Source organism: Sceloporus occidentalis, unplaced genomic scaffold, assembly GCF_023333645.1.
Source record: "Sceloporus occidentalis isolate IW3139 unplaced genomic scaffold, rSceOcc1.0.p SCAF_213, whole genome shotgun sequence".
Classification (NCBI taxonomy): domain Eukaryota; kingdom Metazoa; phylum Chordata; class Lepidosauria; order Squamata; family Phrynosomatidae; genus Sceloporus; species Sceloporus occidentalis.
Genome location: NW_028317193.1, coordinates 966605 through 1038693, shown reverse-complemented (window position 1 = coordinate 1038693; position 72089 = coordinate 966605). Strand labels below are relative to the sequence as shown.

The window sequence follows — 72089 nt, the reverse complement described above, 5'->3', positions numbered from 1 at the left end:
TATGGTCATACATTGTAACGTATCGCCTGCAGAAGGATATTGACATCCTGGAGAGAGTTCAGAGAAGGGCTACTATAATGGTGATTGGTTTGCAGGATAAAAATTATCAGAAAAACCCAATGGGGTCTTAATATGTATAACTTGGATGATAGAGTAGGAAATGTAACTTTATAAAGGGGTTTAACAAAGTACAGTATGGACATTTATTGCATTACAATAGTTAAACCAATAGGACAAACTCTAAAACAAGAGGGTCAGCGGCTTAGAGTTATTGTAAGAAACATTACTTTCATTACTTTAAAGAGAGGTTGGTAGAGTCAGCCTCCCATCAGAAGGGGTAGAGGCTAATACAGTGAGGGAATTTAAACATGCATAGGATAAGCATAAAGCTATTCTTAATCTAAGACGAGACCAAGGATTGATTAACGTCTTTACATCAGGAAAAATAGGCAAACTTGGCAGGCCAAATGGAATTCTTATCTGGAATAAAATTCTATGTTTTTAATGTTATTAAACCTTTGGGTAGATGTTAACTTTTCTCACCAACAGTGACCTTTGCCAACACAATAAATACCTAAACATAGACACATAATCAAAGGTTGTACTAATTACAGAGTTTGTTCCAAAAATAGAGTTTATTCTTCTGGTGCTCTATTCCACAGCAAAAAGAAGACGTGGATATTTTTGCAGTGTTAACAAATAAGCTTATTCTAAATGGAATTACTGTGTCTGTGTCTATGGACTAGGGTAAAGTTGAAATGTCACCTAAAGAAAACCTTAAAGCTTAAAATTAATATATTTTTAATGGTTTACATTTTCCTTCCAAAAGCCAAGATTCTACATTACAAAGGGATAATTTTTAGTGAGATTCGATTATCTCTTCCAAGGTAAATCTATAATGCCTTATTAGTTATGCCTTATGTAGAATTAATTTAATGGGAAGAAGTATTATCCTAATCAAGTTAAAATGGCTAAAATGTGTAAAAACTATTAACACAGCTTATTTAATGCTTATGTGCTGGTTAATGTAATATGTGGGAGATGTCACGGGTCCTCTATAAGCTGGAGAGGGAATCTTTAATAGTATATGATGCCAATTTACCCTAATATAATGCTGCTATAACTTAATGCTGTTTCCCATATGTTTCTAGATGTTATTTTGATACTACAAATTGCTTGGTAATAGTGTATTATAAAAAGGACTTTTTATATTTAGGTTTATTGAATTGCATCTTATGTGGGAAATAATTGCTTCTCTATGTGTTGTTTTAATTATGTTTTCAAAGAAAACCCCAAAATGATGATAATTTAACCTAAGTGGAAACATTTTAAGGTATACTCGCCAAAAATGTAGCCTGTCTTATAGAAATAATGTCACATAGTCGATGTGATCAACATCCACAGCAATGACATTGTTAGAGGTACAAAGTACCCCAAGTCACAATAAGGAAAACATATATACTGTATGGTCAACAATGTTATCTGCAGCATTAAAGTTATAATTCAAGTCTGCCATGTTATGTCAAGTATTCAAGACAGGATTTATTTGTGTTTCTAGAAGGAATGAGGTTGAAAGCGTAAATCACTTAACAAAAACAGATCCATTATGGGTTATAAAAATATGGAAATATAACCAATATACGATGTTAAACAGAAACCCCATGCTAACTTCATAAAGACTTAAAACATGACAAAAAGGCAAGTACAATCAGTGGTGTATGCATTTTGGTTTGTTTGTAGTATACTTGTCTAAACTACGAATTATAGACCCATATTTCTATACAATTAAATTCTATGAATTAAACTAAATAAATGTAATCAATTTGGTCCTCTGGATGACCTGTTAATAAAGGGGGCCCCCTGGACCTATAGGAAAGGGGGGTCATGACTGCTGGCCCATGCATGGTGGTTTAGTAAGCTTCCGTTCATTGGTGGGTAGCTGCAACAATGTTGCAGCTATCAGGGTTTATAGGAAGGTGAAGAGGTGACTCTTACCTCTTTTTCCTGTACCAACAGCAGCTTCCAGACGTTCCCCTCCCGCCCGCCCTCTTTTTGGTCATGTATAATTGCGTTGTATTATGTATATTGCTTTGTTTTTCTTTCCTGTTTGTTTTCTTCATTGTCACAGCAGCGGTCTGGGTCCCCTGGCCAGCGCGGTAATTTCAGGCAACCTGGATCATTTGCCCATAGCGGGCTTGGGGAGGCGTGTCCTGCGGGCGGCTCATGGCACCCGCAGGGCTGGGACTCTTGGTACAATCGGTGGTAATTTAACTGCCTGTTGGGCCTAGCGCTCAGCAGCTGGCAGGTTGTTTTCAGATGTGTAATGTTTGGTTTCCGCTGGCCTGGGGAATGGTTTAATAAAAGCTGTGGCCAAATGCCCTATCCCACTCAATGGTGTCTAGTGTCTTTATTTCTGGGGGTTTGGGTGGGGTATTTGGTTCTTCTTGTTTGTTCACCTTGCTATGGGTTTAAGCAGTCAAGGTAACACACAAGTTTCATCATTGCAGAACGTGACAATATGCCAACCAAGGTGCAACCTTAATGTTCCCGACAAAACAATGGACAATAAAATAATCAATTAATAAAAACAAAAACCAGTTCATCCCCACTGACTTCATGTGTGTTAGGCATGTGAATCCTAGGTAAGATAGATCATGTGTGCACTATACATAGAAACATTGTGCGTATTGTAAGTTATACGAGATTTTATTGCTTCTTTGGTTTTTTCTACGGCTACTGTTGCATAACATTTCATTTAGTACTGGCATAAAGTGTAATCATTAAACCTAGTATGTGAAGCACTGAAGACTGTTGAGGGTTTGAGAAAATTTTGTACCACATCGATCACCAGATCAATCAAATTACTTTGCTAAACAAAAGTAAAAGTATATTGACACTAATTAGAAACATGAGGTGGGTGATACTTAACATAGGTCATGGCAAGCAGAGGAAATCAAAGTGGCATGGTAGATGGTCCATATGGTGTTTATCTGCTACCAACAACCCAAATAAGAGACACATTGTGAGTTTGTGAAAATGTAAATATGGTATTATCTTTTTTAACTCCTTGACAACCTTAGGACATACTCTGATATAGCGGTACAATTATGACCCATAAAAAAGTTTGTGTTTGTGTTCCTGTGGGTGCAACAAACTTCAAGACCTTCAAAACAGGTAATAAACATCTAAAAAGCTTGTAAATGAGCAGCCAATCAGGAAGAGAGAGGTAAATTGCCTGTCAGAATACATCATTTTCCCAATAAAAGAGGAAATGTAAAGTTATTTTTAGTATATTTCATAAAATAAATGTACATAATGTGTTAAACATATATATTTTCTATAGCCATTTGGGTTGTGTTTTTCTGAATAGATTGTTATCAGTATACCTAGATAGAGTAGGCCATTGTGAGTAATAAGATGTCCCCTCTTCTTCCATTTTTGGGTCCCATGCACATTTAGAAGGATGTGGTGTGTAGGTCATGCAGACATGAAAAAATAACACTGAATCTAGCTTTTTGGTTCAATGCTAGATATTAAATACTTTAATTGTATTATACACCACACTTGAGATATTAAAAAGGAAACATTTAAAAAGAATGCTTAAAATGTTTAAATGAAAAGAAGTCAAAATTTATATGCAATATTTATCTATTTTTCCATTGAATAATTAATTTACAAATGGTGGCTATTTAATATTCCACACCGTGCAGTGATATGATTAAATACATTAATACAGTTTAATTAACATAACTTAGTTGCCATTAGTGAGGATCTTACTGATATTGGTATATACATATATGTAGAAAGGTCATTATTTAGAACTATTAAATAAATAGTCCTTTGATCCAAAAAAATATAAAGGACACCAAAAGAGGCCAAGAAGGATATATTCCTAAAAAAAACAAAAAAACCAACAACAATTAATATATTGTGGGCATCCGAGAAACTACGAGTAGGAATATTCTGGTTTTGGAAAGCATACAGCAAGTGACGTATACTGGTCAAGGCCTACTAGGTCTAGGGCAGCAGATTCGGGGGGGGGGGGGGCAAGCAGCCTCTCTGTTGCTAAACTAGGGGCAGATTGCCCTCTTGAGTGATCAGCCCCCTTGTGTGCTGCTCTTCAATGGGCCGATTACATGATGGAGGCTGTGCCGACTGCACACACTGCATTGAAAGGTGCTGTATGACACGTTTAATAAGACGTCATATGCATGTACATTACTGGTGCTGTACGGTCAAAATAAGGTAAGACCCCATTTCTGGCATTTAGTAATGGTTTCCTTGTCTTCCATAACCCATACAGAACCCTGGCACTTGGTGGGTGGCTGGACTTCTTTATGAGCCTTGAATCTGGGTGTTGGGTTGTAAAATAACACAACTGAATAGTTTTGGTTTTTCAGAGGACAAAACACCTGAAGATTTGGATATCGTAGGGGATATGTTATCTTATGTTTGAAAGGATGAAGGGACATTAGAATTGTTTGCAGGCGACAAAATCAAGAAGTTGGTGAGTCAAATTATTATCTAATGTGTATTATATATATATATATATATATAAATGATATATCGGTATTTAGACTATATATACATACATACATTGGATTTTTCAAATAATATTTTAATTTAAAATGGATGTTTCATTTTATTAAAAATTGTTTCAAAAAGCTGAATCTTTATAAAGTTATTTCAGATTGTCAGATTTAGTTAGTACTTACCAGCAGCAACTGAGTATTGATTCAGATTGTCTAAAAAAAATTAAAAGTAAAAAAATTAAATATATATTATATAGACCAGTGGTTCTCAACCTTCCTAATGCCGCGACCCTTTAATACAGTTCCTCATGTTGTGGTGATCCCCAACCATAAAATGATGTAATTATATATTGTGAAATATGTGTTTTCCGATGGTCTTAGGCGACCCCTGTGAAAGGGTCGCGACCCACAGGTTTGAGAACCGCTGATATAGACTAATGCAAGCTGCGTTATTATTTGAATGACAATCTGAGTAGTGCACCTTGTGACACTTGCAGCAAGACTTTAAAACAGTTCTTGATATTAAAGGCATAAGCATATCATAAGTGCCTTTGTCCACATTTACATTTGTATGTGGTCTGCCCTCTGCAGTAGCCCCCTTATGCATTTTCCATTTGCATCTCTGGAGCTCCCTCTCCAGCTTCACGCTAAGGTAAGCGATTTATTTTTTTATTGCAGGTTAAATGAATGGGCATTAAAGTACTTCCAGTATACAAAGAAATAAACTGGATCCACTTAGCATTCTTGTATATTAGAATATATTAGAATATTGTGTGACCTCACTGAAATTGGTATAAACATTTTATAACTCAAAAAATAGTTTTCTCATACAGAGTACAGAAAAAGTTACTTTAATACCCAAAAATGTACTGCATACAAAACCCATTAAGGGAGCACAGAAAACAAAATTAAATAATTACAGAATTGCTAAGAAAAGACCCTGATAAACACTATTCTAGACATCCTCTGAGGTTATATATATCCAGGTATCAATGCTAAGTATATAAATGTCTTTGTATAGTGGCCCACATTACTCATTTGTTCCGCACCAACATGAACTTCTATACAAAGGGTTACTTTTAACTCAGTAAACCACTGTATTCCCTGCCAAAATTATCATCGTTTCTGCAATACACTATTTTCATTTGTATCAATATAATACAATACTTATAATAATTTTTCATGCAATCTGTAAAAGGTCTACTTTCGATAGCTTTCCATATATATATATATATATATATATATATATATATATATATATATATATATATATGAGAACACTGTGTGTTAATCTCACCTGAACGAACTATGGGTCCCAAATTTAAAACAAAGTTTTGGCTTTCAGACAGAGCCATACGTGTCCGGACTCCAGAACAAGACTAAAAAAAAGAAAGTTATTCAAAATTATTCATAATGCACATTTTGAGCACTGACTCCTTGGTACTTGAAGAAGAATCAAATAGTCTTTCCAGACTACCAAGCTATAGATAAGAGAAATATAAAGCCTGTACAAATCCATATCATATGTTGAGATTATATTTTGTGCTCCATGAATTTTGGGCTCATCTACCAAAAATGTTAAGGATTTTACAAACCTTTTTTTCCAGACCCCAAAATGTTTGCAACCAAACTCTATATATCAAAATTCATATAGCAGAGAAAAACACTAGCTCATTGCCAGCCCCAACATAACACATGGAGATGGATTTATAGAAGGTCATGACTGTCATTCAAAGGGTTGATTGCATGACTACTATCTTCTGATTAATAAAGGAGATATATCTAAGTGATCTTCTTGTGTTTTGTTAGTCTTTTATCGGCACGTTGAGGCTGCAAGCAGTATGAGGATGACTGGATGCTCTACGCATTCATCACTGTCCTATATAACATTCATTATCCATCATCAAATGATATACATAGTCTGTCAATCAAGTGTCATCAAGTTACTCACAGGTTTGCATGCTTGTTTTTTTATGTCGCAGATATTAATTTCACAGTGCAAGTAAACCACATTATAATCGCCAACAAACTTGAACATTTGAACAGCGAACCGTCCTCTTGTAGAAACTCCATTTTCCATTACCCTGATGGTTGTGTCCTGACTGTTTGGGCATCTTGGGTGAAAGGAATATATTGAGTTAGTACACAAAATACAGGTCATCATCAACGCTTATCTCCCAGGATAAATGTTTACGCTGCTATCATACAAAGGCTAAAGATAAAAATACAAAATGTTCCTTAGAATAAAACAGTAACATAAAAGAAAAAAAACAAACAAAATATTTAGATCCGAGCAAAAGGTTTTGTGCTTAAATCTATAAAATGGTAAAATATTTTGTATTTTATCAGAAATATTATTAGCAATAACAAAAAAAGATTTAGTGTTCTGGAATCCTATTAACTATCTTGTCTCTTCCTCTACCATGTGAAATTGGCCATTTGGTCCATTTTTTTTTTAACATAAAAAAACATACCTTTCCTTAATAAAGTAATATTTGACAGGATCTTCTGCATTTCTTGTAGGAGTGGCAAAGCAGTTTTTCATGACCACAGCATACTGAGACGCATCTGCACCATCAAGAATTACCCCAACATACAATGTTGATCTCGTTGACAGGGCGACTTCTGTCCCTTCATATGGGGATAGGTAACTCTGATCTCTATACAGTGCCATTTCTGCCTTAAACTGCCCGGTACCACCAAGATTTATACTCAGTGAACTGTAATTAATACAAAATTCAGAAATGTATTTTATATAAACATTATTTAGTGCACATGCGACTGTCGGGGTGATCAGTTAAGGAGAAATGCAAAATAAAAAAAATAAAAATTACGTTAAAATTTTGTGTTAATCCAACCCTGGGACTGCAACACTAATTTATGAAAGAAATCTAAAAATACACTTTTAATATCAATATCTTAACTTAGCTTGTGCCCTGGCACAGGAATTGTGCCTCATTTTTCTAATATTTCCAAAATGTATTATTTATTTATGAGTAAATAATAAGATTATTAGCAATGAAGGAATTGCTACTACAGATATGCGGTGGCATGCGGTGGCATGCTGCTTTTGCATCCCTGAAAACACAGGGTGTAATACAGAGAAAATTATATTAGCTTTCATTTTTTGTACAATAAATTACCTTAAGATAGGTCTCAAAGATGTCTCAAGGCTGAGTTTCATGTCCAAAGGGTATGCACAAAAGAAGCTCATTTGAACTTGATACGTTCTGATAATTATCCGGTCTGTTTCCAATGTCACATACAAAGTGTTGCTGTATATGGCATGCGTTCCATTATTCTGTGGGGTATAAAGAGACAATAACATAAGATTGAAAACCCATAACATTTCTAATATATTACTGTAATATCGCATATTTAATAATACATTTGCTCCTGAGTTAAAGTATGAGGAGCTTGTGCCTCACACCAATATTTTTCATATGTATTATACAGCTCACTAGATATGGAGGTACTGTACCACTTATTTGAGTGATAATTATTATCATTATTTATTTAAATTAATTGATTTTGGCAAAAAAAAAAACATACATGAAGCTGCGTTCCACATTTGCCATGTTGAAGAGGAGACAATGCAGAAATCACTCCTGTTCTGTTCCCATCTTCATATCCAATGCAGCTCTTGTCTGAAAGGTAAACACTCCTAGCTCTAAGGTTTAGAGTCTTCAGCTGACATGTTCGGAAAGATGCTTTCATTTCGTGTGTACTGCAGGTCAAGCCCATATCCAAATCTTCTATTCCTAGACAAAAAATAAGTCTTTGTATTAGAACGATGTTATTCACTTGGGCTTATCCGTAAAGAACCATCTGTAACAAGGCCCAATCAGTCAAATTTTCCCCAAAAAAGTACAAAGATCAGAGTTACACCGTATTAACATTAAATTACCCACAACATGCATGGCTTCCAGGGGTCCTTAGACAAACACATGTGGACCATTTGTCAGAGCTTGTCCACCCCAGAAAAACTCTATAAATCACAGAAATGTGAACCATTTGTGTCTAACATTGCTTCAGAACAAACTGGCCTATGATACCTATATATAATTGAGATCACATTTATTTTGTACCTGGAAATTAATATTACACACCTAAGACTGGAGGTCCTTCTTTACAGTGACAACTGTAGGAGCCATTTTTCAGTATGCATTCTTCATCTTCTGCACATGCGCATGTGTCATTCAAGGAAGATGGATCTAAGTTTTAAATAGAATTGCATTATTTATGGTGTTAATGTAAAGCTGTCCTGCCTCATGGCACCCACATGGTGTTTCAACTCCCTACCAGAGGGACCTAACCATAATGGTATTTATCACATAAGGCAGAGACGGAAGTGGGGCACAGGTTGGGGGAATGAGGGCAGAGAGAGAAAGGTCTCCTAAAGATCATTCATTTCAATTAATTTAATCTGCTCATTACACAAGGACTGGATATGGGGTTGAGGGTAAAGCTTACAGTTTGTGCATACCATAGGGTATTTTTTTATCATATTTAACCTTCCATCTCTCCGAGCAGAGGACTGGGGTAAGGGAGGGTATATTTGGGACAATTAACCCCCTAATTAATTGTATTACCCTCACCATGCACATGGTGTATTCCACACTAAGAGTATGATTTTAGGTGAACTTATTTCTATAATAAAGGATGTGATACTCTCAAAGGCCTTGGATTACAGCGTTCTGCTGCATTATAAAGAAATCTAGCATGCCATTACACTTACCTGTGCAATATGCCAGTGTGCAGTATGGTGTCCTATGTAAATTATATACATAGTAACCATTTGGACAGGCCTTTACTTGGACATTGGTTGACCAATAGCAACAGTCTCCATACCAATGAGCACAGGCAGTGTGGTTTATGATTCCTTCACCTAGTAACGGATGAGTTCCATTCATCCACATTGGGGCACTGGTGCCACAACTCCCTTGAGGAGCGCAGTATTCAGAAATACGAATTCCTCCACTGCCTGTAAATCGATACCACCCAATCTTATCAATGTCACAATTACCACCAATTTGATTGAATGTACTTCTCCAGGGATCATCGAGGACGGTATGGTTAAAACATGGATCGTAGCAGGAATAAGACCCATAGTTCTTGATACACTCCATCCCTTTGCCACATACATTTGTCTCACATTCATTTAATTCGCATGAAAACCCATCACCGTAGTAGCCTAATGGGCAGGTGCAAAAGTGGCCACCATAGGTATTTGAGCATGTGGCTAGGACATCACAATTACTGAGGGTTGAGTTTGCGCACTCGTCAATATCAACACAAATATCTCTAGACGTTTTGATGAAGCCACTTCTGCAGGCACATTCAAATGAACCAAAGGTGTTTATACAAACATTAGAGGAACAGTTATTGGACCAAGAGTATGCACATTCATCAATATCAGAACAAGTTAGTCCATCACCAATGAAGCCATCCTTGCAGGAGCACTCTGTAACACCAAGGTGGACTTCACATGTTGCATTAGGGTGACATTCTGAGCAGTGTCCTGCAGCTGGAAAGAAGAGGTTAATTTAATCAAAATGTAACAAGGGCATGTGTGCAGTTTCAGCAAGATTTGTGTGAGATTGGGCAGATTCTGAAATGTGGTATAATTTTTAAATAGAAAGAGGAGTCAACAATGACAAAAATGATAGAAGAGCATATCTCTTTAGTCACTTACCTGAGGTATTGGTAGCTAAAAAAAAAGAATAGAGAAAACAGAATTAGACTTTAAATTGATTTAGTGGTAAATACCCGGCAGATGGCCCATATCAGTGTATCACCAGTGGTAAAGCAGACACGCCTTTCCACCAGTATTCAATAACAAAGGACACCTAACCAAGTATAATTTCCCTTGTGCTTCATTAAATCTTATAATTGCATCAAGACAATTTTATTGACCAATCACAGGTTGATTTATTTTTCTAACCCAAGACCCTTCTTTTACGCAGATTCTCCGTCAGGTATCAACCCCACTCCCAGGCATCACCATAAATGTTCCCAATCCTTATGTTATCTATAGTGATATGAAGATGCCCAGTGTAACTTATTTGCTAATATCTATATTGGTCCAGATTTATGTACCTTTAAATCCTTCCACTCGTACTGAAAATTGTCCTTGACCATCGACACGTATTTGCCAAATTCCTATGATAGGATTCTTCACAAGATACACGGATCCCCAATTTTCAGACACAATTACCTTAGTATCAGTGACAGTATCTAAAAAAAGAACAATTGTGACAAATTCTTTCAAAATGTATTAAAAGGGATAAATCAAACCCCACCATAAACCGAAATGTGTTTTTAGTTTGTATTTTTAATGCAAAGCCGGTTAGAACAGTTGTATACGTACCTTGTGGTCCAGTAAATCGTATGGAGTAAATCATACCATCAGTGGTCACAATCAGTGAGGTAAAATTATTTAGAACAGAGAATTGACTAGAATGTTGGCCATCTTTGTACTCTCCAGAAAACAGTTGTATTGAGCTGTTCACTGGCCTTGAAAGTGTGTAGTCCAAGTAATTAAATACCTAGAAGAAAATGTTAAGAAATATGAACACTAGGAAAAAGCTATGCGTCATACCACCAACTATCCCTTGTTCTGCAGTTTTGATACAAACATTTGAAGTAAGGTTTTTGCTTTCAATGTTTGTCAGTAACATAATTCTTTTGTATTTCAGTACTTGGCGGAATCCATTTTTTGTTTCAGCTTGGGACTTGTGATATATGTGATATATATATATCTTGCTCAGCTTCAGCAAAATGTATTCCTATAAGAACGTACTCTCAGTCAGAACAAAAATAACAATGAAAAATAACACTACTAATAATAATACAGTTATCACATAGAAGTCCTTAATCAGTAATGAACCCTACAATTAGCCTGCAAGTTGAATACTAAAATAGAAAAGTCACTGGGCATAAGCTATTACAAGCATCTGGGTTTTGCATTTGTTATCTTGAACAGAAATATGATTATTATGCAGGAAAATGCAGGGAAAACATGAACTGTCAGAAGCGTAACAAAGAATCCCCACTTCCCCCAAATCCATGACAAAATAGGACAAGGCTCTTGGTAATACAAGATTAAGCTGTAAAGTTAAATGGAAGAAGTGTGGGCATTATCACATTGATTACCAGTAAACATAATTATTGAATTTTAATAACTCATTAATGGTGGCAATCAAATAGACTTGTCAGGACGTAAAGACGCATTTAAGCCACTTTTGCATTTTTTTTATTTCTGCATTATTCCTTTGAAAAGTGTCATACTTACTTTACCCAGTTCCGAAAGGCTGACTTGAAAGACATGTCCGAAACTTCCGTAAGCAATCTCTCTGTAAATGAGGAACGATGGGTCATTGGTATCAGAACAAAGGCCAGTGATCAAAAAGAATATCTGAAAGGATGAATAAAAATGGAATGTTTAATATGAAAAAAACCCCAGTATAGAATAAATGATTGAAATTTTAAGCAAATATGAAATAACTATACAATAAGCTAACATTGTTAGGTCAAAAAGTGGTGAGTGGTTTTTGAAAGGCTGGATGAAAGTCCCCAAATAATTACTGGAAAAGGCTCATACTGTATCTTTTATCATGTCTCCAAGTATCAAAAAATATATAGCGCATTGAAAAATAATTATATAATAATATGTAAAGACATCAATGTTCCAATTGTGAGTCTAATAGAACGCCTTTCACATGATTACAGGCTTCAGTCAGTAGTTTTTCACAAGGGACTATAAAATAACTACCTGTGACTGTTTAACGGCTATAAGTGAGCTGACGTCATTTTTTAAAGAAGCATTATCGTAATCTCTTGCAGATGCATCAGTGAGAACCAGGATAAATGAATTAGGAGGAGATGTCTCTAAAGCCATCTTGAGTCCTGCAATGGCCAGTTCTGGACAATCGCCACCTCCTCTGACGTAAATATTATTGAAAAAATCGGCGAATTCAGCTTTTGAAGATGTTGTTTTAGCAGGTCCGATAGCTAAGAAATAGAGATCATATAGTTATCCTTTTTTGATTTATGAAGCAAGCAAACATATCACATTATTAATGTAAAAAAAGTAACCTTAAGAAAGACTATTCTCAAGTCATGACTTAAGTCATAGGTGATAGATTTAGGACATTTGTTGGTAGTAAATAGAGAAGTAGGATCAGCCATGGCATGACATGGGATTACATATTAATCATGTGTTCTTGCTCAGTTATCATCACCCAATCATCATACAAACACTCTAACTCCTTATTATACTGCCTTGACGTACACAAAAGGATGGCTCAATCTTTATGACACAGTTGGACACTGATAAATACAATTCTAGGGAGAAAAGGATGTCATTGGTTTAAATTAGCATTTCCATAAACTGTCTGCTCAATTTGGTGAGCAAGGAAAGTCACCCCAAATGTCTCATGACTGCCTGCAATTGAATTAAAGAAGTGCATTGGAAAATAAATCAAATGAAATATATTTTTATGCTGAAAGGAAATATATTTTTATGCTGAGTAATTTTTCACAATCCCCTGCCTCACAAGGTGGGACCATAAAATTGCCAGCTGTAGTATAGTTCAGCTCTTCATTCCCAGACACTACCATACAATTTCCATAGTAGGATCCTATTCTAGAAACAAAGAAAGAGGAGAGAAAGATCTGCTATGTTTCGGTGTGGTACTCTGTGTTGCCACTTCTAGCTAGGTGGTTCAAAAAGTGTATTATCTGGTTGCCACCGCTCTTCCTATATCAACTTTAAGGAGAAAAGACAACCCAAATTGTCTAATTGTCATGTCAATTATCGAAATAAATACTGCTGTAAACAACTTTACTTTCAGCTATTATAAATATAAAAAAAAATCATACTTGGATCATTGAACTCCACCATTGTATATTTTCGAACACCACATGGGAATCGGGCTGACACACGATCCAGAAGCCAGCCATTAACCAACTTTAGCTGTCTAAGATCATCAGACATTGACCCAGTTGTGTCCACCAGATAAGTTAGAGATGAAGATTCTGTAGAGCCAAAAAGAGAAAAGAAACATTTCCAAAGACAGGGAAAATAGCATATCTAGGCAAAAAACTAAGATCAGCTACACATGTATAAGATTCTAAGGCAAATAAGGCATTGCTTACTTGGATGGATGCAGTTGTTGTTATTGACTTAGTTTCTTCTACGTCCTTTGTTTTTATGAAGCTTTATAATATAAAATTCTTACCTGAGTACATAGTGCTAGATCAGCTGCTTTAAGGCCACCGCTGGTCTTAGGGGCCTCTTAAAAGATGTTGAAGAGGTGAGATATATTCCACTTGAAGATCCATTACTATAATCTTTCATTTATACATCAAATTGGTGATCATTGGTACTGACATGCTTAGTTTATGACAAATTAGTCTTTATCATTTGCAATAATTATATAGGTGGTACCTTAATATACAGTATTGCTTTATGGAAGAAAAAAAATATCGTGGCTGAGAAAATACTGTGTGTTGCGGGAATACTACCTATAGCACAATTTTGTAATATATCCAAATTCATCATTTAACTTTTGTTCAAATCAGTTTTCTAATAATATTATTGTTTGCAACATGATATACTTGTGCTTCACATACCTGTTTCGGAAATGCATTGTCTTGTTTCTGGAGTATATATTTCTAAAGGATAAAAAAGACATTTAGGTCATCAGGACAATAACAGTTTTCACGCACAGTAAGTATCCCTGCTAGAGCACAAGTCAAAGTGAACCAAAACTACACTGTATTTAAAGTATCCATGCTGGAGCAAAAGTGTAGGTAACCCTACAATACAGGGGACTGAAGGTGACACCAAAATACAGTGTATTGAGGTTATTCCTGCTAGAGCAGGTATTGATAACGTCATCTTTACAAAGTTCCCTTCTGCACCAAAAAAAGAACCTTAACACTTAGGTGTCCCTCGCAACATAGAGATCACAGGATACTCTATTACACCCTAGATCATTCCAATATCTCTGATAAGAATGAGTAGCCATTAAATAGCTTCCACAACTTACCCTGCTTCACCGTAGTATAACAAAAACTCCATCCGCAGCAGAGCAGCAGGAGAATGCACGGTTGAAGATTCATGTCAGTCTTCTTGAATACTGCAGGTATCTAATGTGCTCTAAAATAAACTCTTATTGTTAGTACTCTAAAAAAAATGCTTATTAGGTATTTGGAGAATTAATATGATTCTTCTAACTCTTGAAAAACCAAACACTGCGTGTATATGTCTGCATCCCATTTATAGAGTTCAGTAGAAGGAAGTGCTGGAACTTGGTCATCAAATCTATCGGAGGATTAGTTTTTTGGCTCATTTTTATAAAATACGTTTCCTTGTTCAATTGTTTCATGTTTTTAAACATAAGGTGTGTGAGACACAGTTTACATTCCATGTTTCTTTAATAAAGCAAATCACATGCAACAATAAATCTCATTGGCACAGGATTACTTGGCTATAAATGTACGGCTTACCTTCCAAAGATTGTTATCATATAGATAACACATACAGTATATTGATTGATAGGTAGACAGGGCAGGTAGATACACACAAACAATATACATTTATAAATATAGCTTATAGTTTATGAGGTGCTAGCATATTCAGTAATATTGAACAATGGTTATCTACTGATTATACATAATTAAGTCATTTAAAATAATTTAAAAATAATTAATACAAAATAATTAGTTTAATAATAATTAGAAATATTTTATCAAGATATAATCAAAATACTATACCTCCAGTCTTTAGAAATATGATGTTATTACTTCTTGTTCCATGTGCAAAATAAAAGTGTTCAAATATAATTAACTATCCCAAAATAATCATGCTGTGCTATCTCATCCATCCTAAAAGCATTTAAGATTTTGTGAAAACAGAGGGTCCATACAGTCAGGACACCTGACAGTGGATTCGATATGTTTGCACCCGAGGATACGGATTCATGGATGACTGAAGAAATGCCATGGTATATATTTTTCTATCACACAATAATACATCTGCGTGTCCCTATAAAACAAACAAGGTTATTATATTAGACCATGGGCTATTATATTTATGTATTCATCACCGCATCTACTTGATGTCAAACAATAAAAGAAAGAGGCATAATCAAACAGCGACAATGCATTAATGGCATTCTTTAATGGAGGAAAATACATCTGTAAACAAGGTGTACCTGGCACAATATCCCCTTCCATAATGGCTGATATTAAAAATGGTTACGGTACCAGTTTCTTTCTTTATTAATGTCAACTAAATTATCAAGATAACAAAATACATTACTTTATAAAGATGAAAATGTTGCACTTGTTACTTGTATATGTTTATAAAGTACTACTCATTGCAAAGTTTACTTAATGGTTTTTCTTGTTATAATTCAGATTTTTTTGCCTCACTCTCTGAAGTCTTGCCACCCTGCAGCACTGTACAACTGTATAATTAATAAATGTAGAGAAAGTTCAAAGTTCCAGGGGGCACAGACATTCTTGGTTAACTCCAACAACGATAACGGCATAAGCAGGACCGGACTAGTCATCTGGTACACCAGGCAAATGCCGCATGGGCCACTGGCCAACATCACCACACACTCTCCCGATCTGTAGCTCCAGAAGCACATGTGGTGTCGTCACGTGATCAGAAAATGTAGCATGCAGTCATGCATATCCAACTGTCACCCACTGACGCCACAAACGCACAACCCTAACCCTAACCCCTAATGTTTAAGCATAAAATCAAGAGTGATCTGAGATAGGGATGTCAGTGTCAACTTTGAATTTATTCCAAAAATAGAAATCGATAGTTAACTTTATTACAAGGAATAGTATGTCACACCAGTTTTAGCTTGTGTTGCATTGGTGTTTTATTTATTACTAAACAGACGTATCTGAGTTTACCTCTTGTGAGTAAGAAGCATTTTCCAAGTCAGTCCCACCAGCCCACAGCCTGGAAACGAGCGAACCCACCATGTAAACCATACCGTATTTGCTCGATTATAAGAAGGCCCTGATTATAAGACGGCCCCCCAAATTTGAATATTAATTTAGGATTAAATATAAGACTACCCTATAAGAAAAAAGCGAGAGTGTTCTGTTTACTGGTAGGATTGGCAGATGGCAGGGTCCAGTTAATGTCTGCCCTTGCAAGCAAAGGGCAGCCTGTACTGTATTATTTACATTGCGGAGTGTGACATGGGCTCGGAACGTGGCTACTGGAACCCAAGGTTTCTTAAATTCCTTCATAGTAATTGATTTGTCATTGAAATCTTTATTTAACCCTGACATAATTAAATGCTTTGATCATCTCCCCGCTCCCCTTTGTCTTTCCTGGTATAATTTGTATTTAATATATTATATATTTATATATATATATATATATATATATATATATATATATATATATATATATATTATTCATATAATCAATAATAATAATAATAATATATTCTATATAAATAATGCAATGTTTATATAAAATATATACATAGATAATATTGAACATATTAAATACTATATGATATGTTTTGATAAAACATGTACATTGCTTTTACTTATAAAGTATTTTATCATGATAGAGTATATCATTAACCCAACTTGTGTAGTCTAGCTCCTGTTTCCAATTTGTGGCATGTCCTTTTCCTGCCAGCATAGAGGATTTATTATTCTTTTGTGGTAAACAAAATAATATAAAAAGAGCAGTCTTATTCAGCCACATTCTCTTAGAACGTACAAGTTAACACCTTTGACAAACATTCCATATTCACTAAATTATCAGATAAGGCTAATTTCTTGCTAGCCCCCCCCCCCCTTGTGTACACAAGGACAACAACACTTTTGTACTGTGGCGGTGTATATTGATCAACAGAATTCATAGGATTACATTTTTCATCTATTTATATGAAAATTATTCGATCCTGCTCTCCTCCTCCACTGATGCATAAAACATATTTGTTTTCTTAGTTGATGGTTGATAGACTTGTAAAGTGAAATAATCCCTGGGATTAAAGTCAGACAATACTCAATAGAGCACGCCAATAAATAGCAATGCTTATACCGTACTAGACAATATTACAATAATTTAAGGAAGCAATAAATCAAATCTCATTGGGTTCCTTGCACCTTTCATTCTATATAGCTGTATTCATTGTTAATACCTGTAAACAGTCCTAAATTAGTAAAGGTAGTCGAAAGAACCAATTTTAGGTGGCAGCTGTCCTGGCAATTTTCACATTTATTAGGACTGGCTAACACTGTGACCAGTTTTTGAAAATAAAAAAGAGAGAGAAACTAAGTATTTTGAGTGGAATTAATGCAGGCTACTGGGATGCTGGTATGACCCCTCTTATTTCCATACCGCATTGAGAAGAAACTCAACCAAAGATCTAAGGAGTCATGATTTTCAAGATTTTAAAGTACGAAGGAAATGAAAGAAGAGGATTCTATTCTGTTGTATTGTCCACATTACAGTTGTGAAATTAAGTACTATAATAAGACTCTAAAAAATATCCCTCGTCTTATATTCAGTCGTCTTATAATCAGACCTCAGATAGAGGTCTGACTACAAGACTATGATCCAGATCCCCCGCAGCGCTACAGGGGACCTGGATCTTACTCTCTGGCAGCCGGTGGGCGCTCCGCTATGACAGAGCGTCTGCATCACATGACCTTCCGGCGTTCCACCATAGAAGCCCCGGCAGCAGCGGAGGTTATCTGTGTGCAGCCAGCAGCCGGTGAACGTTTGCCGGATGCGCACAGACAACCTATGCTTGGCGTGTTCATTGAAGCAACTTGGACACGTGACTGTATTTTTATCACAATTAATAGTAACTGTACTCAACAAGCTATATGGCAACTGAATTATCATGAATCAATATATAGCACACTTCTTTGTTTCTTGTTTTATTATTCTTTTAAATCTCACACGAATTGTTTCCATTTTGGGCAAGTAACTACATTTAGAAAACATAAAACAGATCTGTTGCTTTTCCAAGTCCCAGGGTTTAAGTCCACCAAATACATAAGACAGTATAACAATATTTAATGCTGTTTAGAAATGTAAAAAAGCAATATATTTGCATTAAAACCCCACATTTTAGGCAAACCACCTGTGGACCCACTACCTTCACACAAGACTGTAGTAAGACTGCGCCCTCTGCTGGCGAGAATATAAAATTATATTGGAAAGGTGAAAATCTTGCCTATTTCAAAATGCTGAATAATGTGGCCTATTTGGAGGTTTCGGGTCTTGACCCGGAGAAGCGGCGCTCACCTGGCAATCTTCGGGTGGAAATATGTTTTTTATGGACCCTTAAAGGAAAGGTTTAGTGTCCTTAACACCCCCCACACACACTTTAGAAGAGTGCATATTAAAGTATTATATGAGTACTTTTATATCCATTCTTCCAAAACACAATAAAAAGAGAGAACTTACCTAACAAAGAAGCTGCAGTCATAACTGTGGGGCAGAGGAAGGGGCAAATGCATAATTTCCTCAGACCCCTACGCATTTCTAAAAGGAAATGTATGTAGCTATAATACACACTAAAGGCACAGATGGATTGTGAGTTCCTTTAAATATTGCTTTCCAAAAATGTCTAAAAATCATGTTTTTTTTTCTTCAAAACTGTTCTGTGCGGCCCCTGTGCCAACTGATCATACCATGATGGCGTAGACTCTTCATTCTGCAGACGCATGGTTGTTGGAAGCCACAATGTCTCCCAAACCTGTAGAGAAGGCAGTCACTTGTATGTATTAGAGCTATCGCGACACTCTACAAGGGCAGCCGAAATCCATTTGTTTTATTAAATTAAACTAAGCTTAAACCTTTGCTCACTTGTTACTCTTGTTAATCTTTTCATCATCTACTGGCACCTGCCAAAACTACCGTTTACTGTGCACTGCACTTGCTATGTTATAAACCCCTCCACAAGGTTAAAGGACTGGTGGGCGCTCAGGTGGGCCTTGGTTCCAAAATGTGTGCCATGAGGTTCCTGAACACTGTTTCTTTAGCAAGAAAATGTTGTCCTAAATGTCATTTACTTACAGGCCAAAAAAAAAATATCCGTACAAAGATTTTCAAAATGAAAAACACATTTTATTTTACTGCACATGCAAAGGCTACATCACCATATTAAAATAAAAGCATTTATATCTGCATTATAATTATAAAGAAGATGCAACTGTGTGCCAATCAAGTCAGAATCCATTTACCAATGACAGAACACATTATAGCCAATAAATAAACTTTGTCAATGGAAGCATTCAGTATCAAGCATGAAAACATGAGTTCCCGTCATTGTACATATTTTTTGAGACCCCTAAATGCAGACACAAATAGCTTTTTTTATTTTCATTAATTTTTCACACAAATCACATTGATCAATATTTTCACAAGGGTATAGTAAATAACAAAATATTAACCACATTCTTTATGTGGAAATGTTAAAGAAATAGTTCTTTTGCCAGTAGCAGGAGCATAGGTAGAAGTCCCCATGATGCGCATGTACCTGGAAGAAAGACTGTTTACTGTAATGAACAAGAAATCACTGAACATCTAACTTAAGGGGGGGGGGTAAGGGGCCAGGGAACCACTTAAGCGTACCTGACCCTGGGCCAGAAGGTATCAGCCCTCCTCTGGTTTAAGCTGACTATACTTAGTATGGTAGGGGCAAAGTGGCAGCAGATTTTCCCTCGGACAACTGGCTCAAGGAAGGTGAGATCTGTTTCTGTCACAGACCCCTATGACATGTACTTTGTGCCCTTTATACCCTACAGGGGGGTAGAAAGCATTGAGAGTGCTGATGGTCTACTAAATGATCCTAGGTCAGACCTATAGCAGCGCAATATTCAACTGGATCTGCAGCAACACAAGGGTTTTGACCAGGGCCAGATTGGTCATCTGGCACAAGGCCAAATGGCCAGTAGGTTCTTATACATACACATATAACCACCGGCTGGATACACCTGTCCACTTTAAGGTCAGTGGGAGCCTAATGATATCGGCACGGGCGATAGATGGCTACACATTGCATGTGTCCAAGCATATTAACCCGGTGGCAACACGCTACAACACCCGACCTGCTGTCAGAGTGGCATTGGATTTCCTGACAGGACAGTATCAAACCTCCTTAGATGGAAAGTACACAGAGGGTTTGAACTGTAGTTTTTACATTTCTTTGCAGACTTTTATACAAGATAAGGAAGCTTCAAGGGTATGACCAAAATGAAATAGACTTACCAATAGCACCTGAAGATACGCGATCTGTGAAATAGGAAACAAATAAAAAATAAATATTACTATTTGCATTGTGTGTGACCTAGTTTCAGAGATGGAGGGTTTTTATTCTCCAGCAGTTAATTCAGTTTCTCAATAGAGAAAAGGGCTGGGACGTACGAGACATGTAATTTCAGAGAAACATAGCCAGCCCCATGTATCTTTTCCCATTTTTCTTAAACTACTGCTGTTCAGTCTATGAAGGGGAAATGCCAACTTATATTACCAATGAGTCTAATGATCAAAACAATTAATAGCTCTTCTTGTTTTTCAATTCTTTGGAGATATGTAGTTTAAACGTAATGGACTATTTTACCTCGGGTAGATGAGATCTGTGGCAGAAATAGTTTCTACCGGAGGTAAGTCCACACGAGGACACATTTATGATTTTCTTAAACAAATGGCACCAGATCACATATTTTTCCCTTCGACTTTTAACCGAGACCCGGGTTATCCTCTTGCCCGGTGATGTCCCGCGCTCAGTTGTGATAAATACCGGTACTATTGTCAAAACACCTTTTTCCTAAGATTCTCACATACCTTCTCGAATGATTGGACCCACTTTCAAATTATATGCGGGGACATCAGCTTCAGCACTCCGAGACCCAATTCCAGAGCAGGACTGAAAAAGATTTACATTTTTCATTAAAATTTTATAAAACAATAAATAATCAAGCGGAATTTTAAACTGACACGTTCACATAAATGTTTGCTTTTATGCAACAACAAGAAATTTGCCTCCTTATGTCTCCAGTTACTGCTAGCAAGACGCATACATTTAGAATAAGAGAATATAAGGTTTGTACTTACTGGACTGCACACGCCAGCCTTGGGATCGCATAGACGTATTTGGCAGTGCAGGTACACATAGTTGTAATCACCGATAAATTTAAAAACCTGCAGAGAAAAGCTGCCCCTTTTTGAGCCACCATTTTCTGTTACAGTAATAGTTGAATCCTGGTTGCTAGGGCAGCTGGAAAAAAAGAAAATTTGAAATCAGTTTAAGTAGCATTTATATATAATAGACTAATATAACTTGATTGAGTAGTTTCGTTAAATTACTTCCAGCGGAACCTTATACATGAGAGAGAACCGGATCTCTGTACCAGCCATTTGAGTTGATGGAAAAAGTGAAGCTACCTGTCATAATTTAATTATATGTCCTGCCCGAGAACCTCAACCATGTTCATTATTGTCCTAAGCCAGCAAAGACATTAGATCCAACACATTAACTGTGCTTTTGATCCAGTGGGCTTTCAGTTGTAGATGCCCAGGCTCGAGCCTATACATGAAGATGCCATGATTGAGCATCAGCACACAAATTTTAACCTCAGGCTGGCTCAAAAAATTTAAAATCTGGCACACTGGGCATTTTCCCGCATAGTCACCTGATCTGCCACTCCAACTTGCGGCCGTGACCAGAAAAAAGAGGGGTGCAGCCACTCATACCAGCTGTAGGCCACACTGAGACCATCAGGCGGCCACCAGCCTTCAAATGTGAGGGCCGCTCGACCATCGATGGTCCGTCCCTGTATATGCATATTGTATCTCAATTTTTCAGCAAGTTCCCTTTATTTTATTAAATAAAGCCATGCTTTTAAATAAAAATTTTGACCAGTTTCTTGTAATTGATACAAAACATAGGAATGTATTGATAATTGCAGGCTTGTTATAGTAAACAAGAGCTTATTGATAAGTGTTGAAGTGTAAATTAATAATACTCAATTATATGCACCTGTCTCGAATAATGTAATATTTCACAGGATCATCTGGACTTTCTGTTGGAGTTGCGTAGCAGTTTTTCATGACAACTGCAAACTGGGAAGGCTCTCCTCCATCAATGAAGAGGCCGATATACAGCGTGGCTTTGGATGATAGCACAATCTCAGATCCTTCGTAGGGTACAGTGTAGGTGCTATCTTTGAAAAGAGCCATGTATGCCGTGAACTGCCCTGTGCCTCCAATGCTGATATTTGTAGAACTGTAAAATACCGTTAGATATCAAAAAGCATAAAATCAGTTAGATAATTAATATATTTAGCCATTAGCTTAAATATTAATTTAATGGACTATAATTCTATATGTCCCTAAAATACTATTTATTTTATAACATTCCATTTCCAAACATAGTCATATTTGCCAGGCACAGAATGCAACAGGAAGTTTTTGTCACCAGGTTTATTTTCAATTTAAAAAAAAAAATGTATTTTCCTAATGAAAACAAGCGAGCCCATTCCCTGAGCCTCAAATTGTAGCTTTCAATATAGGTAGGTAATCTAAAAGATAAGATAGACCAATCGAACCTTGACTGCACATCTTACTAAGTGGATAGTTTCATGAATATCCCTTTTTCGGGACACTACAATGCACTTGATTTTTTATTTTCCCCAAACTGTCAATCATTTTGAAATTGGTCCAACCACTTTTTATAAATATAACCGGAAAAAAGGGATTTGGTATTTAGGATAACTCTACCCACTCTAGAGGTATGGGAGTTGGCATTTATGTCTACATCTTGCCTCCTTGAATTCTTTTACACTTTGTCATGGTGATCATCTGAGATGTAAATCCATCCAGATGTGCACAAAGCAGTTTTAAAAATAATATGTTTAATAGTATATGATTCCTTATAGGTACCTCCGCTGTAGCCTATATAAAATACAAATTTTTATTGTATAGAAAACACATTCTATCATACCTACCTGACAATAGGTTTGATGGCTGTATTCAGGCTTATAATCATATCAAGCTGATATGAGCACGACATAGTTAGACTTAATAACTCTGTTCTCACGATAATATCTCCAATGTCCAAAGAAAAGGACAATGTGTTTTTGTAGACAGCATGTGTTGAATTTTTCTGCATTATATATTAAAAAAAGAAAAAATATATATTATTTGAGTAGTAAGAAAATTACAAGCTAAATACATCATAATGAATAGTAACAGGAAACAGCTTTATATATAATTTCCGGTGTATGTTGAGCGGTCTCATGCATAGGTCTTGGATTATAACTAGAATCTGATTAATCGAAGATCTCATACTTTTGGGACTATTCATTAAGAAGTGGAGTGTGGCGTTGCACATTTCAGGCTAGAGCATGCAAGTTTATTGTGATTCCACATGTCCTCACCAGAAACTCGCAAAATTACATTCCCCATCCCCTACAATAAAATAAAAGTAATTAAATAAGTATATAATTAAATAATCACAAACAATGAACCAAGGTGGCTGTCACCCCCCCCCCCCCTCTTCCTCCACCTTGTGTGTGGTGAAGTTGGGAGTAATCAAAGTATCTCTGGCATAATGTTCAGAATGTTCAAAAGGTCTGATCAACTAACACATTGTAGGTGCAGGACCCCATATGGGTCGGAATATTATGGATACTTAGGTGAATATAATGATCATATTACAATACTTTACATTAAACTATATTCAAAATATTAATGTTTAAAAAAACAACTTACAATTAGTTGAGCTCCACATGTCCCTGCTTGAAGGGGAGATATTACTGACAATGTGCCTGAAGCTGTATCATCTTCAAACAGAAGGCAACCAGCATCCTTGAGACCTATCTTATGGACATTAATTCTTAGCTCTTTCAGCTGACATTTCTGAAATGTAGCCCTCATATCACGTGCACCACAAGTCAGCACAGGACGTATATCTGCAATAGCTGAAAAAATAAAACATATAAATATTAAATAAAATATATATAAATGGCCTCATAAAATATTTAACTATTATCTACTTCAACCACCAAAGATGACTTCAAGTTGTCAAGAGGATTAAAGTGGAATTAACTATTTGAACTAATTTGTACATATATATATATATATATATTAAATGCAGTTCTCATAAAATATTTGAGTAATTTGGGATCACATACTAGATAATTTGTATTTATCTTTGCAGTAACAGCCGTAAACTCCATTCTTTAGTTTCCATTCTTCATCTGTTGCACAAGAAAAGTTGCTGGAGGCTGGATCTAATTAGTGGGGAAATAGGAATTTAATAAAAAAATATACAAAGTTAAATAGTTTTCAACAGTATAAAAACTGCAGTTAAAAATAAAAAAGATTTAATGTATGTAAAATATCTATTATGCAGGATTAAGGGGGAATCTTAGTAAACAGGTACAAAATGCTTACCTGTACAATAGGACAGGGTGCAGTATGGTGTTCCACTCAATTTATACACATGGTAACCACCAGGACAAGCCTTTATCTGAACATTTGTCCTCCACCTGCAACAATCTCCAGCGGTATGCGCACAGGCTGTTCCATTTATGATGCCATCACCAAGTAGAGGATGCGATCCACGTAGCCACATGGGAGCAACTGTGTCACAGCTATATTCCGGTACACAGGTTTCAGATACGCGTACACCTCCCCTCCCCACAAAGCGGTGCCATCCAACCTTCCCAACATCACAATTCCAGCGAGATAAAATGGTATTAGATGAACTACGCCAAGGTTCATCAAGAACAGTATGATTTAAACATGGATCAAAGCAACTATAGGAGCCCCGGGATTTGATGCATTCTACCCCAGACCCACATACTCCAGTTAAGCACTCATTAAATTCGCAGAAAGAGCCATTACCAAAATATCCTGTTGGGCATACACATGAATAACCACCAATGTAATTAACACATGTTGATAGGGGATCGCATCCATTCAGGTCAGGGTTGGAACATTCATTTACATCAGTACATGTATGTTCTGCTGTTTTTGTGTATCCACGGGGGCACAAACAGGTATATGAACCAAAGGTATTTTCACAGAGGCCAAAGGAACAGTTGTTTGACCAGGAATAAGCACATTCATCAATATCGGAGCACGTGAAGCCGTCACCAATAAATCCATTCTTGCAGGAACACTCTAGGAATCCATAATATTCTTCACATGTGGCATTTGGATGGCATTCTGAGCAATGTGATGCAGCTGAATAAATACAGATGTGTTTAGTTATAGTCCTTACAGTAGATAAAAAATACCACCTTTATATAGAGACTGAAGCATAGTAATAGAATCAATCATCTTAACTTTTTACACTGTTTTGTTAGCCTCCCTTCTCTGTAAACTAATTAAAAACTTGTAGATAATGTATTATTTAAAGGATTTTGGAAAACACTATAGTACAGAGTTGTTCCTTGCAATAATACAAAATCAGCCATGAATGATCATAGGTATAGCAGAAAGAACACACTAGGGATTTTACTTTATGAAAACACATTAGAACACCACATTTGTTATATGTTAACCTTTGGTACAGTTTCTGTTTTCCATAAGGTGTAAAACCCAATACTCAAAAACCTAAAACAAGAATGAATAATAGTTATTCAAACATGTGTGTCTAGAAGGCGAGCGTTTCGTCCTGTCGGTTAGCTGAAAGGTAATAGCAACCGGTAAGGCGGCTATTTACTCTGAGATCAATAGCAGTTTGGTAACTTATTAAAAATCGCATTCTGTATGGTTGTAATGTTCGAAGTTAGCACCACTATATGCTTTATTTAGTGCGTGCTCTGATATTATATTTAGGATAGCCTTGGGTCATAATGACAAACCAGAAGATGAAGGTCCATTACTATAAGACACATCGTTCAGTCTTTACATATGCAAATCCATGGTATCTAAAAATTATTTTTAAAGATGATATTAAAAGATATTAAAATATTTACTTACATGATATGTTAACAGCTAGAAAAAAAAAGAAAATAACAATGAATTATCATGCAGATGTTATCGATTAGGGTATTTACAACTACTTTCACTGTGTTGCTTTTACTTTTCATTTTTAACGGGTGCTATAAACATATGTTAAGAAATAATCTTCTGAAATACTGAACATGGAATATTCATGTGTGCATATGGGTAAAGATGGCACACTTAAGATAGCACACATGAGTTGGCTTCACAGGAATGAAAGGGAAGGGGGTTTATAAGATGTGGCTGATAATTTTTTTCTACCCACTACAATGTATTCCCACAATAACAAACTATATCTGACACTATATAGCAGGCCTTGATTACGTGATTAGAAAGTCAAAGTATGGGTTCTATCCAACTCTCAAAGTATGGGATCTATACAACTCTCAAACCTGCCAACCTTGGGCCAATAAAAAGTTTCGGATACATTTATCATGTTTTTACCTTTAAATCCTTCCACCCGAACAGAATGACGACCTCCTGCATATATGTAGATTGTCCAGGCTCCTTTGCCAGGATTTTTCAAGAGATACATAGATCCCCAAATTTCAGACACAATCTTTTTTAACTCCAGGTCAACAACTATGTAAAAAAAAATAAGGACCCGTGTTGTTAAAACATAACATTATGTAAAAAGGCAACTCTTTAGATATATTTTGGTTCTTAAAAAATACCAATAGATCTCTTTACAAAGAATGACTTGAATGAGGTTGCATGCTCATGCCCAAAACAACTTTTTACTATGCGAGTTGTTCCCAGGGACATGTAAATTCAATGAAATCTTGCATTTCTTTGCCAGAAAACTAGAAAACGTGCTTTTCCCCTATCCTGTAATATCCTTGCCCGACCTCCATCCGCTTAGCTGTCAAAGGGTGCAAACTTTTCTGGAAAAAGAGACTCTTCTCGTCCAATCCAATGATCTCAATTTAGTTGGCTTTTGTAGTAGGCATCTTTTTATTATATATTAGTTGGATATAGAATTATATATAAATATAATTGGATATATAATTTATAATAATAAATTAGAGGATGACCTCTTTATAGATTCTTAAATTAAGAAACTGATGGATGAAAAAAAAAGTCTAGTCATTCTTATACTAGTGTATGTACAATACAATTGAGTGAACTAATTTAAGTACTTACAGTCGGGTCCAACAACCTTAAAAGAGTAAATGACTCCATCTGTAGTCACAATCAGTGCAGTAAAGTTGTTTGTGACCCTGAAGCTTTCAGAATGATTGTTAACCGTGTAATCTCCTGAGAAGAGTTGTTCTGAGCTGTTGATCGGTCTTGAAAGTGTAAAATCCAAGTAGTTAAATACCTTGAACAAAGGAAACAGACAACACATTTTATAATATCCTAAATTGGCACAAATACCAGAGCTATTGAACAAATAATTTCCTTTTACTTTCTCTACACTAGATGAAAATAATCATTTTACTTACTTTACCCAAATCCGAAAGCCCCACTTGAAAGACATGTCCAAAACTTTGAAATGCAATCTCCCTGTAGACAAGGAAAGCTGGATCACTCAAGCCTGAACAGAGTCCCGTGATCAAAAAGAAGACCTGAAAAAAACACCAAATGCAAAGTAATCCCATTCCAAATTTGATTAGCTTATTTCACTCAACCTAGACAGGCCCCATGAAAAAGGAAAATGCAGGTTCAGGCCCAGAAGAGTGGGGGTATAATAACAAAACTAGGATGTCATCCACTATGTGTGTGGTGGCATAATAACCCCCTTCTCTTTTCACGTATTGTCTTAACACAATAGAATTTTCAGCACTTGTAACGGAACATATTCTGCTTGCCATCGTAGCCTTGAAAGTCACAACCTAATGCGTCATGAATGCAAAATATCATACCTGTGACTTTGTTGTATTAAGAAGGGATTGTATTCTCTCTAACAAGGCGACGTCATGGTAATCTTTGGCTGATGCGTCTGTTAAGACTAGAATGAAGGAGTTGGACGGAGAGTTCCTCAGTGCCAGTTCAAGTCCTCCCAATGCCAATTCCGGGCAGTCGCCTCCTCCATTAGCTAACAAGCTATTGAAAAAATTATTAAATTCCCTCTTTGAATCAGTGACCTTAACGGGACCTATAGCTGTGAAACGAAAGTGGAAAAGATATTAATATAGTGCATCCTACAGCTTTATAGCCCTTTCTGTAAAAAATCCTTCTCGGGTTAAAGAAGAATTGCGCCTCCTCTAATTTTAATCAAGAAGTCTATGCAAATTAACCAAAACTTAAATTTTCGCCAGGCCAAGTTAACTCTACTTTTCTGTCGTGTGTCTCAGGAATAGGAACTTACTGGGTTTTGGGCCTTGTTGACAACGTTAAACGTTCTTAAAAAGGTTTTAGAAGATTTTTTTTTCTGTAACAGGACTGATGTATTTTATTCTTAGTTTAAAATTTGTATCTAATTAGCATGTAAGCAATCAATTTATATCAGCATTATGAAGCTCCCATTCCCTTGGAATTCAGCTACACCATCTATAATTTCACATGAGCTTAAGGGTTGTTATCAAATATTTTCACAAAAAGTGTGTCATACATTATAGAATTTATGAGACTTTTTATTATTGTTACTACTCCTACTAATAATAAAAATAATAAGGACCTATAAAATTGTAGGGAGGTTCTTTTTGGGTAGGAATAAGACTACCTTATACATCATTCTAAACACAAGTAGCTGAAAAAGAATAGTTTCTTCACATAAATAAAGTTGAAAATTAATAACAAAAAGTCGTACATGGGTCATTATACTCCACCATGGTATATTGTCGTACACCACATGGAAACCGTGCTGTTACACGATCGAGAAGCCAACTGTTCACTAGCTTGAGTTGTTGAAAATCATCATACATGGATCCAGTTGTGTCCACTAGGTAGGTCAGGGCCGATGACTCTAATTAAAGAAATGGGTTTTTAAAAAACAGTAACGTAAATTTTTAACAGTTAATATCCTATGGAGCGGTGAGCTTTAGAAAGCAGGACCTTATATGCCATGATCCTGGGCATCATCATACAACGTCCCTTGTCATGAAGCTGTTAAAGCTAAAGTGTGTACTGATAACACTTGTCTATGTGTCTCCTTACCATAAACAAATGTGTAAAAATCAAGAAGTTTTGACAAGCAATATAACTGTTTCTGACGTAATTTACTGCACATAGGCACCCTCTAATGTTGTTGATCGTCTTATACCGAGAGGTTTTCTACAATGGTCTGGGTCCCGTAAACGAATCAGTGGCTTAATCGCGGTAATTGATTAATGATGTTCATGGAACAAAACCTCCACTAGTAGCAGCTGTAGTGAAGGGACGCCACATTTTATCTGTTAAAGAAAACACCCCATGGTAAGATTAAAGAATCAGGGAGAACCAAGTGAATCAAAGGAAAGCTAATGAAGGATTACAGGGGCTCAGCATGTTATTTCATATCTACCGGTAATTCTGTGACAGACACGGGGACAAAAGTGGAATTTCCATACCTCTTTGTAAAACACAAAATGTTCCATCACTTGTGGAGTTAACACTTGGCTTATCTAAATAAAGAAAAGGCAATCAGTATTAATATAATTATAAGGGAAACCATGGAATCTATCCAAGCAATGGCAGGGGGTGTCTGTCGGTATATCCGTTTGGGTATGTATATGAATACTGGTAAATATCAACCCCCCAGCCAGATGAGGGTCATGGGAGTTGTAGTCCACAAAAACAGGTGCACTTTTGGTCTCATATCCCCTTAATCATGTAGTAAAGAGAAGGTCCCTCTTCTATACCTGTATATCTTAACATATATAAATGTTATTGTCATTTTTTTTTTATTTTTTACCCTCCCTATGGTAACTCCATAACAGAATCAGCTGGTGCTCTATAAATAAAATGTAATGTAATGTGCAAAAAGGATGCCATACTTGTGTTCTTTCGGTGTAATTATGACATATAACCTTGCTTTATGTGTTCAATCTGTATGTTTTTACAACTACATTTATTTAATAATGAAATAATTAAATTATTAAATTTAAATTTTAATTAAACAATTATTTTATTATTTCGTTTGCCACATACTAAAGAGTAACAGGAAAAAGGTTTAAAATTATTTAATCATTCTTTCCTGCCATATACAAAAGTAATATATATATTATATATATAAAAGTAAGAGTAATGGGGAAATACTACTATTTGGTTTTTTTAAAAATCCTGCATTTACCATTTATACCATTTTATTATGTGGTCCACAGCTTGCCTTAAACTATGTAACAGTGAATAGCTTAACTTGTCCGGAAAATAAAACTTTGTTGTCAGCTTTTTAACTGATGTGTACCTGTGTTATCTTTTACCTAATATCAAATGATCAATATTTATAATAATCATATAACAAGTGTTATATATTGTGTAATAAGTGTGCATATGTTATCAATAGGGAAACAAAATACTGCCTGTATAGTGATTAGTGTACAATAAGATTGCCCCTCTTTAATAAGAAATTATGACTCTTAATACCAACAAAATACCATCCAATAAATCGTCTACCTACCACGAGATCCTGCAGCGGTGATTTGAGACGTTGCTCCGCAAAAACATATAAGGACAGTCAACAGGAGCAGAAACATTGTCTTTGAACCTAAAATGAAAATGTAACTATATATCGGCATCAAGACATACTTTGGGAAATAATTCACATGGAACTTCACTTACCTTGATCTTTAGGAATATTGCAGACTTTGTTTGACCTCCTTTTTATAACAGTCAACATAGGGAGTATTTTTTTTACGTTGCCATGTAACCTGTATACATAAATGTCAGAAATTTTTAGCACGCATTTCCTTCTTCTTTGTTTGCTCTATAACAAATGGGGGAGTTTAATTTACTTTCAAAGGATTTATTCTAAGACCAGTAGTTGTATACTTCCGTATAGTTTGTGTTTTCCATTCTACACCGGTTATGATGTAAAACAAGTTGTACTCAACAATTTGTTGGTACCGTCTACAATTAACAAATAGTTTTTACTGGAAAATTAAAAATAAATAAAAGAGCTTCTTCATACTTTTGAATGAAAAAGGCGCACATATCACAATTGTGTTATATTATTATTATAATTAATAAACCTTATCAAGTACTCTGAACTAGATTTAAAGTTTCCGTGTAACTTTAGTTATAAAGTAAGCAAATGTTTTATACAGATGTGCGCCTTTTACTTGGGATTTTACTGTATTTTCAAGATTTTTTTTGGTGCTTCTTATAGAACCTCTGGCTTAATTACTCAAGCCAGTCCAACAGGCTTATATGCTGATGTATAGAATAATGCCATAGGCTCCCTTGAGCCAATTAATATACCAACTTCATGCGTTGCATGTATAATCTAATGTCTAATATGCGTGTATGTCTCACATTCTTCAAAGGAGTTCCCGTGCTAGAAGCAGCTACTCTGATAAAACAGTAGCTAATGAAATATTGTATTTGCTCTTTGGTGCCAAAGAATGTGGTCTTGCCATTGAATTGACAATATAACCTTATTCAAATATTGGCTTTTCTGAGGTACCGACATTAAATTAGAACATTTCTATACTGTATTGACATTGATCAAAGAAAGAATGCTTACCGTTGTAGAGTAAAATGAGTGTTACTCAGCTAGCAGCTAAGCATATAGATACGTGGAAATGGACCGTCCAGAAATATTGAAGGATGTTTTTGCCAGACATGTTTTGAAAACCCTTTGATAAATTCACATGATTTGTTTATGGTCTATTGCGAGTTCTGATGGTACGTTTTTGTTATAAGTGAAGGCCATAAGTTGTATGTACGTTTCCTGAATGTTCATGGCTACTACAGCTCCTCCTTTAACTGTTGGCTTTACTGTGATGCTGTGGTGGTTCTTTAGATATGGTTTACTTCCCTGGGGGTAAGGCTGTGAGTTTTTTCTTATGATTGTGCTCTTTTGCATGAAGTGGTAGGTGCCCTGGCATCATGGAGGCTCACACATTGTGGGGAGCCCATTGTCCTGTGGGGTGCCCCAACAACAGCGCTTCTAACTTCCACCCCCCAGGCCGGGCATGGTGCTAGGCCGGCATCGCGACACTCCCTCAGGCCCAGCTCTCCTGTGTGTCTGTAAGTATGTTATTATGTGTTTGTAAGTGTGTTAGTCTGTCTGTATGTTACTGTATGTGTAAAGACATATGTTGGTTTGTGTGTGTTAGCATGGGTATGTGTAAGCATGTTAGTATATGTAGAAATGTTATTGTGTGTTGTGTGCATATGGGTTTTTACTGTCAGCCCAATAAAATATATCAAGTAGCACTGGGGTCTGGGGTCATGTAGCCTGGGGTCATTTCTAAATGTTTTTTAAAGGACAGGAAATTCTGTGCATTAAAATAACATGAAATGGATCCGAAATAAAGTGTAGACATTTTTAATGTTGTAAATGGCTATTGTAGCTGGAAACAACTGTTTTTTAATGGGTTGTCTTCATAGGAGTACAGAGGCTCTTTATCACTCCCATCACTCCTGTGTTCCAATGGCACATTGTGGCTGCTAATCCAAGTTTAAAAGGCTAATTGATCAGTAGAAACCCCTTTTACAATTACATTAGCACAGCTAGAAATTTCCTTGTTTTCTGTGAAAATTGCCCCCAAAGTAAATTAATAACTGCAAAGGGGACTTCTGAATCAGTAAAAAATGAATTAGCAAAATCTAAAAAATATACTATGCCAATATTACAAGCGTTAAGATGGGTTAGAGACAAAATGGATGGAGGGAGATAAAACCCTTGGCCACTTAAACACCCAACTACCCTATTAGACAATACAAGCTGGAAAAACACAGAGATGTATTTATTTTTTATTTTTATTTTAGATTTAGTTGTGAAAGATGGTAATATGAAAACAGGTAATGTAGCTATAGTTCTTCTTTCTGTTGTCTCTCACCATCATTTTCAGTCGTCTCGCGGGAGGTCTATAAACACAAGACATGAAGCAGAAACAGAGTTACAAATGTCAATAAACTACATCAGTATAGAGCGTCATTTGCCGTAATCAAAGAAACTACATTAAATTCATGGGATTTCATGGGATTGTGTTCACCTATCCTATATTTGGGTCATTTCACAGCATCATTTTATATTCAAAAAATGTCTGGAGCAATGGAAGGTAAGGAACTATCTTTTTTTTTTCAACATGAGATGGCTCTTCATCTACAATCCTTAAGTCTATTAAAATGCATAATTATGATAATAAGAGTGCAAGTCTACTTGATTCCTTCTCCTAGTAGTGACTATCACTGATATCCAACAAAACATCATACATACAAAATGTACTCCCTTCCCCAACAAAAATAGAAATCAAAATACAATTACTTGTCTAACCAAAAGAGAAGTTTCTGTCTTTTTTTTTTTTTTTTTTCTTCTTATGTAACTACACTTAAGTGCACAAAATAATTATTTTTCTATATATTCTATGCACACATTTTATAAGCTTCATTAACATATCCAAAAAAAACTTACAAATGTATTCATGTAATCGGCAACTTAACAAGACGCATGACATAGCTCTTGGGAGAAGTACATTAAGACATTATACACGTAATGTGGATTTTATTATAAACATAATAGTTAATATTCTGTAAACAACATTATATGGATTTATTTAGTGCATAGAATTGCAAAATGTAGGATTTGATAAAAATGACATATCCTCTTAAATTAATAGGTTTTCACAAACAGTACAAAGTTAAATGGCCCACCAATGTAACGGCCGTTAAAAGTGGATGTTGCAAAATGATTGCCGTATTAGATTTTTCATAACGTTTTATTTATTCTTTGGACCAAACAATGAAAGCTCAAGGGGAATATATACTGTTTCAAAAGTATATATTTACTTTTTGGGTAGAATATGTATAGCATATATGAACAAGTTTTTTTTTTTTAGTTTTTTTTTTTTTACACAAAACCGCTTCACGTGTGCCATATATACGTTGTGTCTTGGTTGCTGTGGAGAGGTTTGCTTGTATTACAGAACATTATTTGCTCAGGTTTCAGGACGTACCCTACTTTTTGAAAAACAAGTGTAGACAATAAAGGTGTCGTTGTTTATACATTGTTCAAACAACACGCATTATTCTCTTTCAACTGATACATTCTTTGTGTGCCGTCTTCAATGAGCTAGACCTGTATAGTAATATTTTACTTAAATGGTCACGGTATGGTATAGACAGAAGTTAGGGTCACTCCAGTTTTCTCAGAATAAACATTCCAACAGAATAGGGAGGACTTGGATTATTAGTGGGGCAAGTCGGCCTATACATGGAGATGGGGCTATCCAAAGTGGGCTCAGATCAGGACAAGCAGCGGGCAGGGCAAGTGATGAATCGAGCAGGGCTAGCCTCTCCTGTCTCCCTCATTGAGTTCTTGCTTTTTAAGGCAGAAGAAGAGACTCCACATACAACTTCGCTTTCACAGAAAACAATCACAGAATAGAGCCCTGGTTTACCAAATACTTTGACTTCCTCGGTAACCATCCAATTTATTAAGCCCTATAGCCTTGATATGTGCAAAGGAAGAACGTTAAGGTCAGGGAACCAATACGTTATGGGGAGTTTGCTGCCAAATACATTGGGTGAAAGAGCCCCTAACTTGAAAAGGACAGTAATCAGTGGCTATCAACGATATGCTTAACTTTTCGGAATTTTTTTTCTTAACTTTATGGATTTTTTGATATTACAACACCGTCAATGCTTCAAACAATCAAGCGTAAGGGTTAGAAATAGGGATGCAACTAACGATTATTTTAATAATCGATTAGTTGGCCGATTATTTTTTCGATCGGATAAAAAAATGCAATTTTTTTTCAATTTAAAATAATGTAATAAAAAATGTACAATTTACACTTTCATCTCTTTATTGCAATGGCCTCTCTCTATTCACCTTCTTATTTTACTGACATAATAATAAAAGCTACAAGAACCCAAACACCGTGTTTCTCAAACTAGGTTTTAATGCAAAGTTATTAGTAAATATTAATTCATATGTTAACTATTTTTCATATTTAATAAAAACTATGAGAAGAAAGCCTTGTTTAAATTTTTTTTTTATTTACCAAACTGCCCCCGGTTATGCACATCTGACCCCCAGCTTGCCACTCTGCCCCCATATATGCCTTATACCTCTTATATGCCAGATTCCACTGTGCCCTCTGATATGCCACTGTGCCCCTGATATGCCTTATACTCCTTATATGCCAGTGATATGCAACTGAGCCCCCTGATATACCTTTTACCCCCAGATATGTTTTATGCCCCCCTGATATGCCTAATATCGATATGCCTTATACCCCCTATATGCCCTGAAATTCATAATACCCTCCATACACCACTATAACTCACCCATACTCCACTCTGCCTCCTCCCCCCTCCCATACTGCACTCTGCCTCCTCCCCCCTCCCATATTGCACTCTGCCTCCTCCCCCCTCCCATATTGCACTCTGCCTCCTCCCCCCTCCCATACTCCACTCTGCCTCCTCCCCCCTCCCATACACCACTCTGCCTCCTCCCCCCTCCCATACACCACTCTGCCTCCTCCCCCCTCCCATACTCCACTCTGCCTCCTCCCCCCTCCCATACACCACTCTGGCTCCTCCCCCCTCCCATACACCACGTTGGCTCCTCCCCCCTCCCATACACCACTCTGCCTCCTCCCCCCTCCCATACTCCACTCTGCCTCCTCCCCCCTCCCATACTCCACTCTGCCTCCTCCCCCCTCCCATACTCCACTCTGCCTCCTCCCCCCTCCCATACTCCACTCTGCCTCCTCCCCCCTCCCATACTCCACTCTGCTTCCCTCCCCCTCCCATACTCCACTCTGCCTCCTCCCCCCTCCCATACTCCACTCTGCCTCCTGTCAGCAACGGAGGTTCACAAGACACCAGGGAGCCGGGTAGAGCCGGGTAGAGAGGCAGAGTGGCGTATGGGAGGGGGAGGAGCCACAGTGGTGTGTGGGGAGGGTGACTCCCATACACCCCTCTGACTCCTCCCCCCTCCCATACACCGCTCTGCCTCTCTACCCGGCTCCGTTACTGACAGGCACTTTCACAGCAGCTTCATAGAAGCCTCAGCGTAAGTGAAGGTGAATAATGGAGGCTGTCTGTGCAATGCAGACCCCCACCGGCTGACAGAGAGGATGATCCTCTGTCAGCCGGTGGGGGTCTACACGATGCGCACAGCCAGCCTCCGTTACTGCCCTTCACTTACGCTGAGGCTGCAGTAACGAGTCGGGAGAGAGGCAGAGTGATGTATGGGAGGGGGGAGGAGTCAGAGGGGTGTATGGGACAACGATTTTCATTATCGATTTTATCGATTAGTTGTTTCAGCCCTAGTTAGAACGCAACAAACAAACATATCATCCAATAACAAACATTGTTATTGGATGATAATCTTTTATTTCTAGTGAATGTAAATACTAGGTGGGGTAGGTTGTCAAGTATGTCCGTTGGCAACAGTATAAAATGTATTTGTTTGGATGTACGTTGTACTTGTAGGCAAGCTTTGCCAAAACAAATTAACTTCATGGGGCTTTTTAGCATGTAGAACTATAAAGTGTAAAGAATCTGCATTATTGGGTTGAAATAAATCATGCAACCCCCAGGAACAGGAAGTTAAAATGGCTGCTTCTTGGCATACATATAATGTAGATTTCAATGTACACCTTATTTTATTGTGTAATTAACATCATTACGTGAGTTTATTTAGTTTACTGAGCTGCAAAGTGGAGGATTTGGAAAAATATCCACGTTACATTACAACACATCTGTTGTTCTAATGGTGGCAGTAAGTCATTCATTTTAGTTATCCGCCAGCAAATTATAAACCAAGTTTAAATAGTTAAAAATACTGAAAGATTTCTTGTAACATGACATACATACATAAATAAAATGCCTTACCATTAAAAAAAATTTTTGGTTAATATTTAAAAAAATCTACTTTAAAATTACCTGGTCATCTTCGTTCTTGTTTGCCGATTCAATGTGTTTTTCTACATATTCTGTGAAAGCTTCAATGGTCTTTTCTCCTGTATACTGAATAGTCGTCTTAAAAATAGAAAATTAGTGTAGAAGCATGCATTGTACTACATGCAAGTACTTTAGCGATATCAAGAAGTCAACCAAAAAGATATAGCAACAAACATATAAAGAGATAGATAGATAGATAGATAGATAGATAGATAGATACAAAGATGACTAGGTATTAACAATAGACAGATGGTTGAAAAACAATAATTTAAAACATGGTTCAAAATGTGTACACAAAAATCAACGATTGGTAGGGTGGACCCCACTAACTCTCTGACAGCTCTATGTGGATGCAACTGGCTGCTGCCCATGGGCTATTATTTCACCCCTTGCCTATCTCCTCAGGACTGGCGTGTGGCTGTAGTCCTCCGAGCACACAGTACAAGGTGCCACAGCACTCGAGGGTCTACCTCCTCTTGCACAAATAACAGGTAAAAGGTGAGCAAGAGTAAGTAAGCATGGACAGGTAAGTCACGCTTTTTTCATTTAATGTCTTAAAAGAATGATTGTGGAAACCTTACTTTTATGACAAATACGATACTTAATGATTTCCTTAGGAGAAATAAAATTCTGCTGTCACTTTAACAGTAGTTTGGGGACAGAATCCTTAACCAGTTGACTAAAATGGGGACATCTGGTCACTCTACACTATCTGTCACCATACCCTCCGTTGTCCAACTCTCTGCCATTTTCCTTTGCTATTCACATATTTCCTGCTCTTGCACAAATTAGCTTTTCGCTTTCCTGCTTCGTCCCTTTAGCCAAATAGTCAAACACAACTGTCAAGTGTATATCTTCCGATCTGCTTCACCGAGGCTATGGCACTAAATATCCTTCTCATCTGAGATTGTTTCGCCGTGGTTTATTGGGCCCAGTGTGCCCTTCATTTTAAAACGTTACAATATGAAGAAAAAAAAACAAAAACATACCGTTATATCTGACCCAGCGGGAAAGAACCGGAAAAAGGGATAGCGATCCAATACCATGAGCTTAATATCATTGGCTGTACAGTCAATTTTGGCAATTGTCACATTCTTATGATTTTGATATCTCCTTCCCAACTCCTCCCATACTGGAAATAGTTCTTTGCACTTTTCAGACCATGGTGCATCTAGGAAAAAGAAAAAAATATATTATTAGATGTAATTAAAAAAATACATTAATTTGGTTGCAGTGTAGTCTAACCCAATGCTTTAATATTTTGGAAACAACAAATGGCAAGCCTGCATTCAAAAATGGAAAGCCTGCAAACCCCATTTGATGCAAAAATAATATTTTTTTAATTACCGTTAGAGGTATATTTACTTTATTCAAGAAGAAATAGGCGTGAGACAAGAAAGGGGGGCAAAAAACATATACTTACAAAACATAACAAAGGTATTAGTAGTTTTATTGAAAGCCACTTGATTAAAGTTTTTCCCCACAAGTACTTTTACAGGATGTTTTTCCCAGTCTTTAGGAATTTCTTCACTGTCCGTTATGGGCTGTTTTAAAAAAAAACAAACATAATTTTACTTCTTTTATGCAAAAATCATGTACGCAAAACAGCTGGTGTGGTCATCAGAGAAGGCTAGAAATGTAGGCGAATCTATAAGTAAAATCTCAGCTTGCTGATAAAGATAAGCATTGAACATACCGTATTGGCTCGAATATAGGCCGCACTTTTTTCCCCCCACTTTAAGTCTTTAAAGTGGGGGTGCGGCCTATATTCGGGGTCTAGCGCCGGGCAGGCAGCGGGGTTAGGATACAGATCCCCCGCAGCAGTGCAGGGGACCTGTATCCTACTCTCTGATACGCTCAGACAGCCTGCCCTGTCAGCACTTCCCACTGGGGGGTGCCGGCACGGGAGGTTGTCTAAGCGCATCCTGCAGATGTCCCGGCAGCGGAGGTTGTTTACCCGCATGGCCGCTGCCGGTGACCGCCCGCACGATGCGTTTTACCTCTGCCCCCAAAACTTACCAGAGCAGACTCCCGGGTGTTTTGCGGGGCCAGCGGGGGACATCTACGCAATACGCGTATACAACTTCCGGTGCCGGCACTTAGCGGATGTGCCGGCACCGGAAGTTGTATACGCGTATTGCGTAGATGTCCCCGCAAGACACCCGGGAGTCTGCTCTGGTAAGTCGGGGGGGGGGCAGAGTGGCAGCATATCTCGGGGGGGGAGGAGGAGGACAGTGGCAGCATATCTCGGGGGGGGGGAGACAGAGTGGCAGCATGTTTTTTTGGTGCTTTATATCCGAGCCAATACGATATTTATGTACATGTTATCGGTTTATTGATAACCACTGGAAACCCCTTAGGAATACAGAGTCTCGCTCCAATGATTTAAAGTTGCTGTTTCACCTTTATTACAACACGCAGAACTAGAAACATCATTAAACCAAGAGCCGTTGAATGACCTCACCCCATGAGAAATTACAATTTGGCTCCTGATTGATTTTTCAGGGGATGGTTGATTGCCATGAGACACAAAACAGATGCTGGTTTGCTATAGAAATTCCTAGAAATGTTTGTTGTTTTTATATGGCTAGGCCTTCAGAAGAAAGACTTAAAATGGCAGAGCTACTAAGGGCTATTTGCTTCACAGATTGGGGCAACTCAATGGTCAAGAGGGACACTTTTGTCATCTAGGATGATTGGCTTTACCCCAAATTTGACTGTAGTTTATATATTGTTAGCTGTTTAACTGAGTAAAACCTTTAAAAGATTTATATTGACATTATTTTAGAACGTATAGCAGTCCGGTAGGCACATGAACAAAACTGGTTAATATAGTTTGAAACTGATGGAGCTGCTTTTAGGCTGAACCCACCAGGTACAGTTCTTTTCAAAGGGGACTTAATGTATTCTAAACTATTATAGAGATACAGAGGGTTTATTCATGTAAAAGGCATTGCTTTGCTAATTTTCACGTATGCATCACCTTTGCTTTTCCGTCCAAGTAGTTCTGACAGAAATTCTTCAAGTTGGCAAAATTGACTTCATCAGCTGGCATTCTGTACTTCGCATCGCTGGTCAGGTTCAAAACGCGGATGGCAGGAGTATCAACTTCCGTGATGCGGAAATATTCAAAAATGCGGCCATTGCGAGTTTCGTCCGTATCAACGTAAACAAAGACCAACTGGTAAATAAGGTTTAAGGTTAGTATACAGAAGATATTTTTTTAATAAGGTGTTATATTAATTTATAAGCTTCAAATTTTGACATGGACAGAACAAGTGACGTTATGATGCCATATTATGTTAAGATTTATTGCAATAAATTCATATTTATTGTAGTATGTGTGTAACTTTACTTATAGCTGATATATGCAGATCATGTCTGCTTGGGTGATCTCTAGAGCTAGAATTATGGTACGGGATTACCCCCTGGGTTTTAACTAGTTTAGCTTTAGCTGTGTATGATAACCTGTGTAATACGAATAAAAACTACAATCTAGTACTGAAATCCATGTTTCATTATAATTATAATAAAGTGTATATGATGTATTCATTAGGATTTGGAATCATATGTAATGAGAGCCTCAAGTCAAGGAGCATTTACCCTCTTGGATCATTTCCATGCTAAATATCTTTGTTTCACATTGGTCCTTGTTGTGGACTGCTTGTTTGATGGGTTTGACAATGTCAATGTCGGGAAGCCTAAAGTTTTTTTTGACCTGTCAAATTTCTGGGGCAATTTCTTAAACTGGTATTTCAAGGCCGATGTTACCCAACTCACCAGATATAGGCTTAGGGACAAAATAATGGATCCCAAGAAGGATCTTGTTATAAGCAGGACCAATAGTGGTTATTTAAGATTTGTTTGTATTAATCACGGGTATTTCAAAAGTCTCTGTTAAAGAAGTGCAGTGTAGAAACATATATCTATATAGAAAATGAAAATACATTGTTTAAGAAAAAATATTCAGTTTTGCATATTATCTATTCCCAAAGCTTCCATTTTTATTTTAATCTTGACAGTGTAAAACTATGCTGTTTAGACAAAACCTAAAATGAACACAATTTAAAAGACCATTACCTACCTTTCCCCTAAACTCCAGGGCTGCCTGCTCATAATTTTCATAGATTGTGCTGAAATCTTCAGATTTTTTGGAGGCAAAAAGTAAAATGTGATTGTCAATGGGAACATCAAAAATAGTTACGGATGTCTGTAAGGTAAACAGATTGCGTAAATGATTAAATACATCCCAGTTTGTCTACCATATGTAAAATTATGTTAACGTATGTTTTAAAGAATATTACCGTAAGAAAAAAATGGATACAAAAATATACAGATTGCTAGGTGCTGGGGGGTGTTTCATAGTAAGTGAAAAGGAAATCCTCATCCTACCCTATTTTACTCTAAGTGGAAAATTAGCGACACACGTAGGAACACACAACAGTCCACCAGAATCTTGAAATCCCCCCCCCAGTGAGAAAATAGGGAAAAAAATTATTTTTTGCAATCTTTTGTATGTAAATTCATTTTATGCAGGTGCCCAGAGAACACTGTAGTTCACCATGTGCTTCCAGACTGGTGCCAGATGCTAAATTTGATAAAGTGGTCCCCTAGCTGACCAACCATTAAGTGACAGTGGTAAGGTCTATTACCATTGGTGTCCAACCTGTGGCCCTCTAGCTGCTGCAGGACAACATTTCCCATAATGCTCTTTCAGCTAAGAGGCTGGCTGAGGAGTATGGGAGATGTAGTCCTGCAGCAGCTGGAGGGCCGCAGGCTGGACACCCCTGGTCTATACCTTCATCATCACAGAGCTCCCTACATATAGCATACGGACGGAGTAAGTGTATCTGGAAACTCCAACATCCTATGGATGTCGGTATTAAGTACGGGCTGATAATACTAAGCTTTTCATAGGTATTAATGATAAAAAGTGTTAGCACTAGTGTTAGTAGAAAGACACTGCCTATCCCTGGTATTTACTGGATATAGCCAAGTATATTTATATTATAGACAAAAAATTAAAGAAAATAATAATTACCTCCAAATTGTATTCTGTTACCAGGTCCATGACATAGGTTCGTATTAGTCGAACTAGATCAATTTTGCTCTTAACCTCCTCCTCAGATATTAGATATTGAACAGGCTTATCCTTCAGAAAGAGAATAATAATATAGGAACCGGTTACTTAAAGCTTGCAGATCATAGTAATAGTCAGTTAGCCATTCAGTTAACTATTTTCCTCTATGACCAAAAGGAAGGTAGGAAGAGCAGATATTCTTGACCTTTTTTATTACACTTAAAAATGGGTCCTGACAAAGCCAAAATGTGAGGAGGTGCAACATTACTATTACTTTATTTTGCTGGATAATGTTATGGAAGAGTATTGATGGCTTCTCACATACTACTATCTATTTTAGGCTGGGGGAATAGTATTAATAACATGGAGTCGATCTACTACATTTTCCATGTTTCATTATCTCCCCGAGTGTAAAGGCAAGTCTAGATGTGGGCCTTTTTGCTTATTGTGCCTCAGTGATACTAGCTAAACATTATTTATGATAAACAAACGAATCCCAAAAACGACAACCATATGTCTAAGATCAACTTAGTGTGTAACTCGAATCTGAGGATGCATTGAAGCTTGAGCTGTTCACAGAGTTCCCTGATTAGGTTTGCATTGAATAAACGTTTGTATAAACGTGGTAAGCATACTGAGTAACTTTGGCTCCTTCTGTGCACCTATCTTTTAATTCCCCCCATTTGATTAAACCACTTTTTTTTGGAGGGAGCAGGCTGTGCCTTTTTGCCACTACTCCTCCTTGAAGACTTCAGACTCCTTGAAAACCCAAATGAAGATTGGGGACCTGGTGTCCACTGTGGCCCTACCACAGGATCATCTGTTCACCTTGGGCTTCAACAAAATAGAATGTCTGTGGTTGTTGGTATACCAAGCTAAACTATACATAGAAAACAAAATTACCCTTTTGTAAACTGCAACCATATTTGTGGTAATCCCAACGTGCGATAATATGTCATCCTTGCTGACCCGGGCAAAGGGAAATTCTGGGACATCTTTAGCAGCGTCAGAAAAATGCTCTACCATCTTAGTTTCCAGGTTCTGCTTCCATACAGAAAAAAAAGAATGAGCTAGTTTGAATGATGATGTGGTCATTCATAAGATAGACATTTTAAACATTTGAAATAGCTAAATGTTTGCATTTGGGGGGCATTTTATAGTAGACAAACGCCATGTTTTGGCCATGACAATCGACCTAACCAAATGATAGATAGAGTGCATGTGCTTGAGTGCCTTTTCTGTACAATTATACTCAATATTTCTAAGTACAGTTATGTAATTATGAAAGTCATTTAATATAGCATATAAGAAATATTTGTTCCATACCTTAAAGAAACCAACTACAGTAGTTTTATCGGACCGGATGAAAGACTCAAACTCATCCGTTGTGTTAAGAAAAACGGAGCTCTCCCCCATTCGTCTTTTCAGCCATGTAACAAAAGCAGATGCAGTTCTCACACCTTAAATGCAGAAAACCAGAGAAACTTGTTCAAAAGTCTATACAAGCCTATTGTTTGTTTACTAATTGTCAGAATGAAGGACCATATTTATGAAGAATAATTATGGGACAAAGCGCTAGGTACTTGGTGTCGATTGTGAGTTCTTCAAATTTAGACAATTGCTCTTGATTAGAATTGTCTAGCTATTGTCCCTTATTATATTCCACATAAATTACCCAAATTATCAGGTTTCCAAATATAGTTTGAAAAAACAGCTGGTTACACAGTAGACAGATATATATGCGAAACAGCGTCATTTTAATTTTCCCTAATTGCACCAAAAAGGTACATATTATAAGTAGACAGATAAGAAAGTTTAAACAGAATACAGGTATAGTGTTTCCCTTTTATATCATTTCACATGAAGATTTTTTTTTTATATATCTTTTGTTAGATTTTGAGCCATGAAAAATACTGTATTAAGTGTTCTTTTAAGAGTGAAATAAAAAAAATGAAGTACACATTTTGAGATTAGTGTTTGTTGTTAATAACCTATTTTTTCAATGCATCTGAGAATAACATTGTGTGTCCTATGGCAAAGTCAGCTAACCATGGTATCAGCTAAGGTTTGGGTTTTTTTCTGTATTTTTAATAACGCAAAGTGATGTTTCATATATGAATTAAGTAACTTTATGATTCCTACCAACAGTATGGCATTATTGATACATAGCTAACAAGTGCAACATTTCTTTTGAATTGCTTGGCGTCTATTAAACTCTTCAAAGCTATCCACCCAAATCAGATAATGTAGAAGACTCATTTATGGAGTTATATGATTTGAGACATCCGGTTACCTTTACAGTCTACAGGATTTTTTCTGTCGCCACCAACAAACAGCTTCATCGTAGGAAATTCCGTTATTTTGAACTCTTTTCCAAGATCTTTTTCTTGAGTTATGTCAACTTGACCAAACCTAACATCCGATGACTCTTTCATGAGCTGACCTGCAGCTACAGAGAATGCTTCTTTCACTGTTTGTGAAGGCCCAGATAAAGCAACGTCTGGAATAAAGCCAAAATATATCTTATTTTAATAGCATTCATTAGCTGGGGGTTATGGTTATGGGGAACAGAGTGCATAACGATTAATTATATTAAAAGTTAATGTTATGATACTAAATGAGCATCCGTATGATAATGTTTGTGGAATGGCTGGCTATTAATTAGTTTGTAGGTAAATAAAGATAACCAGTGGTCTACATATAATGCAGTAATTTCTCACTGTCTCAAAATAAATAAATAAATAAAAATTGATTAATATGTTCTATATATAGGAACTATATGGACTATGACAATTCACCGTTAACGTCTGCTTGCATATTCAATGTATTAAAAAGAAAAAGAATGACAATAGTTAATAAAAATGATAATAATGCTGTTTCTACATACTGTATGTATAAGAAGCTAACACGCTGTACTTTGGACTCTGAGTTATAGTCGATGTGGCCTTAATTTGGGACAAGTCCAAATAAACACGTTAAAGAGACCATGCAATCAATTAATACAAGGTCACCGGGAGAACATATTCAAACATTAGCTACTTCGGCTATAATTCATCAGAATAGTGTTCTTATCATACGGCAAACAATGAAATCAACAGAACGTATCAAGTATTTGTACAAAGACAAGCTAACACCACACTTTCAGGCACACTGCATTACGTTACATAGAATTCAACTTCTACGGCATTATATATATATATATAATAATCTTAATATAGGCAGTATGTTACTGTCTGGGCAAATCTAACGTCAATTGCCCACCTACCCCTTCCATGCCAGTCTTTTCATTATGTTTTCAGACTCTTTGTAGGTTCATTTTCCATGTATGTTTTTGCTTGATAATGTATAGCCAGCAGAATTAGAATGAGAATACTTCCTGAGAACCCTAATGTTATGCCACTGGTTTCTAAGTATGAACCAATTGTGTATGGATTATGTAAATCTAATGTTAAAAACCCGGGTCTGTTGCCTGTCCAGAGATATCCCAAAATTTACAGAATAATAAACAAGACAAGTATTATTACATAAACCGTGGCTATATGCCTGTATCACATACGGCATGTCAGCATTAAGAGAAAATAATGCTTTTATCCCCTGCCTGCATGTATTTACATAAGAGAGACCCTTGTGGTCATGTTACCCCCTAAAACCCATATGGTGGGTCTGCCCTGTTTATACAATGTCATTTTCTTGTTCATATTACAGGTGAAGATATGTGAATGCGTGTGTTTGCACTAAAATGATGTCTTCATTTAACATTGCAGCTGCTGCAACTCCCATCAACCAAGTCAAGGCCTAACAGATTGTAAAAGTCACAACAAGAATGACTAACGCCCTATCCTTGCCAATTGAAAAATGTGTTTAAATAGCGTTTAGAAACATATAATATTAGTTGGCATTAATCCATTAACTATTGGTAGGTATTTTACAGCATTCATGGAACTCCAACTCCAACGATCCTTAGATAGCTAGAGATGTGTCTTATCTTTAGGATGCTGACTATTACTAATCCCACTTCAGGCATCACTTTAGAAAGATCAATTAAAAAATGAACATTTTGCAATTCAGGAAATATCACTCACAGAATTTGACCAATAGATATTTATTCTCCTTCAGGGCCCGTCCAAAGTTGGAACTTGTTAGGACAAGGACGTTGTCTTCTTCTTTGATTTTGGGGGGTTTGTGTTTCTTCACTTTGGATCCTTTCTGTGCTTTTTCTTCCTTTGCTGTGGAGAAAGAGAACAATAAGGCAAAGAACAATAAGAGGAGAGAAAGCTTCATGTTCCGGACAGACGTGCAAACTCCTCCGCTGGGACAAATTCAGATCAAAAGAAGGATCGGCTTCTAAGGCGCTGGTCATATGCCCAGTGAAAGCAGACCCCCCACCTTATCACGAGCAAGTGGCAATGTCACACGTCACTTATACTGATTAAAGAATTCCTGGCAAAGAGACCAAAAATACTAACACAACACATTTGTAAAGATTACAGCGGCGCTCGCGGCAGAATCCTTATTTTACTGGAGTATGAGACAGGTTCTAATCAGCATAAAGTTGTCACAGGTGCTGTGGTTGTGAATCAGGGCCGTAGCTAGGGTGCAGCAGCCTCCAGGACTGGTTGGGGAGATCACGGATCACGGCAGCTGCACGATTGAACTGTCCCCAACCAGTCCTGCTCATCGGGCGCCTCGTGGGCATTGCGCTGGTCTGGGTATGGGGTGACCGATGAGCAGGGCTGGTTAAGGACATCCCCCTCCAACCAGCCCGACATTAGGGGCTTCCGTGCTCCCAAACCGCCACGAGCCGGCAAATGATGCAGAGCGCGGGGATATGACGTCACCCCGGCGCTTTGCATCAATAGCCAGCGCAGAGGCAAGAGTTGTACCCTTCTGTCCTACTTCCCCTTAACCACCCAACAAACTACAAGCTCAAAAGAGCAGGGCCCTCTACCAGTATGTTTTAAAACGTGTTAAGTGTTATAGTGATTTAAATATTTTCACTGTCCCCCGTTGTAACAGCACCCTGGAATCTGTCGGCACTATATAGACATGATATAATGACCCGTGTAAGCTGGTAACCAGGACTGACATAGGTCTTCTGTAGGCTTGGTAAACAAGGCAAATGTTTTTTTTCTTTAACCTTGTATCACAAACTTTCTAAGCCTCTTAAAAGAAAATAAAATTGTAGCAATGATTGAGAACTGTCAAGGCCCGTAGGCACAGTGCCAGCATGCCATGGATTTATTAGTCAAGTCTAGGACAGCATCCCCTATAACGAACTTCCACAACATACATGGAGAGAAATATCAGTTTACATATCAGGCTCACGCAGCATGGGAGCGGATGTGCTAGTAGGATAGGGTCACCTGACTAATATTGTTTTCAAAAAAGCAATGTGCAACCAACAGGAACATTATTTGGGATTGCATGGTGTACAGCCATCTGAGCAGAGCAATATATTGTATTTAACCAAATCCACATTTGTAGCATAATTGCAAAAATTAGGAAGTGATAAAGTCAAAGGAGAGTAATATGAGGTTTTAGAGTGGAACTAAAATTCTTCTTTTCTTATGCAACTGATGGATGCCATAAGTTGGAATGCAAATACCAGACCCGCAGAGCACATCTTGTTGCAGAACACGGCTGGGAAGCTTCCCATGGACTTAATAGGACCCGGTAGGGTTACTCACTTTCACGGACCATGACAATTCCTATTGGAATCTGTATTAAGGTTTAGCAAAGTTGTCAAGGAACCCCCAAAACAGGCAGTATTGGCCTTTAATACATTAGAACTGTTCCAAATGGGGTGCACATCCATATGGGGGGGGGGGGGGGGGTTGGACAGAAAATAGCATAACTTTGTATGGAGTAGAGGCTTAGCAAATAAGTAAAGCACTGCCAGCAATGGCACAGTATCACTCAATATAGTAGATAAAGCATTGTACTTACAACAAATTAAATGTGTGAAAGAGTGTAGAAAATAGCATAAAACCAGGCACAGGGGACTGTACATTGTCCAGCAGTAGGAACTTCCCTTTATATCCCTCTCTTTCTCAACGCTTTCGCCCGATAACCGGCTTCCTCAGGAGATAAATCAGGATGTTCTTTGCAACTTGCCCAAGAATATTTTAAAAATCATGCAGATCCCTGGGCAAGAAGGCTCTCTGACATATAGCTGATAAGATACATTTCTAAAAAAGGTATTTATTGCTTTGTTTAATTCACAAGCAGGGTAAAATTTACAGACATTTTAACTGAGCTCAAATGTGACAACGGGAATACAAGAGAAAAAAAAGCAGATGGGGAAATTTTTTTACTGAAATTTAATGACAAAATAGATATACTCCTCACTTATAAACTTGATTTGCAATTACCACACAACCTAATGGACTATTAATGTTTAAGAAACAGTTCTGTTATGTATACACCCAAAATTTAAGCTTATAAAACACTTCAAAAAACCTCATAAATTAGGCAGAATTCCTCAAAGTCCTTCCTTTGAAATCCAATAAAAAAAAAAAAAAAAAAAAAAATACTGAGCAAAACAGTTAGCCCAAGATTAATGTGTGATTTCAATGCCAATTTCAGACACACAACTGCTCAACTCTTGTTCCTGGGATAAAGTATAAGAATGCTCATGCATTACACTTCCTAAAAGGAACCACAAGATGGCAGCAGAGACAACATAAACATGCAAAAGTTGTCTTGACCTACAGTGCATACATTCATACATAATGTTAAGCTTTTGGACAATTTTAAGTAAAAAAAAAAATGTAACGTTAAAAAAGAAAACATGTACACATTACTCAAGGCTGTCTGCTATCTGTTAAGTGTGAAAACCTATTACAAGTTTAGCAGAACATTTTCTTAAAATAATGGCAACTAAACTAAAATCAAGTACTTTTTAAAAATGTCAATTTTAGCATCCATGAAACAAAACCCAAACAGAAGCTTGTTACACACATATACTATTTGTATTTTGCAATTAAATGGATTTGCCCAGCTGTGCAAGCTTAGCCAAGGCGGTTTTAACAAAATAACTTTACTACTGATTTCCCTTAAAAGCAAAGGAGGTGGAAATGTACAGTTAACAACTATTAGGAGAGAGTTAATTGACAGAATTTTCCCATTAAAATGTTTTTCTTTATAGTTTTATACAAAAAAAGGGAGCTGTATGCAGCAGTGGTCCATATTTATAAAAAATCAATTCTAGGGATCAAAACTTTGAGCAACCACCAAGACATCCAATTATCCCAAATGATCTTTGCACATAAAACAATCTACATCAATGCTGTTCTTTATAAATATGATCCAGTGTGTTTCCTAACTTTGTGGAATTAACAACCCACAGGTAATCTCGCATCACAGAGCCAAAAATTATTTCAGTCCACAGTATGGTCCTAGGGATCAGCAGCCTTCTTCTCTTCCTTTGGTTCTGCGTGGTTTTCCTCTGTATCTCCACTAGCAGGATCCAGTGGTTTTTCTTCTTTGCCACTTTTCACCACCTCTTGCAGATTATATTTTCTGAATAGAACATAATCCTTCACAACGCTCAGACAGCAGACATTTTTGATGATTTCTACTACAATGGTGTACTCTGGGTTGCTCAGATCCACCTTGTTTTCTGGATTCTGGCTTCCAACAATCCCTGCAGGATTAATGTAGACAGAGTAAGCAAATCATTCTTTCACAGCATCCCACACCGCAACCAAACATTACGGTTAAATAATTGTAATACTAAATCAAAAATAAATGAAAAATTATGAAAATACAGGCTTAAAAAAAATTTAGCCTTTATCCAAATCATTTAAAAGCTGAGAACAAAACAGAAAAGACCTGATGGGCATTTCACCGAAGGAAAACTCAGCTCCGCCAGGATACATGTGTGTTTTTCTGTATGTTGCAATTCATAGCTATTGCAGTCTGGTTATCTCAGTATCTAGGTTGGGTTTATTACAGTTCCTAGCTAGAATTGTAATACCTAGGACAGGTGAATGATTTAGTGGTATTAGAAGGACCTTCATGGACATAAGGATAGGCAGAGGAGTCAGTTCTACTGGAGATAGCCTGCAGGGAAAGTGTCCAAGAGCAATACACAGATGATACATCCTACCCTAGGGTTTTAGGTTTAGATATTTACCCACCATTTGGGTTTTAAGTGATTTGAATAAAGGATGTATTTTAGGAATACAATGGACTTGAATATAACACATTCTTCGGTGCAAATCAAGGGGCAAATTAATGAATCTTATGTTTATATCTCTATCCCATCAGCTATAACGCAATCATTTAAAGTAGAAAAAAAACTATTTAGCATCTAAAAGAGAGTTACCTGCAAGGTCCTTGATTACATCTTCCCTGTTCATATGATTGTTGTTCCGTGCTTTGTATACAATCTGAAAGGTTCCTTTATTTGGAGCTTTAAACCATGGTTCAAAGAAAGTCTCTGAATATTTCTTGAGATCCTCAGGAAAAGCCTTGCATGTCCCAGATACAGGCAACATCCGTAGGATGACCCGTGTCTTTTTCTTTTTGGAGGTATATATGTCTTTTAAAATGTGATGAACCAACTTCTCAGGGTCTGTAACGAGGCAAAAGACAAATTAATACATACATTTTTTTTTTTGTACTTTGTTCATTGAGAATGAGTGTGTTCTGGAAAAAATACATTAAAAAGGTACCTGTAATCAAACCTATTTTGTGACCTTTCAACTGCATATTCTACTTCTATTGTGGGCATCCGACAAAGACAATTTTTTCCGCTTGTAGAAAATATGTTACTCGCATCAAAGATATACAGCATTTGTCTTATTTATAGTAAGTCAGATCATGTTTGCACCGATATAAAATGTTAACATTAGGTTTATAAATGTAGATGATAACTGTCTCAATTAGCATAGATTGTTGTGGGAGTCAAAGAAAAAAGATATGCAATTTTGAACGTTCTGGCCACACATCTCTTACCGACATTAAGGGTCCTAATAAAGACAACATTGTTGGCTCCACTCTCTACTGACTGGAATCTGCGTAAATTCTTTTCCGTAGAAACTCTAATTTGGTCAACTTCTTTCTTAAGTGCTGCTTCGGCATCATCTTCCTCCTCCTCGGCTTCTGATGTCTCAACATCCTTTTCACATAGCTATAAAACAGATATAATTGTGGGTAATCAGGTAAGGTGGTACATATCTATGGTAATTTTAATCAAATACAAACCCAAAACCTGCTTCTAGACTCCAGCTCCCATAACCCACTGACATATACAACATGGCCGGTATTGTTACTAAGTTACTCAAACTAAATGTTTAGCTAATCACGTAAAATCACTATCTTGCCTTGAAAAAACAACATATAGCTGGCATGGGGGCACTATTCACAGTAAAGAGGAATAATGGTTGAACCGACATATGGCAAAAAACTGCAAAATCGCTCCAGCGTTTGAGGTACCAAACCCTCCAGCAGTGAAGGGGTTAAACACACTTTGCCACTATTATAAACAGTAGTATGCTACTAATTATTGATCATATTTTTATTGAATTGACAATTCACACCTACACATGGATCACATGACAGCCAACAGTAACTATGACCACTACATAAAAACATAGTATTTGACTGCAGGTAAGAACCATTCCGGCGTGACTAATCTCCCCATCTCTCCTGATGTAAAGACGCAGTTCTTGATTCAGGATGGTTTTATGGCTATCCCATGCATGTTTAAATTCCTTTACTACATTAGCCTCTACCACCTCTGACGGGAGCCTGTTCCATTTACCTACCACTGTATGGGTAAAGTTTAAAAGAAGATTAGTATCGCGGTCAATTTACGTGGCCAACTTTGTTACACATCGTGTGCAAAACATTGCCATGGCCACAACCGGCACGTGTATTAACGAGAGGAGATTGCCTGCTGCACGTTTCGTGTGACCCACCTTCTCTGTGCCGAATAGCTGGTCTCCATACTCATTGAGCAAGCTGTACGCCTCCCCCACACACTTTCTCTCGTTCATGTTACAGGTGATGAGGATTCCCTGCATCCCAACCTCCAGCTGCTTGCAGCCCTTTTGTCTCTTGGCATTGCCCAGATACTGTGCCTTCCCTCGCTTCTTCCCCCTCTGTCCCTCGGAGCTCATGCTGGCTGAAAACACGCAGGCAATTCCTAGGAACCAAGCTACACACAGGAGCAGCAACAACAACAGACAGACAGACAGACACCCACCCACGTGTCGCGCTAGTCGCCTCGACGTGACGTCACAACAACGCGACGGTCTTTTGAGGAAGCGCTTTCGCAACGTTTTTTTCTTCTTTTTGACACATACGAAAGACATGCATGTTTACATGTCCTTCAAGATATTTCCAGCTCGTAAATGATAACATAATCTCATTTTGTCTGACATTGTAGAGATGGTATATTTAAGCTGTACGGAGAGTTTGGAAAATAAAAGAAAAATGTCAGTCGTTCTAAAACATTATATTTTTTAATAGCTGTGAAATTTGAAACATTAATAAAAACCTACACACAGAGTTTGAAAAGTAGCACAAATGTCTCATCAAAGATTCTATGCTTTTTACACCACATCTAACGCATAATGCATGGTTTTCTCCACACAATTTATAGAAACCAAGAAAACCCCTGTTTTTGGTGACCAGTTGAAAATTGACCAAGAAAATGATTCTACATTCTAGTATGCTTTTTCCTTTTAAGGGGTTAAATCGCTATTGAAATGTATAACCCTTTTTTTTAATCACTGAACATTGTGGAGACCAAAGGGCAAACTGTCAGAGTAATAATTAATGTGTGAGGATCATGGTGAATAGCAGCGCCCCCTGCTGCACTGTCAGTGACATTACAGCCTCTGCCGTTCAGAAAGGGGAGGTGGGATCAGTTATCTGTGTATGTCCTGACGTTCGGCAGCCATTCTGTAAGTATTGCTAAATAATTTGGGGTTCTCCACATCTGGGCAGCACCTCTGTTAAGACGTGTTAGGAAAAGCCCCTCACAGCAGAGGAGTGCTATTCATTATCCTCTTCTAGCTGTAAAGTTAGGAACTTATTCTGCAGTCTTCTGAAACCTAGAAGAGAAAGGAATGTGAATAGAAATCTGCAGAAATAACAAGAAAGTCCTTACAGTCCAGATCATTTCAAAACAAAATATTCATATTTTCTTTCAAATGCACAAGTAATATCATACCAGCTGTTTATTGTTCTGTAATAACTTTTGGTCATGTGAATACCTTCATTTGTAATAATATGATGATACATAGTAATGTGTAGGTGATGTCTCTTATGTTTAAAGGTTCACAACCCTACTTTAGCAATACAAATGTGCGTATTTAAAGGGAAAATTAATCATCGGGCTTTTAGCATATGTAATACCATACACGGGGACCAGTGATGTCTCCAGCAAAACATGTTTAGGAGGGCACATGGGGGACAGGGACAAAAGTCGGGGGGCAATTATAAAACGCTAAGTATTTTGCGAGTGAGAGTGTGGGAGAATATGATGATTCTTTTCATCTCTCCTCTTCTTTCTCTCTCCATTTTCCACTACATATGCTTGAAATTCCCTTATGGATTTCCCATTGTCTTTAATGGCTTTGTGAAATAGCCGAACCCCCAGCTCCATGATCAACTACTCAAAAAAATCCTCAATTATGTTTTCTATTGGCTTTGGAAATGTTCATGGCATCATTAAACCCCTCTGAATATACCCATAGATTTAGTCAACATTGGGTTTAGGCACCTTTTTGTGAAAAAACATCATGGGGTTGGTCTTTTGTAATGCATGGTTAAATCAGCATTTGGATTCACCCAGAGTTAATCTGGATGGGAAGCTGAAGAACAAGATACAGAACGTCGCTGTAAGGTCAAAAACAACAAAGGAGACAAGGGGCATAGTCAAACAGTGTTTTAATGGTCATGACAGGCGACGGAGTTACAAGAAAACAAGGGTTAGTTACTCAGTAGCCAGTAATGTAGTCTGGCTTAGGCTAGTAGGTCTGGAAGGGACGATAGCCCGTGTGACGTGAAACAGGGAGGAAGACAGATTGCCCAACTGGGCAAAGTGACTCCATGGAGCACAGCTATTTAATGTGTGGGTTACAAGGGTAATCTGTGATCTTCCTATGCAACCCATTTACACTTTAAAAGACTGTGCCCAGACAGCACCTGTTTAAGAACATTCAATAAAATATCAGAAATGGTATAATTCAAGGTAAACTCCAATATACCGGTATATATTTTAAGCATATTCTATTAAAAATGGGTAACTACACTGAGTGAATTGAAACCAAAGAGGGCAAACAGATCACTGGTCTGAGACAGTAAAACTTGTTAGATTTGTTTCCAAGGATGACACGACTTATCTAAAAAAGAGATGTTTTGTCTGTTTTAGGTTTGTAAGTATCCCAGGAGTGAAATTTTAATTCTAATTGAAAACGACTATGAAATTCCTTCTCAAAACCAGTGTTTTTACCACCAACTTCCCTCAAAGAATATATTGCAGGTTTATAAGCAAGTATCAGCGGCTCTTTACACCACAGAACTTTTCAGACTATGAAGACATTAAACTAAAATATAAACCTGTTGTACCAGAATACTTCAACTTTGCAAGTGATATTGTAGACAAATGGACTGCAATTGAAAAGGTAATGTTTTAGGCGCATGCCCTTGCATATTAAAGATAGCATGTCTTGTGTTGAAAATATTGTGTTTCCGGGTTTATATAATTAGGATCATACATGCTTCAATGTAACTGCGTTAAATGACAAACATCTAACGGAAGACTTCCAAAGAACAGTACCTAAAGAGCAACATATTCTAGGCCAACAAAGCCTAGGTCAGGGCAGCAGGTCCAATGGGGCAGTAGATGGTCCTCCTGGGTGAACAGCCCCTCCATGTGCCTCTGTTCAAGACAGATCTCCCCAACCACTCTTTTTGTACTGTGGAGGATTGTATGGAGTGGATGCTTCCTAGCAGGCACTTAAAGGCACTTAACCGTAACGATGGTGGCTGTGGAGAGGGTAGCTGGGTCAGACCTGGGGCAGCGACCAAGGTAAACACATCACTACACCTAAGTATCTTCTAAACAATATAAGCAAAATAATCACTTCTGCAGGCACATATCTAAAATACGTATTTTTTTTTGCCACATTTAAGACGCATGCATCATCTATCCACAGAATGGCGGCAAATCTCCTAATCCAGCTCTTTGGTGGATAGATGGTAAAGGAAAAGAAGTCAAGTGGAGTTTTGAGGAACTGGGGTTCCATTCTCGGAAAGTGGCTAACATACTGTCTGATGCTTGCAGCTTGAGACCAGGAGACAGAGTTATTGTGATTTTGCCCCGATTGCCAGAATGGTGGCTTTTCAATGTGGCCTGTATAAGAGCAGGTTGGTAAAAGTATTTCTATTAATGATTTACAGAGCCAGTGAAGTATAAAAATATTTCTAACGGTGGTGTCTTGTTAATGCTATTATTCAAGTCACATGAATGTTTTTCCATTGTGTGATTCTTATTGTCATTTTCAGGGTTGGTATTAATTCCTGGAACAACACAACTGACAGCCAAAGACATTCTACACCGTCTAAGAACTTCAAAGGCAAAATGTATTGTAACTAGTGAAGGTCTTGCACCAGCTTTAGATTCCGTTTCAGCTCAGTCTCCATATTTGAAAGCTAAGATTATAATATCCGAGGAAGGAAGAGAAGGGTGGCTAAACTATAAAGACCTATTCAAGTATGTGTCTAGTATCATTATTTTCCGGTATACATATTACATTTCTAAAACAGTATTTATGAATCTTTAATGTAACTTTAACGTAAATATTGTTAGGGCTGCTGATGACCACCACAGCTGTGTGAAGACCAAAAGCACCGATACCATGACTATCTATTATACTAGCGGAACAACAGGTTATCCAAAAATGACTGAGCATAGCCACTGCAGCTATGGTCTTGGTTTGGAGGTAAATGGAAAGTAAGTCATTTTTTATTTTAGCTTTTCTTTGTGATATTTTGTCATTAGAATTAAACGTCAGAAGCAAATTCCAATGGCACTGCCAAAACACACATTGCGTAAAACACGCTAGGCGAACTGTATTGTTCTCTGTGGCTATCTGTTTCTGTGTTGCTGTTGGATTTATCTCCTGTGTTTTATCACTTTGAAGAATGACATTACATACTATTACATTGATTTATTTACCCTCAGCAGATTCTGCAGTGCTATTACAAAAGGAGGAAAGTGAATATGAGTGCCTAAAAGTATGGAAGCTAGATCATTAATTAATAAAAATAAATATTGATAGAAAAAATAATTTTATAATAGTGTCCATATCTTTTACCGCACAGATACTGGCTAGATTTACTCTCTTCGGACATAGTTTGGAACACTTCAGACACAGGATGGGCAAAGTCTGCTTGGAGCAGTGTCTTTTCCCCTTGGATCCAAGGATCTTGTGTTTTTGCTCACAGCATACCCCGCTTTGATCCCGGTGTTGTGCTACAAGTAAGTGTCACTGTTCCTCTGGGACATCTGATAAATGCAAGTGATTTGCAGGTCTCATTTGGACTCTTAGAGTATAGGACCATAGAATAATATTAGGGAGCAATATTGAGACACCCTGTTAATGGAACAGTTTAGTGTGCCTGACACCCCCACTATAGAAGAATGCATATTAAAGTGTCTGTGGGTACCTTAACATGCATTCTTGCAAAACAAAATCCAAATACAGCACTTACCCACGAGCACATCTCAATTAGCTGGGTTGTGTGGAAAGCGACAAATGCATGTGGGGGTATTCTGCAGAATCCCCCATGCATTTGCAGAACAGACCCACCCAGCTATCAACAGTGGAGTTTTGTCTAAAAAACGTATTTATACCCTTTATGTCTCTAGTGATTACTATCATAGATCCATTTGTTGTTCCTTTGACTGTATTGGATTTCTGTATTTATTTTTTAAATTTTACTTTCTGTAGACTCTCTCTGCATTTCCCATTACATCGTTTTGCTCAGCTCCAACAGCTTATCGCATGCTTGTGCTACAAGATCTTGAGAGGTAATGAAAGGCCCAGTTTATTGAATTACTGTAGAAAACAAACTCTTAATAGATAGAAAAGTGCAGATCTCTAGTATCCACCAACTTCGACGTTTTTAAAATATTATATACCATTTTACAAAGGGAAGGGTGGATTGCTGCTAAACCATACCAAGATCCCCTGAGGCTAGTCTGGGTGCAATATTTAGTTGGTGCCCTCCCCCAAAACCAAGACACATGCAATATTAACAGATATACCGCGCTCTAACTTCGACTTACTCCAACACTATACATTTACACATACCCACATGCAAACCTTCCCCCAACAATCTAGCAACATACACTCAACATTTTCTAACTACACACATGTTCTTATCTACACACATGCTGACACCAATCCATACACACAAATACTATCTCCCCTCATCATCATCATCTTGCCAGTTTTCCCTCCCATTTACCTCACCCAATAGTACCACCATGACTGCTCTGCTGCAACTACTAAAACAAGGTCATGTAATGTGCATGACACAACTCCACTGAGTCAACCAATGGCCACTCAACTCTGGACCGCTCATAAAGAGTGGAATGGTTATTGTGTAGTTAATTATGCATATATTGTGTTTGTATTTTTATGTGAATATAGCTACAAATTCAAGAGTTTAAAACACTGTGTGAGTGCAGGGGAGCCAATCAACCCGCAAGTAATGGAGGAATGGAAAAGGAGGACAGGACTGCATATCTATGAAGGATATGGACAGACTGAAACAGTATGTTAAAGTATAAACTCATCATTTCTGCTATTAAAGCGTATGTTTTAATTGAGATAACAGGGGTCCTTTTGTTTATCATCTGGATCAGGCTACCGGGAATTTGGCATACCCGGGAAATACCTTGTGGGCCACCTGCTGATAGCATACCTGGGGGGGACAATCCATGCTCGATACGTTCTGGTGGCCCAGATTGTATTTATTATATACACTTCAGTGCTGTCTGCACTACACTTTTGTTCATTTATGATATGACTTGTGGCTTCAGTGGTAGCCTAAAGCAGAATCACATTGTGGAATTCAACTGAATTATATCAACATTCATAAATTGTTAATTTTCTCGCTTTATTTTTAACCATCTACACAAATCTTTTTTCATGCAATTGCTGAATTTAACACTTGACTAAATGTAGCATTAGAAACACTCTTCACAGTAATATTATATGCCCAGGCCCTTACCAGAAAAAAAAATACTTTATAATTATGTAATGTTTAGTCATTCTTCATTTTCACGTGACATCAAATAGCAAACACTTATAGTTTGTCATAGAAACCAAAGGCCTTCTTTAAAGCTTCTATGACAGATATGCTGGGATTTCTTTTCTGTCCATGTTAATGTTTAATTCATGTTTTGTGTAATTGGAAAATCACCTTTAAACCCTAAGAAATGGTTACAATAGTTACTCCATTTAGCATGTCTTCTAGGTGCTTATATGTGGTACATTCAAAGGAATGAAAATCAAACCAGGATCCATGGGAAAACCATGCCCAGCATATGATGTTCAGGTATTTTGTGTTCTTGTTTATGTGTTCTTAATGTGCTGCTGTATGTTAGTTTCTATTAATGTTCTGTGTTTCTGCTTAATGTATCCGGGACACTTTGGAAGCTTACTGCCCCTAGTAGGTGAAGCTAATTCCTGACAGACAACACAATAGAGAGACACTAAAAAAATGGATTATATATCACTGAAACCGAAATAAATAAGTGTATTGACCTAATGCCTGTCTTAGATGAGCTGGAGTAGAAATGCACAACCTGGAATACAGAAGAAGCCAAAAAAAAACACTGTAGTACTTCAGTCTCTAAACCTTGGCTGGGATATGGCTCACACCCCTATGAGTAATAGTAATCTTCCAAAGTGCTAATTAAGTTAAATTAAATACAAGTCACTACAAAGCAGACCTTTGCTTACAAATCACAAAAGCCACAAAAACCCAAGGATTTCAGGATTATATTTGCCGAACTACTCAGTGACATACTAGTGCTTATTTGCATGTTACATACATCATGTCAAAGACGCATACATAGTTATTAAATATAGTTTGTCACCTTTTGAGTCCTGATACATGGGCTCCATCCATTGCATATGGCATGAGTAAGGAATTGAAAAATAGACAAACCTTGTTTATTTCTATGTGTGTCTATGACATGTTCCATATTGGGATAGATGTATTCTACATGTTGCAGGACATGTTTTGGTCTGAGTGAGTCAGTAACTGCTTGAGCTGGGCTTGACCTAACGTTGATTTTATTTTAGATTATTGATGATAATGGCAGCATTCTGCCCCATGGATCAGAAGGAGATATTGCCATCAGAATATCACCCAGTCGGCCGTTTTGTCTGTTTTCGCAGTACACAGTAGGTGTTAAAATATCTTTTTATCTTGTCATTCAGTCCAGTTAGGTTTTGAAACGAGTCCGCACTGTTACACAGATCATTTGATTGGCCTATTCCTCCTTTGAACTCTTATGTCTGCATGCCTCTTCTCCTGAAAGTTACAGTAATGTGTGTATAAGTGTGCTTATGATAAAGATACAAGATTAAAATTAACTATTCTTCTTCTGAAAGCCTTACTTGATAAGATTCAGTCTCAATAAACGCCTGCCGCGTAGCCACGCGTCTAAAACAAAAACTTTGTTTGAAAATGTGGTAAAGTATGTGATTGGAATACCTGAGAGCTCTCGAGGTTTGACCCTACTGTCACTACTGGTGTTAACATATTACTCTAAAAAATGTACCATAGGATGACCCACTGAGAACAGCATCAACCCAGAGAGGAGACTTTTACCTCACAGGAGACAAAGGCATTAAGGACGAAGATGGATATTTTTGGTTTGTTGGGAGATCAGATGATGTCATTTTATCCTCAGGGTAAATATGATCTAAGAACTGAGATGAAGGTACATAAGGCTGTATGCTAAAAGAAAATGTTTTGTTTCCACGGGTTAATGCACTGTGTGTGAATGCATGGAAGACCTGGTGATGCCAGCACGAAAGTTCTACAAAAATAAGTCAGCATGTGTCTGTGTCTCAGGAACATGTAACCAGGGCCGGCCTTAGGGGTGTGCGACCGCACAGGGCGCCATGGTTGCAGGGGCGCCTGACCGGGACTTAGATTAAAGCATCGTTTTTTTTTTTAAACTTTATTTAACATCAAGTCCCGGTCAGGCGCCCCTGCAACCATGGCGCCCTGTGCGGTCGCACACCCCTAAGGCCGGCCCTGGTTACATGTTCCGGCCCTGGTTACATGTTCGTGAAGTTCTCAGCAGCCGCTCGGCGCCCCTTACTCTCCGTGACTCCGTTGCGGTGCCGGCATCTCATGTTGAGCGCCGGACTATTCCGGCGCTCAACATGAAATGCCGGCACCGCAGCATAGCGAGGAGACGGATGCCTCCCACTCTCACCGCAGGACTCCGGCAACAAGGTAAGTGGGGGGGGGGTGTAGTTTGAAGGGGCAAAGGGAGGGGGGTGTAGTTTGAAGGAGCAGAGGGGGGGTGTAGTTTGAAGGAGCAGAGGGGAGGGGTAGTTTGAAGGGGTAGAGGGGAGGGGTAGTTTGAGGGGGGGTAGTTTGAAGGGGCAGAGAGGGCGGGTAGTTTGAAGGGGCAGAGAGGGCGGGTAGTGAGGGGGGGGCGCCAAAGGAGTAGTCCGCACAGGGTGCCACAATGCCTAAGGCCGGCTCTGCATGTAACCATCTGTTTGTGACATTAGATCTTAATACTGTATAATGTTATTTGTACTTCTACATGCCTGACATCGACCCTACAAATCCTTGAAACCCACCTAAGATTCACCATGGCTAGGTTTCTATGGACCACAGAGTTATGTCATCTTCTTCCTTGTGAATATTAGTTAATCCTACAAAGTGCTAACTTTAACTTTAAAGAGATTGTGCAGCACTACTCAGTGATACTGTAATACCTGTTTGCTTGTTGCATAGATCAATAAGGACATATCTAAAACTAAGAAGCACACACAGTCATAAGGTATGTCACTTTTTGAAGTGAATGAAACAAGTGACATATCTTGTGTATTTGTGAGATTGTTTGAGTCTTAGGAATGATCCTTTTGGCATGTGTTATTTTATTTTACAGTGGAGAGCTTTTGTCACTTTTAACTTATTTATATAGCGCCAACAATTTACGCTGAGCTTAATACAATACATAAATTCAAGGGGTATGACAAGACAAGAATTGACAGACTAAGACAAACCGATACATTGTGGAGAGAGCCCGGCTCGCAAGCTTCCAATCTTGAGGGAATGGGGTGACAAACATAAGGCCCAGAGAAATGGCGAAAGGTTGTGTGGTGGTTGATCAATGACTTATTTATACATTTCTAAGATCGTTGAACTAAAAATCTCTTTCTACACCACCTTATTAGATATCGCATTGGACCCTTTGAAGTAGAAAGTGCTTTGATTGAACACCCAGCTGTTGCTGAATCAGCTGTCGTAAGCAGCCCAGACCCTATAAGAGGAGAGGTAATTAAAAGAGATAATCTTGTAGCGGTAATCTTTCTTGTTAAATGTTTAAATCAATTTCTAGGCACAGGAGTAGATATTAGCATTTTAAAATCCATTCAGACCTGGCTGATTCTCAGTGAAACAAGCCAGCACATTGACAAAGTGATAGGACACCCAGAAACGTTGGCACAAGTTCAGTCTTAACATTTAATTAACGTTGGTCACAGTGCACCTTTGGTTACTGTCCAAAGTTCTCAGGCTTGCGGCACTCATACTCTGTACTATGGTCATATAGCTGGACGTCACTGGGATGTTGACAGTATTGGCTGTAGCACAGCACCATCTTTCCTAAAAAAAAGATTTAAGTTCTCTTGTATGACATCATTGATATAATGGGATTTAGTTCCCTATCAATGCTACGAGGTCCTCTTCATTAATAGGTTGGAAAGCCTTACCCTAGACTAGAAGGTAAACCATCTACCATGGAAATCAAAGCCAGGTATTTCAAGTAAATTGTTTACCTATTATATGTTTGACTCTCACTTGTCTCGTGTAACCCTTTATAGTACTTGTTTCTCAGGTTGTTAAAGCCTTTATTGTTCTGTCACATAATTACAAAGTACAAGACCTAGAGGAACTGACCACAGAGCTACAAGAGTACGTAAAGAAGGTAACAGCCCCCTACAAATATCCAAGAAAGGTATGTCTTGTATGTCTATTTCCCTTTTTAGAGTGCTAGTCTGTTTTTGGAGGGAAAAATAACCACTGCATAGTCTTTAAAATGGAAAAATAATATGTAACATTATTCAATTACGTTTTATTCTATTGAGACTTTTCAATATAATTTTTTGAATCGTTTGACATGTATCCATGGTGAGCAGAGTCATTGTACAATTTCTGTTGTTTCTCTGTTAAGCATGATTTTGAGCTATAAAATGTATTTATATGAATTGAGTTGATCTGCATTTTCCACACACAGGTGGAGTTTGTTCAACACCTTCCAAAAACGGTCAGTGGGAAAATTAAAAGAAATGAGCTGCGAAACAGAGAGTGGGGGAAATTAGTTTAAGATGAAGACCTGGAGCTGAAAGAGTGTCTTGAACATGTTTTAACCGCTTTATTTTGTTATTGCTATAGATTGCATGGTGTGACAGAACACTGTGGCAAAAAAACCAACATCTACATTCACTGAATTTTTATTATTCTGATGCCATTTGCCAGGCTATAGTGTGAGACCCTGATTTTTCTTCCCAGAACCCGCTCAGTTAGCTAGCTTGAAGCACTTTCAATGGGATTCTGTTAATAAATCTGAAAAAAATTGCTTTTATTTTTATATATAGAGTAGATTCCGTAGCGCTATTATAAGAGAGAAAGCAATATTAACAATGCAATTAAAACACAATTGTGGTCACTGCAGCTTCTTTAGTTATTTCAGTTTAAACACATCTGCACGAACCTGATGATCTCTGGGGCATCTATAAGTATTATTAAAAAAAAAAAATCCTTGAATTATACATACATGATGAATTCAGCCTCATTTTTCAGTAATAGTTGGTAAAAGTAAATTGCTTATGGAGAAAATGTAAAAACAAATATTTATTCATAAAAAGTTAAATGCGTACACTATTCCTGTCAAGACAGAAAAATATATATAATAAAATCATTATTTGTGGGAATTACAAATCCTGTTGGGATCGTTCCCTCATGATTCATTTTCGTAATGGCTGTTGCAATCTTTAGAAATGTAACATTTTTGCTAAATGAGACTACTAGAAAAATACATATTTTCTATCAAACTTGGGACAAAGAATGCTTTTATGGCAATGTGGCTTTTTTATGAAATGGGACTTTTGCTTAGATATGGTATAAGTACAGTATGATGGAACAATAGTACAAATGAAAAATACAGTCGGATTCTCACTTGAACAGATATTGACCTGAAGTGTAGTATCATCCTCATTTGGATTTTAACTAGCACTTAATGATTTAAGTTCTCATAGATGGTCTAAGGCCAGAAAATGTTTTGCGAGAGACTGATGCTTCTGAAGAAAGGAAAGTTGTGCCAGAGGAAACTGAAAGTCTACTTGTGGACAACAATGATGAACTATGAGCAGCCTTTTCCTTAAGAAGTGTATCTTCCCATTTAAAATAATCACAACCTTTTCCTATTTCGTCATTTCTCTTTCGTACTGTGCAACTGTAGAATGTTTTACCCTGGTTAGGTCCAATACTAGACACCGTAAGTTTCTTGGCCCTCCGTCCACATTTACACATTGGGGCAGTAATTCGTCCATTCTTTGCTAACCTGAAAGAATCACTCATGTTCACAGTAGAGTGTAACACCCCGCGACAACCATTGGAGGCCAACGGCAAGGACCGGTTACAAGTTGAGCCTTGATCTTCATGTATGGTAAAGGGTTGCTTTTTGGGCGGGGAGTAAAAACTTACACTTGAAAGCTTCCTTTTCGGAAAGAAGTTTAAAAGTGTAGGTGTGCTGTTTTGCTGTCTTAATCTGTTGGTTGACACATTATTACTTGGCTTGCTTGCCACGGTACTGGGCAATTTAAAAGTCGAACCATGGGACACTTGTTGCTTCACATTATAAATCGTAGTATCTGCACTTTTATAAACTACAGAGTTGGAATTAGACAAATGTTGTTTGAAGCCAATATCTTCTAGATTTGTTAATCCATGGCAGTTTTGTTGACCATTTTTTGACAATAGAGAGTTTGAAGAATTGTCTAATACCGAAGTGAGTCCTTTTAGTTCATCAGATTTGATGGTTTCTTGGGAGTCCTCTATGACAGCAGCATCTTCCCAGTCTGCCAACATGGAAATACAGTCAGTACTGGAGCTTATATTTAAGGCAGATATGTCATTCACGGATGAAATAGTTGTAGAGACCAGCAAATGCCCATGCCCAAGAGAACTGTTGCCTACAGGTGTAGATGTGAAGGCTCCAATCTGCAAGTTAAGTGGATTTCGGTTGCCTGAGTGTTGCTTATGGCCATTGCCAAGAGTAGTAGTTAATCCATTTATTAAAGTCTGGGGTGGTAAGATTTCTTGGATTTTGATTCCATTGGAAGGTTTGATGGTGTCATCTTGCTTAATTTGGCCATTAACTTCAATAACGGAATGAGGCTTTGGCGTGTTCTGGGTTCTGTGTGAAGATGTTTCAGAGTTTTCTGAAGGCTGCTTGTCAACATCTAAAATGACCCTAATTGAAGAACGAATTCCACCACTTGGACCAGGAAAGCATTGTTGCGCTGGTAAAGTTTGTAGAGTTTGCGCAAAAACCTTGGGACGAACCTAATTTAAATAAACAAAACCCAGAACTGTTGAAACATCAAATTCTTACCTAAGAATTTTTTCCCCTTGTCACTGCCTGGTAGCACAGGAGATGGCTCCACCAATCTAGATAGGGCAGGAAAGAATAACCCCCCACCCCTTTCCCTCAGTGAATACAAAAGGTGGAAAATATGGAACAAAATCTTTTTTAAGGAGGGGAAAAAAATTTGTTACCGGGAAGTGACAAAGAAAATAAATTCTCATGTAAGAATTTGATGTTTCCCCTGCCGCTCCCGGTAGCACAATAGGTATGAAAAAAGATACAACCAAAAACAAGCTGGAAAAGCACCAAACTATAGCAAGCTACATAAAACAATACATATCACTCCAAAAATAATCCAACACTGCAAAACAGAGACCGCCAAACCGTGTTAAAATAACACCACAAAAATCTATACTTAAGCAGACTTTATTGGGTAGCTATAAATATGGGGGGACAATAGACAGGGAATAAAAAAATAGCCTCACGCGTTTCGAGCCTTATGGCCCTTAAGCATAGGCACATGAAAAGGATATTCAGATGGGAATGAAATAACAGACTCCAAAACTCTTCTACCAAATTTCATATCATCCATCCATGACCCGACCTACCCAGAATATGGCAGAATAAGCAGAGCCATCTCCTGGGCTACCAGAAGTGGTGGGACAATGGATTATCACACTATGATTCAGTACAAAGCAAACTTTATTTAAATTTTCATCGTTTCTAACACTTTTTTTTTGGTCATTTACAACATTTTACGTTTCGTGACTTGCTGACTGAAGGAAGAAAGGAGACCTGAAGAACCAACTAACCTGGTCTAAAGATTTGGTTATTTTCAGGACACATCCATCACAAATCATACGCCAAGCAAGCTTTGCAGTATTGCGGGAATCATCCAAACCTACAAAAAAGGTTTGATAAATTACACATCAGTATGATTAATACCTGAAACCAATTAAACCAAAAACATCTTTCCTCTTTGTATTATTTCTTCTACATATTGTTAACATTCCAAAAACAAGCCTACTCACTTAACGTTTTCCACCTTGCCTTGTTTCCTAGCCCGCTCTTCAATATGCCCCTTGTTCCCATATCCGTTTCCTTCGTTACCTTTCTCCTTCTTCCATCATACCCATAGCTATCTTTCAGATGCATAATTGTTCCAATATTGTACAATCTAACCCAATGATAGCTTATTACCAATATACCATACCAGAATGTTCCCTTCCAGAGAATTCTATGCCCAGATCCTGTAAAGCACCATTCAACCCCTTTGGTTTGCGATTGTAGAACAGCTGAAATAAAGTTACAGGTTAAGAGATACTTTAATGTGTAGAGCAAAAAGCAGCTATTTCATTACATATTCTATGTCTTAGTCATCCAGTCTATTAATGAAAAGATGCATATTAATTGACTTTCACAACTAAGGCCCAGTGTCATCCTTTAATAGCTTACCTTATAAATTGCCCGGAGATCGATCCATGAATTTAAGATTTCAGGTTTTCTTAGCTGTTTCCTTTTGCATTCATACAACAAGCAGACTCCCAAATCCCAATCTGATGGAGAGACCACATATGTAGACCTCAGTAATTATCTGCTGAAACCGACTGCACAGCTAATAAGCTCTTTTTAAAGGGCACTTTACTTTGTTAATTTGCATTACTAATTGCAGTGCACAAGCTGCAATGTATCCTATCTATTGTCACCCTGGTCTGCTAAATCACATCATGTCATTATAAGACCAGAGCAAAGTGTTCATCATTTAAAAAAAATAAAAAAAAAAATGTTGGCAGTTCAGTTTCCCAGTGTTGGAAATACTCATATAATGAAAAAGTCTTAAAAAGCACAGTTTCTTCTATGGTTTGTGGATGTGAGTTTACCTGACCAAGTGACAAACCCACACGTCTTCTGTTCTGTTGTAGGGCGTGCTGGTGACGTGGTAAGGAAAACTATCATCTTCTCTTTCTGAATCTTCTGAATCCAACTTAAAAATTGGGACAAGCAGATCTTTAAGGGAACTCCTTCATCCACTTGTTGCTATAGACAAAAAAAAGAAATATCAGATAAATCCTGTAAACAATGTTACAGAGAGAGATTAACTAGACATTGTGATCAAAAAGCAATAACTAACTGTGTGTATATAACTCAAAATGATCACTTTTAGAAAGTTAGAAATATTACTTATACATTTTGTTAATTCCTGGTTACACAATGAAATTCAGTTCAAATTTTGTTTACCTGTTTTATTCCGGTGAGTTCTGTACAAAATTCTGAAAGGATAGGGTGTTCCTGGGGCTGTACATAAGTGTGAAATTCTGACTCAATTTCTCCATTTGAAGTATTTAATAAAACTGCAGGAAATTCAACTGCAAGTGGGAAAACAAAGTATCGTAAAACATTTCTGTAATAGGCATGTGACAGCAAAAAAAGTGCAATCCTATTTAGAAAAAGGTACACAATAGTCTTGTTACCATATTTAACTGAGGAACACATTTGTACATAAAATTGTCAGTTGCTTCACAAATGTGCTGCTTTATTAAAATTGAGTGGGAGAAATAGATTGTATGGGCATCTAATTAAGCTCTATTACCGAATATATATATATATTTTTTTATTTTTTATTAAAAAGCAGTAATTTCCAATTTAAATTGTTGAATGGAAAACACTAAAATTTGGTGTAATAACATTAGTACTCACCCAATAAAAGTATTACCCTGACACTACTTGCTGCCTGTATATTTGTGGCTAACAAAACCATGGAAATTATTTAATGACATTAGATAATATACTTTAGCTCCCAACTAAAGCTAAAAAGTAATACATATGGATATACATATGTACATTTAAGAATATACTGTTAAGTAAAATAATAGAGTAAACATTTACTACGGATGTAAAACCTGCCATACAAAAAATTACATTCAAAAGAAAAAAAAACAAAAAACACACACAGTAAAACCACGAGGCCGGAATCCTCCAAGAATATAATGCAACTGGTGCCCAACTTTTGACAAATGTACGTAGAAACCTTTGTGCTTATTAATAATATAATTAGATTGAACCCCCCAAAAAAGTAACCTTAATTGAAATTTGAACATCTGTTGAAGAGGGCATATCGGTCTGTGTGTCTAGATCCTTTAGAGACCACCAGCAATCCCTGTGGCTCAAAGGAAATCCCACAAGACTTCTTTTGTAGGTTGATTAGACCAACATTGCAAATAGCATTACAAAACTATTTATATTACAACCTAAATAATGGATAAATATCTTCTAACACAGGAATAAACCCCCCACCTCAATACTCACTTATCTCTTGACCGTAATGCTTCGAATCTTTCCAACATGTCGATTCAAAGTCAATGATTATCAAGTATTCAAAATATTGCTCTGTAACACAAAATTATTATTATTACTTGCCTCAAACAAATGATTGGCCACCATCATCAAAAAAAAAAAAATAGAGAACACTTACTAAATTTGGGACTACACGCATTCTTTGAGTTATATGATAATTTGGAGCTTTTCCGTATTAATCCAAGTTGTCTAAAAATAATAAAAAAAACAAATGTTTTGTCGAAGCATAAAATAAAACCCTAAATAAAAACGGTTCCCATGTATGGAATCTTATTCCCCATAATGTTACCATTATCTAAATAAAATCATCTCCATGGCCATTTTTATATTATTGTCCATAATATCTTTCTGAATGAATGCCCGAATTCTCCATATGAATGCAAATGATGTTTTGCCAATGACATTAGTGGCACTATTTGTGAAAGAGTACCAGCAGCTATGCAAATATATATTGACATCATTATCGGCTATTTCTAATAAGCAACTGATAACTGTCTAAAATAACTACAAAATGTTATTTTGTTTCACAATACAAATATTTGAAAATTATTACATATTCTAATAAGACAAGAGGTCACATTGTAACTTACTTTGCCAGCTGCTTTGTTGCCATATTAATATTTCATGTCAATTATCCTCCACTAAATTACACTGCAAATCAAAAACAATAAAAGTAATTTAAAAGTAAAATACACCTGGAAAAGACCCCCAAAAAACAGCATTCTCTATGGAGCATACGCAAATCACTAACATGTCTTAACCCCTGCACAACAATTGACGTGCCTAGGGGATGGCACAGGGATATCAAGACAACTTCTAGAATGTCGTGACTTTAAACGGGTGTAGAAAGCGATCTTTAGAACAACCCAAGACACCCATCCATGGCAGGTATCATTGTACTCAGATGTTGCTGAACATATATTGTGGTGTTTGGCAGTGGCATATACCAGGAGCGGTAAATTCATACCTAATGTAGAATGTGCGTTAGGGAAAAACACAAAAAATACTACTACTACTTTGATAAACGCTGGTGGTAAAGTGTGTGCATGGAAAGTGTTAAAGTACCAGCATTTGAAATACCCCATGTATTCCACATGTCAGAAATACATGTTGATTAAGGAAAAAAATGCACAAAATAAATTTTTAAAACTACTACCACAAACTTTGGCTATGGCTGGTACCTGGAAGAGGTTAAAAAACAAACAAACCCAGCATTTGAAATACCCCGGGGTGTCTAGTTTTCAAACATATATGGTTTGATGGGATAAACTGAATTGGCTGAAGACCAATGTATGCTTTGTTTGTGTTAACATCAGGTCACAGGCTCTGTTTCTTTGAGTATTAAGAGCCCGGATACACACAAAATATTTTAAGTTCTTTAGTTGTTGCCATGACAACACCTTTAACTTGTATTTATTGCCCTATAACTTGCAAAAAAACATTGGGTATTTCACAGCTTTTTTCATTAGCTTTCATAGATTTTATAGTAAAAGCCAGAAAAAGTCCCTTTTCTCAATTCTTTTTTTTTTTTTGCAAGTTACATGATACAATCAAACCAATGACATCCAAAGAAAGCCCTTCTTGTCCTGAAAAGAAAACAATATAAAACTTGTGTGGATTCAGTAAATGAGAGGATAGAACACAAGAACAGCAGAAATGTTTAAACAGCCACTGGCACTAAGGGGATAAAAATGCATGTTTTCTTTTAGTAGACAATATTGTTTTCTACCATGTTGGGACTTTTATTAGTAAACTTACAAAAAGATGATTGTGTCACTACATTCGTCTCTTGTGTTTAAAACTAGGAGATAATGGTAAATATATAAGAGACTGCATATCGTATAAGCTTACATCAAATACTGAAAAGAAATACACCGCATACCCAAAACCGACTTCCTCAAACCGCTTCATTCTGTACTGCCGAAAACAACATTTAAATTCCCCGCTTCTGTCACTTCCTGTTCTGCAGCTGCTCGTCTATGATTACTCAAGGATTACTCGGGGATCGGCTGCTATAGTCTTCCACCAAGCATGGCCTGGCTTAGGCAGGAGAAGTAATCGATCATCGCTAGAACCGGTGTTTTTACTGTAAGCGTGTGTAAGGCATTAGCAGATCCAAGGTGGGGGTAACGGTGAGTGAGCTGTGCGTGTCTGGGTATGTTTATGTGTCCATGTGTGTAAGAACGTGTATATTAAAGCATGGTATCTGTGCCTGGGTGTACTACTGCATGGTCTGTGTGTGGGGCATGTTATTGTGTGTGTGTGTGTGTAGGTACATCATTTGTGTCTTGAGAATGGATGGGTGGGTGTTAGTTTATGAACATGTGTCTCTGGGTACCTTAGTGTGTTCGTGTTTGGGATGTTGTGTGTGAACATGTTTGGGTGCCTGGGTGTGTTAGTTTGAACATGTGTCTTTGGGTATGTGTGTGTCTTTTGGTGTGTGTATGGGTATTTAAGTGTGTGAACTTTTGTCTGAGTTTGTTTGTGTGGGTGTCTGGGTTTGTGCATGTGTGTTAGTGTTCAATGTCTGTGAGTGACTGTTAGTGCAAGTGCTTTCACATCATTATATCCCTAGTTTCAAAAAGCAGGGGGGGTTGAGAATGGTAACGCGATGTCACATTGCATGACTCCACGGACGTAGTGCAGCAGCTTGACAGCCGAGCTACATCCACTTGTATGTGGAAGTGTTTGTTAGTCCAAGTGTCTGGATCTGGGTGTGTGTTAGCGTGAGTCTGGATCCTCCCTTGGGTGAATTTGTTGGGTTGATATTGGGTGGATATCCCTGAAGATCATTTTCAACACAAATATATAGGAATATATATATATATATATATATATATATATATATATGATGTTGTGTCATTTATAATGATTCAACTTTTCTTGTTCTTTCTGCGCACATAGTTATGAAAATGGCTGAAGATGGGACTGCAAAAGACCGCAAAAGATCAAGAGATAATCATGTAACTGACAGAAATTCCAAAAAAACATGTATGGATTCTGACTACAGACAAAACATGAATGGTTCCAATGTGCATAAGACCAAGGTATGCTTTCTATGTGTTAACATCAGGTCACAGGCTTGAGTATTAAGAGCCCGAAAACACACACAATATTCTAAGTTCTTTAGTTGTTGCTATGACAACAATGCCTTTAACTTGTCTTTCTCCCCTGTTGTGTCATTGGATTACAAGCTATCCTGAGAAAACAGAATAGTTT

The 72089-nt window shown here is 37.3% G+C and overlaps 6 protein-coding genes across 6 annotated transcripts in view; 2 read left to right on the top strand and 4 right to left on the bottom strand.

Annotated features, from left to right (window-relative positions):
- Positions 1-14160: 14160 nt before the first annotated feature.
- Positions 14161-31318, bottom strand: LOC149277501 (uromodulin-like). The gene is made up of 17 exons (XM_089502844.1): positions 31261-31318; positions 30051-30104; positions 29312-29467; positions 28425-28663; positions 28005-28127; positions 27703-27880; positions 27004-27141; positions 26536-26550; positions 25000-25794; positions 24738-24836; positions 24316-24524; positions 23550-23707; positions 22583-22828; positions 21658-21820; positions 21388-21469; positions 20812-20835; positions 14161-14210 (listed from the first exon to the last, which is right to left on the bottom strand). Exons 1-17 carry the CDS (start codon positions 31316-31318, stop codon positions 14161-14163), a joined length of 2787 nt encoding a protein of 928 aa, XP_089358970.1.
- Positions 31319-33456: 2138 nt separating this feature from the next.
- On the bottom strand, positions 33457-48340 carry LOC149277500 (protein disulfide-isomerase-like protein of the testis). Its single transcript, XM_089502843.1, has 12 exons — positions 48328-48340; positions 46723-46866; positions 44934-45140; positions 43967-44100; positions 43544-43681; positions 42602-42712; positions 41645-41770; positions 40544-40741; positions 38984-39104; positions 38550-38731; positions 37543-37638; positions 33457-33513 (listed from the first exon to the last, which is right to left on the bottom strand). The coding sequence occupies exons 1-12, from the start codon at positions 48338-48340 to the stop codon at positions 33457-33459; spliced, it is 1527 nt and encodes a 508-aa protein (XP_089358969.1).
- Positions 48341-50037: 1697 nt separating this feature from the next.
- LOC149277499 (THUMP domain-containing protein 1-like) lies at positions 50038-52767 on the bottom strand. Its single transcript, XM_089502842.1, has 4 exons — positions 52567-52767; positions 51602-51776; positions 50970-51218; positions 50038-50285 (listed from the first exon to the last, which is right to left on the bottom strand). The coding sequence occupies exons 1-4, from the start codon at positions 52765-52767 to the stop codon at positions 50038-50040; spliced, it is 873 nt and encodes a 290-aa protein (XP_089358968.1).
- Positions 52768-55077: 2310 nt separating this feature from the next.
- Positions 55078-63254, top strand: LOC149277498 (acyl-coenzyme A synthetase ACSM3, mitochondrial-like). The gene is made up of 13 exons (XM_089502841.1): positions 55078-55281; positions 55816-56026; positions 56165-56372; positions 56469-56612; positions 56984-57140; positions 57613-57692; positions 58318-58441; positions 59147-59227; positions 59980-60081; positions 60467-60594; positions 62104-62203; positions 62766-62885; positions 63165-63254. Exons 1-13 carry the CDS (start codon positions 55078-55080, stop codon positions 63252-63254), a joined length of 1749 nt encoding a protein of 582 aa, XP_089358967.1.
- Positions 63255-64171: 917 nt separating this feature from the next.
- LOC149277497 (ERI1 exoribonuclease 2-like) lies at positions 64172-69483 on the bottom strand. The gene is made up of 9 exons (XM_089502831.1): positions 69461-69483; positions 68989-69059; positions 68823-68903; positions 67755-67882; positions 67397-67553; positions 66972-67072; positions 66730-66811; positions 66329-66417; positions 64172-65494 (listed from the first exon to the last, which is right to left on the bottom strand). Exons 1-9 carry the CDS (start codon positions 69481-69483, stop codon positions 64172-64174), a joined length of 2055 nt encoding a protein of 684 aa, XP_089358957.1.
- A 2299-nt stretch (positions 69484-71782) lies between these two features.
- REXO5 (RNA exonuclease 5) overlaps positions 71783-72089 on the top strand; it is a 23374-nt gene continuing 23067 nt past the window's right edge. Inside the window, exon 1 of the mRNA XM_089502840.1 lies at positions 71783-71917. Coding sequence (XP_089358966.1) covers positions 71783-71917 — 135 coding nt within the window. The remainder of the gene's footprint in view (positions 71918-72089) is intronic.

Excerpts from the sequence above, each read along its gene's own strand:
- LOC149277501 (XM_089502844.1), bottom strand. The coding sequence starts at position 31,318 with ATGTTGACTGTTATAAAAAGGAGGTCAAACAAAGTCTGCAATATTCCT. Across the intron at positions 28,664-29,311 it reads GGTGGAGTATAATGACCCAT|CTATAGGTCCCGTTAAGGTC; the intron begins GTACGACTTTTT and ends TTCGTTTCACAG. Across the intron at positions 23,708-24,315 it reads CATGTGGAGCTCAACTAATT|AAAAATTCAACACATGCTGT; the intron begins GTAAGTTGTTTT and ends TATATAATGCAG.
- LOC149277500 (XM_089502843.1), bottom strand. Across the intron at positions 43,682-43,966 it reads CTGTAGTTGGTTTCTTTAAG|AACCTGGAAACTAAGATGGT; the intron begins GTATGGAACAAA and ends GTATGGAAGCAG. Across the intron at positions 41,771-42,601 it reads TAACAGAATACAATTTGGAG|ACATCCGTAACTATTTTTGA; the intron begins GTAATTATTATT and ends TTTACCTTACAG.
- LOC149277499 (XM_089502842.1), bottom strand. The coding sequence starts at position 52,767 with ATGAGCTCCGAGGGACAGAGGGGGAAGAAGCGAGGGAAGGCACAGTAT. Across the intron at positions 51,777-52,566 it reads AGCTATTCGGCACAGAGAAG|CTATGTGAAAAGGATGTTGA; the intron begins GTGGGTCACACG and ends TCTGTTTTATAG. Across the intron at positions 50,286-50,969 it reads TGTAATCAAGGACCTTGCAG|GGATTGTTGGAAGCCAGAAT; the intron begins GTAACTCTCTTT and ends TTAATCCTGCAG.
- LOC149277498 (XM_089502841.1), top strand. The coding sequence starts at position 55,078 with ATGAAATTCCTTCTCAAAACCAGTGTTTTTACCACCAACTTCCCTCAA. Across the intron at positions 56,027-56,164 it reads TGTGGCCTGTATAAGAGCAG|GGTTGGTATTAATTCCTGGA; the intron begins GTTGGTAAAAGT and ends TGTCATTTTCAG. Across the intron at positions 60,595-62,103 it reads GATGTCATTTTATCCTCAGG|ATATCGCATTGGACCCTTTG; the intron begins GTAAATATGATC and ends CCACCTTATTAG.
- LOC149277497 (XM_089502831.1), bottom strand. The coding sequence starts at position 69,483 with ATGGCAACAAAGCAGCTGGCAAA. Across the intron at positions 68,904-68,988 it reads TGCGTGTAGTCCCAAATTTA|AGCAATATTTTGAATACTTG; the intron begins GTAAGTGTTCTC and ends TTTGTGTTACAG. Across the intron at positions 65,495-66,328 it reads TAACCAAATCTTTAGACCAG|GTTCGTCCCAAGGTTTTTGC; the intron begins GTTAGTTGGTTC and ends TATTTAAATTAG.